Genomic DNA, 72,089 nt, shown 5'->3' on the forward strand with positions numbered 1-72,089 from the left:
TAGCCATTATTACCCGCATTTGCAGATGTGGAAACTGAGGCTTAGAGAGAAGAGGCGCTTGTCCAGGGCCTTTGTTCCTCCCTACGTGGAGTCATCTCCAGGAGGCAGAAATGGTTGCTCTCCCTTTTGCACCAGTAGGTGGGGCTGCCCTTCCCTGGGTCTTACCCTCCTATTCCTAGTGATCTGGTGCTCTGCAGAAATGGAACAGATGCCTTTGTTTGAATGCAAACTACTAGCTTTAGTGATCAGTGCTTTTCATGCATGAAATCATTGAGTTCTCCAACAATTCTATGGGTGTGAACTACTAGATTATCCCCATTTTACAGATGAGGACACCAACTTGTCAAAGATCACATGACTGGTAAGTGTGATAAACGGCAAAGCCAGGGCTCGGACCCCGGCAGGCTGTCTTCAGAGCCTATGCACTTAGCCTCTGCGAGGACTATTCAGCCCCACAACAGGCCTCACCAGTGGTGAAGGGGAAGGTTTGGGAGTAGCCTGGCAAGGGTGAGCTCCACCCCTTATCTGACCCTGCAGAAAAGCCCCTGAGAACAACTTCCCCATGGCCATGCTCCCAGCCATTCCTCAGGCACCTCCTGAGTGTCCACCAGAAGTAGAGCCCAGACCCACTTTGGAGTATTGAACAGAACAACCTCCCTTCCCAAAGATTCACCCTTCTCTTCCTCTTCATTGCTCACTGCTCCCACCTCACATCAACATGAGCACACCCTGATATGCTCCGTGAACCTTTGCACCTGCTGTTCCCTCTGCCTGGAGGGGCCTTCCCTTTGGGCCTGATGGGCAAATACTGCAACCCTAGCTTGATGGCCTCTCCCCGATTAAGCCTCCCAGTCTTCTCTCAGTGCAATCTCTGTGCTGCTGCCATTTATACCTTTGAATATCATCTTCATCATGGCACCCAGCTCCTGCAGAGCACTTCCCTGTAGCTAGCCAGCCTCTGAGTCTGACACTTTATCAGTCTAGAGAGACTTGCCCAAGGCCACACAGCAGGGTCAGGATTCATCATGGCACCCAACTCCTACAGAGCACTTCCCTGCAGCCAGCCAGCCCCTGAGTCTGGCACTTTATCAGTCTAGTTTCCACCATGTTCTCAGAGAGGTACTATTTTTATTCCCATTTCATTGAGGCTCAGAGTGATCATGAGACTTGCCCAAGACCATCCAGCAGGGTCAGGATTCAAAACCAAGCTGTCTCCAGAGCCCATGTGCTTACCTGCTGCTCCCCACCTCCTCCCAGTGAAGACTTGCATTGCTGCCTCCTCATGCTCACTTGCCTTGTTTAGCTCTTCTCTGAGCCTTGCTCCTACAGGCAGCACATATTCAGCCCTCTGTATCTGTGGTTCCCAATCTACAGATTCAAATCACCATGGGTAGAAAATATTAAAAAAAATAAAAAACAATACAATAATAGAAGTATAACAGTGCAGTATAACAACAATTTACATAGCATTTACAATACATTGTATTAGGTATTATAAGTAATCTAGGGATGATTTAAAGTATACAGGAGAATGTGAGTAGGTTATATACAAATACTACACCATTTTTTATCAGGGATAAAATAGTTATCTGATAGGGTCCTGAAACCAGTGGCCCATGGACACCGAGGGATGACTGTGTGCCTTTTTGTCACCTGGCTTGGCACACAGGAAGCCTCAAAAAATGCTTGTTGAATTAAAGCTTCCAACCAGCAGATTTCAAATCCTGTTCCATAAACCCTGACGTAGCTGATCATGTAACTGATCAGGCAATGTTAGCAGCATCAAATTCGAATCCTGTCTTTGCTCTTAATGCCTTTGGGTCACTGGATATCTCTTTCTGTCATCTTAACTATGAGACAAACCAGCAAGACACAGCCCTGTCCGAGGTGCTGAAGACACAGGAACAAATACAACCCCTCCATGAGAAAAAGGCTGGAAGCCCCAGACAGAACTGCGGTGGGATCTGGAGCAGAGGGTGGCATTGGACTGCCCTGAGAGCACTGAGTGAGAGCCCTGAATTCAGCCTGGGCAGTGGGGAAACCGTCTGAGACCGGTCTGCCTCTCTTGGGGTTCTGAGTGGGCTCAGATGAGCTAAGGCACAGGACGGAGATCATCTTCCTCCATGGCCATAGGGGCCAGTGGGTGGCTGCCTGCACACGGTCAAACCATTCAGAGGGTCATCATCTCCAAGATCCCTTTGCTTATTTGGATTAAGCATTGCCTCCCCTCTCCCCTGGTTCCCTTGAGAAACGCAAAGCCCATGTGAGGAGTACCCAGTGATGTTAGGCCCTTAACAACAAAAGTGAGTTTACCATAGAATTATAGATTCACAAATGCCTTCTATTTTAACAACAATTTTTTTTTTTTTGTGAGCGAATAAGTTGCACACGTATAGGGTGAAAAAAAATGTCAACAGTATAAAGGGTACTTTGTGAAAAGACTCCTCATCACTGTCCTGCTACTCTTCCTAGAGGCTGCCACTGAGTGTCCTTTAAGAGAGATTCCACATGTAACATATTCCCCTCCTCCATAAACAGTAGCACTTTTTCTTTTTCTTTAATAATATATCTTGGAGCTATACACAGAGAACTACCTCATTCTTTTGAAAGGCCACATAGTACACTACACGTGTTTGTGAGGTGAGGCACTTATGTAGCCAGTCCTCTCCAGATGGACTTTTAGGTTGTTTCCAATCTTTTATTAATGCAAACAATATGTCAACGAACACTTTATTCATCATCTTTGCACATGGGCAAGGAAACCTAAAAGCAAGATTGCTGAGTCAAAAGTATGTACATTTAAAATCCGGATAGCTATTGCTGTTTTATTCTTTTAAAATGCTGCATAGCGTTTTGTTATATGGATGTACCACAGTTCATTTAACTACTCCATCCCTTTCTCCCTCCCTCAGCCCCTTCTCTTGCTTTCTTTTTAATTTTATGTTACTTTTAGGAAATAGTTAATGGTAACACTGCATGACTTTTGATGTACTGCTCTTCAGTATAATTCAGTAGATCCCATGTTGTGAGGAGGATACAGCGTATTTCAGTCTCTTCTGGATGGACAGTTAAGCACCATGATTAAGCTATTTCCTGTCTTTTGTTTTCAGTCTTTGAGGTATTAATGTAATGCAAGATGCCTGGCACATACCGGACAGTCAATATTTGTGAGGTTTTGTAAATTAGGAACAACATTGTGGTGAATTGCCTATGTGTGTACATCTTTGTGCACATGTGTAAGTTTTAAACACTTAGAAACAGAATTGCTGGTCAAAAGGTGTGTGCATCTAAATATGGTAGCTACTGTCCAATTGACCTCCAAAGACCTTGTACCAATGTACACGCCCATCTCCCCATGTACTTGCCAACACTGTATTATCAAATCACAGATGTTTTAGGAGGTGAAAAGATGCTTGGAGACCTATTGGTTTAAACCTTTCACCTAGCAGACAGGGAAACTGGAGCCAGGAGAGGGGGAAAGAGTGCCCAAGGTCACCTGTGAACTGTGGCACAGTTTAATTTCCATTTCTAGCCTCTTTGACCTCTTTCAGGGAACTGGGGCAGTGTGCAGGACGGAATGTGTGAGAGCACCGGGTGGGGGACACCAGGTGGGACAGGACATGAAGATGGCGTCAATGGGGGTGGGGGGCGTGGAGGCCCGTCTACTCCATGCCTGCGCTGGGAGAATGCAACGTGTTTTATTTCATGAAGAAACTTCTGACTCTTCTCCAGTACTTCTTCTCCCCACCTTTCCCCCACACGCCTCCCCCCCCCCATCTTTTCCCTTGGAAACGGCCTCGGAGATTCTGAAAGGTGCTTTCCTTCCTTCTCAGCCCGCCTGTGTAGGAGGAAGCTGAGGACGTGAGGGTACTGATTGAAAGAGCAGGTTGAGACCCGGGAGCTGTTGCGCAAAAAGAATGGCAAATTATATAAGGAGGGAAAACGGAAGGGGGTGGTGGATGCAGCCATGCATCAATGCTTTTTAACCCTTTCCTGCTGCAAAAGCAGGCAGCCCCAGACGCTGGGATATGGCTGCAGTGAGAGACATTTTCATAAATAGTTGGTGCTGAATGCTTTGAAGCAAGGAGTGCACTGCTCCCTCCGTGTCCTTTGTAGACAGGCTTTGTACTCCAGGTAAAACTGTCAGAAAAGGTAGAGCAGCTCGTAATCTAGGAGATGATTCCTGTGGGAAATCAGGCTGCTTTTCAAGCGTAATTTGAAAAGCCACTGCCTCCAAACTTCAGCGATGGTGGGGTGCGGGTGGGGGTGTGGAAAGAAGAATGCCATTTATAAAGCAATCAACGCTTTGAGAGAGTCCACCATCACTCAGAATTATTTTCTGAAATTTGGCCTCTATTCCTTACTCTGGAGGAAAGGCAATACGGGCACTTGGCTTCCAATCAAGCCCGACACAGAGGACTGGGGTAAGCCACACAAAGGGAGAGGGACCCTGCATTGTTCATCACAGCTGGAGCTGTGGAAAATCATTTCTAGGCTCCTCAACTCTCCTGAACGAGCCGGAGGAAGCCTCATCAGAGGTTCCATTCATCTCACTTCTTAGTTTTAAACTTTAAAGCATATATTTATGTGCCTCAAGTTGCCCATGAACCACGGCATGTCAAACAGTTTGGGGTTGATGAAAGAGGTACATTTTCTCGTCCTGGGACTTTCAGAAACACAATTTCACTGCGAGTCTCTCTTCCAATATCTCCCATATGCTACCACAAGATGAATATTCCTAAAACGCCACTTTCAGTGCATTACTCACCTGTTTAAGAACCTTCCAAGGCCACTTTTTGATCCCTTAAGGCTGGGATCCCCAGATTAGCATCCAAGGCCCTCCATAAATGTGGCCTTAGCTCCCACAACCTCCTAACACACACCCTCCCAGATTGCCAGGCCACACTTTTTACAGGCCACAAATGTGGGGTGGCAAATCAGGCATTTTTGCCCTTCCCCACCCAGCATCTCTCTTCCTGGTAACCAAATACAGCACTTCCTTCTGGGGGAAACCACTCCATCAACTCTTTCTCCATGTGGTTTGGGTGTGCTGATCTGAACTCCTGCCTCCAGGTCTGCCCATGAGAATGCTGTAGATCAGAGGATGGCAAACCAAGGGGGGGGGGGGAAGCCCCTGGCCTATTTTTTTGAGGCCCTTGCACTAAGAATGATTTTTACATTTTTAAAATGTAAAAAAAAAAACAAAAACAAAAAACCCAACAAATCAAAGATGATACTGAGACCCTATGCCCTGCAAAGCCTAACACATTCGCTCTCAGGCCCTTGCCAGAGAAATCTGCCAGCGCCTGTCGTAGATGAACAATGTTTGGTTTGGGGCTGGACAGAGAACTGGCTGAGCTGACGAAAACAAATCCTAGGACTTTGCTGGAGCTGTCAGGAGGTGCACATTCTCCTGGGTTTGTTCAGTGGAAAGACTAGAAGCCTGAACTACTGATGGCCATCTTCAACACTTTATGGTGAGAGGCTGCTGGAGAATGAAGCCAACACTTGGGAAAGCAGAATCAAAGGACAGAGACAGGCTGAGGAATCTGGAGCCAGCTGGGCCTTATGGGTCTGTGTGCCAAGACGCTTCTTTTTGCTCAAGCCAGTTTGAGTTGGGGCTCCTGTCACTCCAGCTGAAGGACTAGTGATGAGCATGGATATTGGCAGGTATGCTTGGATGTCTTTGAGCATATCATTTTCCCTGTCTGGGTCATCCTTTATCCTGCTGCCTGCCAAAGTCTACTTGTCCTATAGGATCTCACCCCCTCCTGGAAGCCCTCTTTAGTTCTCCCTCACTACTGTGGTCTCCTTTACTTTGTGGGTGGTTCATGCTGAGGTCTAAACCATAAACTTCCTCAGCTAAAACTGTCTGGAGAAGCATGTATTGCATCCCTGACAAAGCCATGGGAAATGGGTCGAGAAGTGGGAGGGAAAGACACTGTTAGAGCCTCAGGCACAACCCTAGATGCTTTATAAAATCTACAGCATTTATTCTTCCTGATGCAGCTAACTGAAGAGGCAAAGGCAGCAACTCCATTTTAGAGATGGGAAAATGAAGCTCAGAGGCAAAATGACTTGACCAAGGTCACAGTTACTAAGAGGTAGAGTCAGAAATAACCCCAGCTCTGGCGACCTCCAAATCACCCATGTTCTTTCCACAATACGGTACCTCCTGGGGACCACAGCCAACCCTCCTCCAGCTACCTTCAGAGGATCCCCTGCACCCAGCTCTGCACTTTCCTGCTCCCTCCAGGACCTCCTACTGCCACAGATTACTGCTCAAACATTTCAGCCTGAAACTTGAGACTTTTCATCCTTTCCCAACCCCTAACTCCAAACCAATACTCCAAGTGCTGGTGTACCCTGAAAGGAAAGAGAAACGCTCATTAAACCAGCAAGTTTTTTTTCTTTTTAAAAGATGATCGGTAAGGGGATCTTAACCCTTGACTTGGTGTTGTCAGCACCACGCTCTCCCAAGTGAGCCATGGGCTGGCCCTCACCAGAAAGTTTTAACAGAGGGAAAGGATCACTTCGTGGAGCCTACATTAGCAAGGACTAGATTGAGTCAGCCGGACAGGTTCAAAATTAAATTTACTTGAATATAATAATAACTGGAAAGGTGCTCTAATTAGTGATTTTGTTTTGTTTTTTTAAATCAAGTGTAACACTCTGCCTGCAGGAATCCAAAAGCAACTCAGGGTAACTTAACTCTTTGAGGAAGAAGTGGGTTTTTGGAACACGGTGGCAAATCCTCCTTTGCAGGTTCTTTCCTGGAGAGCTTTCCCAGAGCCCAAGTTTTATAAGGATGTGTGTGTGCATCTGCCCCTGCCTCGGCCTACCCTCACGACCTGCCACACCCAGATGCTCTGGGAAGGCAGGCTACTTTAATCTCCTTGGCAGCAGCTATGTAATGCTCGACAAATCACGCCACCTCGCTGACCTGTTTTCTCATTTGTCAGGACCTAGAGATTGAATTAGCCTATCACTTTGTGTACCCAGTGGAATCAGGAACAATGCTGTGAATCCTTTTACATTTCCTCAATTAGAGGGCATTTTCCTCCTTTCCCCAAAGGAAATCATCCCAGAATTTTAAAAACAAAAGAGTTAAGTGATTATCTTATTCTTTCAGGGGTTCTTAACTTGGGGTCCCTGCGGGTCACTAGTGAAGTCTCTGGGATTGTACATAGAATTTGGTGAGGTCAGCTAAGCAAACCCAGCAGATGAGCACTCCTGAGGGTGACAATGGAGGAGCCAGAGCTTGTTTCTGAGGAGTCCAGTCCTCAATTTCATCAGATGCCTGGAGTGGCCCAGAATCCCAACAGATTGAGAGCTCATCCTTCTAGCCTAACCCCTCCATTTTATAGGCTGGAGAACTGAGGAACGAAGAGAAGGGCCTCCTGAAGACTCACTGGCAGAGCCAGACCCGAGCTGGACACCATACTGCCCTGGCAGGGCAGAGCTTAAAAGGAAATGAATGGTGCCCCTCCGGAAGTGGCTGGGGGCCTTACTCTCATAGGTCCCTATGCCAACCACCCTCTGGGTTTCTCAGAGCTTGGGATTATCTCTGTCACCGGAAGTTATCTAGACAGTGCCTCATCACGCATCTGGTGAGGTAGCATTCATCATTCCTGGGATCCTTCAGCACACGTATGTGTTGTGTATGATTTACATAATCTGTGTGTTTTAAGTTCCTCAGCTAGAATAAATCAAGTATTTATCTTACCTCTTCTGTAGAAACTGTACATCCAGGTTACCAAATGGTTGATGAAGGGAAGATTCCCTTACACAAGTACTCTGTCTAAAAGCAAGCTGGCAAGGTGGAATTAGAACAGCATTACTCCATAATCCCTAATGAATGAGTGAATCCAGGTGAGATCACCAATAGCTGCTAATATCACCAGAAGAGACTTGTTGTGATATACCTCCTGATGGAAGTAAATACCACCTATGAAAGGGAACTGCCAAAAAACAAAACCAAAAAAATCAAACCTGATCAAGACTCTTGCTCTGCCTCCCAATTTGCAGGAAACACAGGTGCCAGGAGGAGCCTGTGAAATGACCCCTACAGGGATGCAATCAGTAAATCCAGACTGTGGGAAATCCTGTAGAATGGCCTTGTTTCCTCATCAAAAAACACACAAGGAAGAGAAAAGGAAGGAGGAGGGGGAAATCTATAAATTAAAAAAGATTTATTAAAGGACATATCCATACCAGCAATGTACATAACTGATTTGGATCCTGAATCAAACACAATAGGGATATTTAGATACTATTTGACAATAATAAAGAATCATTGTTAACTTTTTTAGGTGTGATAATGGTATTGTGGTTGCACATTAAAAAAAATGTTGGGATGTGACATCTGGGATTTGCTTCAAAATAATCCGCGAGGTGGGTGGGAAACCAGATGGCTGGGAAATGAGGAGGGGAGATTTACTTTTCAATGTTTTCTGTTTTGTACTGCTTGGGTTTTATACCATGATTCTGTATTTCTCATTCAAGAACATAAACTCATTTTTTAAAAATCATCCAATTTAGGGCCGGCCCGGTGGCGCACTGCTACAGTGCGCCGCTTGGGAAGCGTGGTGGTGCTCCCGCCGAGGGTTTGGATCCCACGTGCAGACCGGCCGCTCACTGGCTGAGCGAGGTGCGGGGGCAACACCGAGGGTTGCGATCCCGTTGCCGGTCCCGGTCCGGTACGGGCATGACACTGAGGGTTGCGACCCGTTGCCGGTCACGAAAAAAGACAAAAAAGGAAAAAAAAAAAATCATCCAATTTAAATAACAAACTTCGAAGTGAGCTCTTGATCACACTTTTCATCCATGAAGTGACTTTATTTCATTTTCTTCTGAAAAACAGGTTAGGTGCAACAAATAGTACCATCCCATTATTTGAGAGGGGGTGTGTGTTTGTTCAGGAAGGGGACTGATCTGTATGAGGGTGTGTGATGGCAGGGTTGTATTCTGAAGATTCTTACATGTGAGATACTTAAACGTGGCCCTCAGGGTCTTGGAGGACACACGCCATGCGTAGTTCAGAACTCTGCCCCACGCATCTTTATGTGCTCAGGGAGCGTGTGCTGGGGTTTATGCCTGTGGCCAGTGAGATAGCTAGAGCCACCTGACAATGTCATCTGAAAACACAAGGAATGAAATATAAATAACAGTCAGCTACTTTCCTTCAATCCAATTTCTAAGCAGTTGTGTGATCGATCAATTTATAAATCGATTGACTGTCTAATCCACCTTCTCTGCTGGTGTTGCTATTGCCTTCGGCCAGGTTGGGGTCAGCCCAATTTCTGGCTGGGAGGGGAGGAGGAGCAGGTGACCTCTGCAGTCCCTGCCTGCCCGGTGGGGAGAGCGGGGTCACTGCAGCTCCCTAAGCAGGTGGAGCACGTTGGCCACGTAGGGGTTCTGCTGCCCAGTGGTCCCCTGCAGATGAACACGGTGGAGGCTGGGGTGGGGAGGTGTGAACTGCACAGGGCAGTAAAGTTCATTCAGGAGGAACCAGGTGGAGTCGGGGTCTACCTTCATCAAGTGGAGGAAGACGCTGTGGAGAGATGGAGAGGAGTGAGTGGAGGGTACAGGGAGGGGAGAGAAGGGAGGAGTGCTGCTGTTTCACCCAAGAGGCTGTTTACTGGGCTGAGAAGAAATTGATAATATCAAATCTCTTCAAGTAGCAGAACAAAGCCACTTTAGTTCATAAAACAGGGCCATTGGGATGGTCCCAAAACCTACCAGAAGTTAGAGGTAAACAGTTCCACATCCACTGACATGGAGAAACAGAGTAATTAGTTTGAACAGAACAATATTGACATCAAACAAGCTCTTGGTGAAGAAACAGGTTGAGTTCTTGGGTGCAAAGCAGGAATTTTCAAAAAGGATGACGACAGGGCCCACCCTTCACTATAGGCTCCATGTGGCTCACAGGCCCAGCCTGGGGTGGGGGAGGAAGGCCTGTGGGGCTGGACCAGGCCCAGGGTGGGGTCCCATCCTGCTGGGGACCCTGGGCAGGCCTCTCAGCTTGAGTCTCCAGGTCCTTGTTATGGGTCCTCTAGCTTGCTGCTTTGTCTATAGCTGGACCTTTCTGGCCTCTGAGAGCAAGGGATTTTTGGTGGTCTGGATACATGCTAATGACTCCCCTGTGAGGAGCCCATTTACCCAGTGATCGGATCCAACACAACATGCTGTCTGTTGTGGATTGATTGAATTGTGTCTCCAAAGTTCATATAGTAGAAGCTTAATTCCCACTGTAACTGTTGAGGGTGGGAAATCTTATTACAGTAATTGCGAAGTGGAGCCTTAAATAGGTTATTAGATTCTGAGGACCATGCCTAGTGAATGGACTAAAAGTGGTGATCATGGGCATGGTTCTGAGGGCTTTAAAAGGAGAGTGCATGAGGAGCTCTCTTACTCCTTCGGTTACGCCATTCTCTACCACCACCAAGACCCTCACCAGATGTGTTCCCTGGACTTCAGACTTCCTAGCCTCCAAAACTGTAAGCAATAAATTTTTCTTTATAAATCACCCAGTTTCAGGTATTTTGTTATAAGCAACAGAAACAGACTAAAATACCACTCTTCGCAGGCTGCCAAAGGGCTCCTTTATTCTCGGGGGGCATGACAAGCTGAGCTCTCCCTGCCCCATGACCTTTGGCAGAGACAGAACACTGATGTCCTATACACGACACAGACAGAACTCAAGGGCCTGGGCCACTGGCCACCAAACATCCACCAAGGGTGAGGCTATTTATCTTGGCCTGAACTTTGGGGTCACAACCCTTGCCTCTTATCTGCTCAAATCCTGTTTCTAAATGATCAGTCTCATGCCCAGGGCCACTGTAGGGGACAGTTCAAGTGTAAACGTCATATGTCTGGCTGACAGGCCTATGCAACAATTCAATCCCAGGCCAGATGAGGGTCCCTCCCTCCACACCCGGCCAGCCACCTCTGGCCAGCCTTCCCACCTCAGCCCATGTGTTGGCTGTTCAGAGAGGCTGGCTTTCCTGGACCATTTTGCCCGGGTGGGTTGCCCTATTCTTCTTCAGGACACCCTTCCCAGCACGTATCACCTACTTGTTTACTGGCTACCTCCCTTCCTCACAGTATAAGCTTCGTGAGGGCAGGGACCATGTCTGTTCTGGTCACTGCTGTATCCTGGGTACCTGGCATGGCACACAGTAAGCATCAGTAAGTATTTGTTGAGTGAACAGGTCCTTGTTTTAACGAAGACCTAGTGATTTATTAGCTGTTACAGTAATGACTTAAGATGACATCCCTCTCTGGATTATTTACATTCTATGAAAGGATCTGAAAGAGAGGTCAACTGGTCACCACCAAGGAAGGAATATTATTAACAGGATTCACAGCATCAGGCATCACTAGCTATGTGGCTGTGGGTAATTATTCAACTTGTTTCCGTCTCAAGTTTCCTCATTTCTAAAAATGGAGGATGTACTTCATCATTATTAACAGGATTCACAGCATCAGGCATCACTAGCTATGTGGCTGTGGGAAATTATTCAACTTGTTTCCGTCTCAAGTTTCCTCATTTCTAAAAATGGAGGATGTACTTCATCCAGGGTTTTGCTGAAGTTTAAAACACAGATCAAGCCCTATGCAGAGTCTAGCCCATGTGATCCCTATTTACCAACTAACTTAGTATCTATTTGCTGTATCATATTTTATTCTTGATAATTACTCCTAGAAACCTCTAACATACTTTTGAGCACCAAATAGGAAATTAAACGCTGGCTAAACAGAAATAAATACTGGATTTTAATTTTGTTAATTGAAAAACCTGTGCCCTGAAGGGATTTGGGTCTTACCTCAGTGAAGCGTTTTGCATTCTTCTTTGGGTTTAACAGACATATGCTGAGAGGGTAACGGGGCACTTTGAAAATTTTCCTGGACTGTTTTGTGCCTAAACAATTTAAGTTTTCTTTGCTCAGGATAGTCTTGTGTTTATAACCTCCACGGTGGTTGCTGGAGAAGTGATTAGAATATTCTGATTCACAGTTTCCACTTCACCACAGAAAGGAGATAGGGGCTGTGTGGGAGACAATTTTTGTTTAAAAACAAAAATATCTTTGATAATTAGAGTGGCAAGGGAAATTATGAAAAACGTATCAAAAATGGGAAGCAGATTTCTATTTACACGTGACAGACACAGTTGACAGTTTTCCCTGGTGCCAAAGACTGTTAGAATGCAAATGGTTTCATTTGATTTTTTTCCCCCCTTCAACCCTTCAAGAACTGGAACAATTTCTCAAGCTACAGCACAGCACTCTCCCAGCTTCAAGGAATATTTTTATCTGGCCATCACCCAGCAAAGTGGTGCCACGGCCCAGTTCAGTATAGCTTTGCTCTGACTTACAGGGCACAAAAATGTTGTAACGTTCCCTTTTGGAGTCCTTTTTAACATGATAAATGTGAGTATTATAGTCATTGGCAGGAAGCAAAAGGAAAGAAGCCACTCTCTGCTCTGTGAGATCTCCATGTAAAATGCTAACAGGGATGCACAGGAAAAATGTGTGCAAAGTTCACCTTCTTTTATTAAGAGCCAAACTCCTGGAAGAATTATTTTGGGTCTCATTTCTTCACTCTTAAAGAGGTAGAGGCCCCAGAATGGCAGGCATTTCCTGCCTCCGTGGCTTGGAGCAGATTCTTTTGCCTTATGAACCTGTTTCCTCTTTCTTCAAAGGAAGCTGATCACACCCAGCCCACCCTCCTCACAGGTTTTTTCTTAGGCTTCGAAGAGATGAGGTGCAGGAAAACACTTTGAAGTGTATAATGAAAACACTGTTCCTTCCAGAGAGAGAGAGGGAGGGGGAGAGAGGGAGGGTGGAGGGGGGAGAGAGAGGGAGAGAGAGAGAGAGAGAGACAGAGAGAGAGACAGAGAGAGAGAGAGACAGAGAGAGAGAGAGAGAGTCTAAGGAATAATTATCACTACTAACCCAAGCAGCACCACCATGCCACGGATAATTCTCAGACACTCTGAAAAGGGCAAAATGTTTGTCTTTTGTCTCCCTCATAATTTCCTCCGTACTGCCTTGGTGGGGGTCCCAGTTCTCAGCCAATGGCATTCTAATTTCACCCATTATTTTCAGAAAGAAAAGAATGCAATATACTTTGCCCTCAGCATGCCTGAGGTGGGAGCAAATACCGTGCCATGCAGCCAGATGGCTGGCAGGCGGAGCTGTGCTTTTGCTCAGCAAGCAGCATGCAGCCCACTGAACTCTAAACACGGACAAATTCTGAACCTGGACCCTCATTGGCTTTAAGCCCCTGGGAGCTGGGCCTGAGGCCCAGGAGGCCTGGTCTGAGTGCTCAGTAGTCAGGCTTTGTTCCAAACTCTGGTACCACTTCGTCCTGGGGTCAGTTCCTGTCTAGCCTGAGCCGGGAGGAGGGACCCCCAGAGGGTGAACACTGAAAGCTGAAAGCTGAAGTCTCAGAAAACCTTTTCTGCATAATCGAAAGCCAGAAGACAAAGACAGGACCTCTGCTTTAAAGTGATTGGGGTAACTGCCTGGAAAATGTTCCCAATACATCTTGAGACATGGCAAAGATGGCTGTTGAACATGCCAAATGGCCAGTTGCATCTTTTTTCAAACCCAAAGAGAAATACTCTTCAAGAAATATATGTACACCATTTAACTCCTGAACAAAAATTTCTTTCTCCTTCCCCCAGGCCCAAATCAGTGGCTCCAGGGAGCGTGGTTATCAAGAGATGATCTGGTCTCCAGAGTGTCGGGAGGCACTCAGCTGTGCCTTGTGCCTCTGAGTGTCCTGAGGCGAGTGATTATCTCTCAATAACCTATAGGGCCGTGTAGCTTAAATGATAACTTGACTTTAAAAAATTTAGAACTCGCTGTTAGGCAGTTTCTAAGCAACCTCTGTTTCCATGGCAAAGAAGCCTGGTGTTTATACTGATTTTTCACTTAAAATGCAGTTTTATTGAATTTCACTTCATGCAGGCAGCCATTTCCCCGTACTTCAGCCCTATCTACAATTGACGGGTATCAGTAAGTACCTAATAAACTCCAGATGCCAAGCCAACAGAAGTGGCTCATTCCTTTACGATCAATATTGGGGTGCTCTGAGTGAGCAAGCTGGGGGCAAGGTGGCCTGGGGAGGCAGGAAACATGTCACTGGAATCTGGCCAGCTGGGTTTGGGTCTTATCTCTTCGTGGTTCATCAAATATTTACTAGCACCTGGTCCAGCCCACTGTGCAAGGTGCTTGGTACACAAAGATGGAGGGACAAAGGCTCTGGCCTCAGGGCTCCCTGTGTGGTGGGGAAGACAGACGATCAGAGGCCCATGATGCAGTGTGGCGAGGGCCATCCTGGAAGTTGTGTGTGGGGTGGTGCTGGGGAAGGATTCCTGAGGAGGGAGGGGCATGGTGAGTTGCTTCTCTGTAAAGAAGGGGGTGGATTAGATCAGTTCTAAGGTCCCTTCCAGCTCTGACAGTCCACAGCAGTCCTCAGTCATGGGTGCTGGATCATAACCCCCTCCCCAAATATGGCAAAACCAAAAAGAAGCACCTCTGCTGTAAAGTATTAGAGTGTGTCCTCACCATCTCTGTCTAGACAACATCTGCTCAAAGGGAGCTCTAGAAAACCGCCAGCCAATCAAGGCCCAGTAAAGCTAAATAAACTGTAACTGAAATGCAAGGCTTCCAGCTCTCCTGGGTGACAGGCTATTCTTTCTCTGTCAATTACTTGCTTGAGGGATCTGCTGTTCCTTGTCTCTTTCTGGATTTATAAAATGCTCTCATGAGCTGTCAGGGTAAATGCCAGCAGTAAAGAACTTGTGCCTTTGTGATCTGTTTGTTTATTTATTTATTTGGAGCTTCTAAAGAAGTTATTCAGGGCTGTCTCCTTAGGAACATGATACAGGCTATCTCTACACAGGCATGACTAAATGCAATCAGAAAATAAACTCTCTTGTTGGAAAGCAGTTGTATCCACAATGTTATTTTAGCTTCCCTGTTGTTCTGTCTCCGGCAGAACAGCCTCCACACTCTTCTTTCCTTTAGCCATCTTTTCTCTCATTACTCCATACATGCTGATGCTGCAAATGAGGCTGTGTATTTCCTTTCAAACAAATGGATACTCAACGTGTCAATGTGTCCTAGCCAGCAAGCAGTGGGGCAATGTTTCTACACTCAGTAATTTACTCTAATGGGTCTCGGTTCATTGGTTAACCAGTATTTCAAGTTCGTCCTTTCTTGCTATTTAATTTAGCTATCTTTCTCTGCTCGGAGGTCATTTTTTGTTTCTAAATGTTGGAAATGGAGGATTATGATGATTCACTTGCTAAATAAATACGACTAATTACCTTTGCAGTTATACATACTCGTTAGACTTAACCATATTTATCTGTTCAAAACCATTCATTTATTGATCTAGCTCCAATGTGCATATTCACACAGAGACCCATGTTAAAAAAATCTAAATGAAACGAGGACAGGATTTAAAACCACAAACAGCAGTAGAAGCATACATTGCTAACTGTGCCCCTAAAGCACCACAAGACAAAGTATCATAAATGCAGTGGAATGACTCCATTGCTTTGTGCATATTTAAAAGGATATGACACTGAGAGGCCCAATCTGTTATAGACAATACAAAAATAAGCCAGAACCTAGAAGAGTTTAAATCCCACTGGGGCAGGATTTAAAAGCAGTCCCTTCCATCTGGCCTGTTTTCCTGCCTCCAGGCCCCCTGCAAGCCTAGATCCCATGACAGTGCTGGTAGGCACAGATTTCAAAGTGGCCTTCCGTGCTGAGCACCACGGTGGATGACACAGGTGTTGGTCCTGGCTGGCTGCACTCAGGCCACATTCAGTGTTTCCCGCCCCTCTCTGGACGTATGTACCCTTGAAGATAAAGACATCTTTGTAGCAGCCTACCTATTTCCCCTCCTTTTCCCTGATCTGTTCTCCTGTAACCTGTGCTTTGGCACTAAGCCAGCAGCCTCCACTTACAGATGGCTTAAGAAACAGCTCTAGAAAATGTACTTCTGTACGTGCTGCAAGGACGCTGAGGATATCAGTCACAACAGTACCCACTGTTCTTCTAAATGACCCATGGAGAGATTTTCTTAAGGTTCAGTATCAAGGAAAGCCGTGCTTCTTTCTGAAAAGCTTTCTTTTTTATTTTTTAAAACTTTTATTCCAGTATTCACGAGAAATTGCACAACAGATTACATTTCCCTCTTTGCTGTCTGTTAGGAAGCACACAGAAAGCTCATCTCTAGCAAGGGTGCACAGCTTTAACTCTGCATTTTATATATTAACCTCACCTCTAGCTTCATCTTGTTTTTGCTCTTATTATTTTTTCCTTTTATAAATTCTCTTCACTTAGTTCCTTTTTCCCTTGTTGCATGCACTTAGTTTATAAGATGACCCACGTTGTTTTTGGAATAAGGGGGAAGTTTAAATAATGATTAACGACTACTATTACTGACTTTATTTTTTTTTTTAAAAGATGGCCGGTAAGGGGATCTTAACCCTTGACTTGGTGTTGTCAGCACCAGGCCCTCCCAAGTGAGCTAACCGGCCATCCCTATACAGGGATCTGAACCCGTGGCCTTGGTGTTATCAGCAACACACTCTCCCAAGTTAGCCATGGGCTGGCCCTCTATTACTGACTTTTTTACTCTGTGGTGGTATATTGTGCTAAAAAATTAATATACATGACTTTACTTCATCCTTATAATAATTTTATTAGGTGGAAAATAATAGATATGCCTATCAGTCTTGCAGATGAGGAAACAAAGACTTTTAGAAGTAAATTAATTTGCCCAAGGTTACACTGCAATTGAACAGCAATGTGAGGCCAGCTCTAACTTGGTATTTATCTTTGAAATCTCCCACTTTCCACTCAGTGCTTGGTTAATAAGAGATCCAATAAAAATCTTTTAAATAAATACACATAAGACAATCATGACCATTTCCCTGGCTACTTTACTCGGTACTGAGACCATCACATTCACTCCAGCCTCTTAGGTGTTCAGAACAGACCACAGGCCCTGCAAAGTGCTGAAATGGCTACCCTGTGCTATGCCAAGGCTTTTGACAGCTGAAAGCCAGTTTGTGCAGTCAGTGAAGCTACCAGGCTCGATCTGCCATCAAGAGCATCCTGTTCCCAACTCAGCACTGTGTGTACCTGTGCATACATACCCCATGCTTGGCTTTCCCACTGGATGGTAAAACGGTTGACCCTGGCAGATTATCAGTCACATGACAACAACCAGGAAGGAGAGAGGACTGGTAGCATTTGATTTAAGTAGCACAAAGGTCCTTCAGATCTGAAACCCAGCAACCTACTTTGTTTGTAATCTGCATGGCAGATGTCTCTTATCTTTGATGCCATGAAATCATGCCTATATATGATTTCACAGTGAACAGTTTCAGATCTGAGTGTATTTTTAGAACAATGGGACTTGAAAAGAAAAGCAGCAATGCCTGTCAAAAGATGGATAATAGGAAAGCTAACTACTAGGTCTGGATTTGTCAACTATTAATCAAGTGTCAAAAGAAAAAATATTAGGAGCGCTCTCATTTCCATGACGGGTGCAATCCGAGGGGGAAACAGCTTTGCAGTTCAAGCTCAAATAAACTGCCCACACCATTTAAGGGGATGAGCTACTAATTTCAAGCTCAGGTGAACTAATGGATCACCCCTGTGGTTCCTGATCCATTCAAATAGAGTAGGCTCCTGTGTGGGTAAAGAGAGGCGCTAGGGCTCTGACGGGGATGAAATGAACGAGTCTGTGCCAGTCTGTGTTTGTCCAGGGTTTGAAGGCACTGGCTTGTTCTTTGATGGACTGGGATCCTACTGCTACAAAGAGAGCAGGGAAGTCAGTCTGTAAATGAACCTTCAAACCTAATCCTGACTTCTCCTGCAAACAGGGGTGGGGAAGGTGGCACAATTAACAGGAAAAAGATCTTTCTGAGGTGAAAATCGCTATTCAGATTTCAGTAAAGATGAAGCAGGCTTATAATAAAAAATACCCTGCTCAAGTTTATGTATATATTGGGAACACATACATAACACTTCATACATTCGGTAAATTTATATGTATTCCACATAGATGTGTATACATATACAGGTATGCCTTTGGAACGTAAGCACCATGAGGGCAGAGGCCTCCTCTGTCTTATCCCCTCTATTTTCAGTGTCTAGAACAATGATGCATGGCACAGGAGCTCCTCAACCGATCTGCAGAATGAATGAACACTGAGTGGACTCACTATTCATATTAAATGCAATTCATCGATAAGAAGACCCTCAGAGGAATGTGTTACCACCACCCCCAGTTTATAGAGGAAGGAAATGAAATGCAAGGAAACTAAGTCACTTGTTCAAGGTTTGAACCTAGGTCTGTCCAACTCGAAGACTGTTGCCTTTTGCCCTCTTATACAATGGCTAGGCAGAGGAAGCTGGAAGGGCAACCCCCCAACACACATAGCAAGGATCATGGCAATATGGCATACAGTACCTGCATGACCAGAAGATGTACCAGCTGGTCACACCTGCTGGCACCTTGCATCCTTACCTGGGCTCTGGGCTTGGCAGGTGGGAGTAGGACTGCAGGTGGAGACCAAGCAGCCTAAAGGCTTTGTTTCCCTATCATGAGAATTGTCAGGCATGGACTTCATCTTTTTAAAAATAGGTATTGCTTAGTTTTGCTTCCTTTTAGCCCAGGGTGAAAGTCTCACTGATTGATAAAATCTCACTGCAAAAGAGAGGGAGTCTCAGAGGCTGCTAAAAGATTGGCCCAGGGAGTGTAGTTTTAATCAGAGTTAAACCAGGCTGAGTGCATGTCCTGGCTTGAGGAAAAACAGAAATTTGGGGTATACGTTCTCATTTCAAATTCTTTTCATGTATGGAAAAGAATAGCTCCATGGCCAGAAAGGCACAGAACTATGGAGGCCTACTGCATGCTGGGAATTATCTTGGATTCCGGGCTACCTGAGAATTTAAACCAGTTAAGGTTGCCTCTGTAATTGCTGAGATGGAGGTGTGGTTGAGCTGACCTGTTATTCGTAATCCAGCGCTTACCCTCAGGGACTCTGCCTTATTTGCAGTTCCTGGTATGCTGACTTCTCCCACACCCCAAATATGATTTACTCATTTGTTATCCATTGATGTTATTTAACTTTGGGGGAGCTGGTGTTTTTTTTAGCATTGCCAGTTAACAGTGACACCTGGTGGTAGCGTATAGCAAGGTTATACCCTGCCCCCACCTTCACCCCTCCCCCAAGTTGCAAGATTTATACCCCCTCTTTACAAGGCACATTTGCTAGATAAAAGCATTAAACTGGAACGGCATGTCTGTCCTTAGCATTTACAGCCTTGGTTATATCAACCACCCCTTGATCAATTTCCATTTCCAAAGTTTACAGCCTAGATGTAAAAGCCTGCCACAAAGGCTATATTTAATATGACAAATTAAAAAAGCAAACACAGAGTTGGTCTTTCTTTGGAGTCAGGAGAAACAAACAGGAGGAAGGAAAAACCCATCCATAATGCACATAAAGCAGAATTTTCATGGTGCTGCCAAGCTGGCCTCTATCCCAACATGACAATGGCTGTCCTCTGAGGTCCTGACCCCCACCTGCCACTGGCCGCGGTGCTGCTCATCCATCTCTCTCCAGAAAATGGGGGGCCTCAGAGTAGCCCCTGCCCTCACAGATTCCCTAACCAGCCCTCTGGCAGATGGAGGAGCCACTTCCAAAGCAAGTTGTTCATCTGCCCACGGTTGGAAACTCTACCTCTGAAGGGAGCTGCATCATCTCTGGACAGCTCTGACATTCACTGGTTCTTATGAATACGAAGCTGAGGCTTGACTTTTGTAAACTCCTGGCTACAGGGCCCTCCCTTGGGCCCTTGCAGAGAACACAACCGCTTTGTCTTCTCCTGTGATAGTGAGTAAGTGTGTGTGTCACTCTGACTGCTGTGTGGAAAATACTTGGGAGGGGGAAGAAGTAGAAGGGAATGGTGAGGGGGCTTCTGTGGTTCAGGTAAGAGAGGATGGTGGCCTGGCATAGATTGGGGTGGCTTGGAGGTGAAGAGAAGCAGACAGTTTTGAGAGAGATTTTCTGAGTTAGGCTTTACTTTTGGTAATGGATATGGGGTGTGAAGGAAAGAGAAGAATGAAGGACAAACAACAGACCAATGGTGGGGCCATTTACCAAGATGGGGACTCAGTCTCCTTCAGGAGACCTGGAGCATCAGTACCGGTAGGCGTGACTTCAGTACTAATTGGGGCCCCCCCACCTCCCTCTCTTCACACGCTAACGAGGCTCACAAAGAGACCGGGTTTCCTATTGTCTCAGGATTCTTCTTCCATTTACAGAGCTTATTAATTTCTGAATCAAGATGCCAAATCGGCTCTTGATCAAGGACAACACTGATTTTTTTCCTGACTTCAAAATAAGTTTGCAGATGATGGGTGTGTGAAGCAATCAACCTTGCACTTCTCCACCTCCCATTCCTGCTAAGGGAGGTCACCTGACTCAGCTCCAAGAAGGGAGCTCAGTAGAACAAACGAGGGCGAGCTGCAGTCAGTGCCTGGCTGCCCTGTCCTCCTCCTGTGGCACCTGGAATACCAGCTCAAGATTCAGCAAGGCCCAAATCTGGGTTTAATTGCTTTCAGCAGCAAAAAAGAGAATTAGAAATGAAAAGATAATGAATTGCGAATATTAGCTTGTTTGATGGCTCTAAACTTGAAGGATGGGATGCGGAGTGTGTAGAAAATGTAAAATGAGACAGGGAATGCGAAAATGAGATCTTTGTAACTCTTGGTTGTAACAGGCACCTCAAAGAATTTACTTCAAGATAAATTCATTATGTTCTTGGTTTAAATCACAGCCCAATCAGCTTCAGGGGCACTGCCCAGGGAGGACTATTTTTACCCTATGTTGGTTCTTTAAGGAATAAGAATGCCTGGGGACAAGAAGCTCATTGGGATGCGCCCCTGTGCTCCAGAAACTATGACTGATTCTGGGCCTAAGCGATGTGATGAGAAAGGGAGAGAGAAAAAAGGGAACTGGGGAAATCAAGAGCCCAAAATTGCAAAGGACAATAAATCAATTCAAAAAGATATTCCCATCACTCTCAGGGAGTGCAAGGTTTATAAGGGAGTAAGTCAGCTCTCCCCATTTCACAGACAGAGCAGCCTCTTACTGCTCAGGGAATGAGTTGACACTAACTCCTACCCCAGCAAGGATGATCAGGGATGTGTCTCCAGAAGCCTAGGAAAGTGGAAGGATTCTATTCCAGGACATGGAGCTGAGGAACTGTGGAGCCCAGAGCAGCACACCTAGACAGCCCAGCTTTCACCCCTGTAGCAGTTATCCAGGAGATGGCAGGTCCAGGGTGCAGGCTGCTCCCAGCTGGAAGAAGGGCTGGGAAATGGGGGCCAGAGTGCATTTTTTGGGTCTCAAGTCTGGGGAATGCTGCTGTGTTCAGAGTTTCAGCTAAAGAGAAAAGTCCTTAGTACTCAAGGAACCATAAATAGCTTCTTCTCTTTGAGGTGGTATAGCTATTCTCTAATTGGCATGGTCAAAACTCTTGGAAATTAGAATCACATAATTTCAGAATCAGAAAAGGCCCTGTAAGCCATCAGTCCAGTGGTTCTTAATGGTGTTTGGGTCATAGACTCCTAATAAAATCGGATGAATGGTGTGGATTCTCTGTCTACAAAAATGTACATATGTGACTGCTTGCACACACACCCAATTTTGCTACAATTTGTGAAGGTTCATGGCACCAATGCCCATCTAGGACCCTCCGTTGTGCTGAGGTATGCCAAATCAGTAACTCAGTGCTTTCGCTTTGTCGTTGAGGGAGCTGAGGCATGGTGAGGTGCCAGGGTCACCCGGTTGCCAGAAATAGAGCATAGAAGTGAATCACCCTCTGACCAAGAGAATGCTTCCTGCCATTAGCAAATCATCTGTAATTTAGAACAAACATAAAGAGATGTGGGTGATCAAGCCGACGTACCTCCTGGCAGCCTCTTGTAATTTCATGGGCTGTTTGGCACTGAGGTAAATCACACAGGCATCAGCCACTTTATTCAGGTCACCCTCACCTGCAGAGAGGAAAAACAAAACAAACATCGGCCCTCAGACTTCATCTGGGACAAGCAGTAACCAACTGTTGTCTGGGAAACTGGAACAGCTAGGCAAGATGCCCTGGGCTCTTTACTCCATCCTCCAAGTCAAAGAACACATCAAGATAAATGGACAAATGAAGCCAAAGTAAGACTGAAGGAGGTACACATGAAGGGAGATGAAGGGGCAGGACTAAGTGCAATGGCAGGGGTGAGACAGAATGCAGAGTGTGTGTCCAGGTATCACTGGTCGATACCCACCTAGGTCTAGTCTCTCACAGAGGGGGCCCAGGCCCTGCAAGACAGCCAGCTGCAACTTGAAGGCCAGCGTGTGCGAGTAGACTGGTCCAGCTCTGGCACTGATGGGAGCTTGGGTGACTAAGGAGCCAGCCAGCTTTGGCAGGACATCTTTGCAGAAGCGGCTACGTAGAAAATCGCCACACTTGCCTCCTAGTGTACGTAAAACCTGTAGAAACAGCCCGACCTGGTGATTAAACAAGGCAAAGCAGCAAGAGAGCTAAAGAATGCTTGGTAATTCAATTTCATCTAGGTCTCTGCTTGGAAAAAAAAATAGAATTACTGCTGTTAATTCCTTGCCCATGGTTTGTGATTCTGACAGTTATGAATTCAGAGGTCTTTGCTCCCAAGGCATGTCTGCTTCTATCCATAAATACAGATTACACAGAGAATAATTCAAAGGAATCTTGGGTTGGATGAATAATATGATTAATATCTTGATTTTCCTCCCTTTTTTTTTGTTTAAAAAAAAGAGCTTAAAGCAATTCACATAGATCATCTCTTGAATCTTCCTAACATCCCTTGAGAAAAGGCTTGTGCTTTTAACTCTAGCTAGCTCAGCAAACACAAACACTAAGGCCCAGCTGCTGCCCTGTGCAGGCATCAGGAGGGCAGTGACTAGGCGAGATTCCTGGGCTGAGTCAGGGCAGGTCCCCATGGTTGGAGCCAACACGGTATTCCTTCTGTTCAATTGCACAATCTCTTATGTACATCACCCTCATTCTATGTTTCACAACAGGCAGTTTCTTTGCATGTTTCATTTTAAACTTTCTGTAGTAGAACATATTGAAACGTTTTGCCCCGCTGCACAAGACTGAGTACACAGGATAATAGGAATTTCTTTAAAAGTTGGTAAGCAAGGCATAACCAGCACATACAGTGTTTGCTGACTTTGCAAAGAATAAGGCACTCATTGCAGGTCCCTCAGATGGACTGCACAAGGTTTTACAGACCTCAGGTGTCATCAATGTGTCTGCATGTGAAAAAACCAAACTCAATTACAGCATACACATCTTTATATTTTTTCATTTTTCTATGCTGGCTGTCATTTCAGATAACCTATTAATTTTCATAAAGGAAAACTGCACATCTGAATAAGATTTAGCAATCCTGCTAAATCCTCTCCTCCTCCCCCAACCTCCCTCCTTCCCTCTCTTTTTACAAACGTATATACACATACAAAAATACACGTGTCATTTTGTGCATTTTGCTTTGGAAAAAATATTAACAATTTTATATGTTTTAAATCTAAGCTGGTATTTTTGGCCCAGTATATGCTGAAGAATCTTGAAGAAAACCAAACTACCTTTGCCAAGTATATCAGCTGTATTACTGGCTTTGTTTTACATCCCTGCATATCTCTTTCCACCGCTTCATCTTGCTTGTCTACTTCTAACTTATGTTAGCTTGCCATAGAAATGTATTTCTGCAGGCTGCCTTAAGTGCATTTTAGAACAGAAAAAGATATAAATAAATAAGCTATGTGTGCTAATATAAACCAAACCAAGTCATGGAGAATAATACCTTACATACATAAAGAGCTTTTAGCTTTTCAAAGTATTTCACCAAATAGTCCCATTTTATCCTTGACAACACCAAGAGAAAAGTGGGGCAGGTGTTCCTCAGGCCACCCTGAAGATAGGTGGTCGTGGGCTTTGCCCAAAGTCACTGGCTGGGCAGAGGATGCCCACTGCCAGAATTGAGGTCCCTTCACCCTGACTCTCAGTGCAAACAACAAGGGTGTGAACTTACAGACCTGGATTCTATAACTTACTAGCTGGGTGATCTTGAGAAAATTCCTTAACTTCTCTGAGCTTGTTTTCTCCTCTGCCAAAACTGGAAATAACATAGCTACCTTGCAAGGCTGTTGTGAGGTGCTGAGCTCACTCTCTGGCTCATGGAGGTACTCAATAAATACTGGTGGTCCTTTTCACCTACTAGTTTACTCTGTTTCAAATTCAAAAGGAAGCTGACTTTAATTTTCTCCTTGGTGCTTTCTTAGTTTTCTATACTTTCTTCAAGGTATGTGACATTGCAATCAGATAAAAAAAAAAGTTGATCCGAAAGGCCCTAGTGAGCTCAGAGCTTACTTACTACCTCCATCCTCATTACAGACATTGGAGGTGTCAGGGCAGTACCTTGAAGGCTCTGAGCACTGCCAGGGGGTCATCATTTGTGAGTCGGTGCACAAGCGAGGGCCAGGCCCGATGAGCCAAGGGAAGGAGCTGGTTCTTGTGGGACTGCAGAACAACCACACACAAATCTAGCACATCCAAGACCTGAAAGAAAAGATATGATTTCAGCAGATGGTAAAGGCTTGAAACCATGTATCTGGGATTGAGTCACCATTTTAAAAGAATAAAATTTAGAAACTCATTCATTGGATAGCTGTTTACTGAGTGCTGACTACATTCCAAGTCCTGGCTAGGTACTGGGGGAACAAACAGGGACAAAATACACTTTTCTTTTTTTTTTTCCCTTTTTTGTCTTTTTCCGTGTCCAGCAACGGATCGCAACCCTCAGTGTCGCCCCCGTACCGGACCAGGACCGGCAACGGGATCGCAACCCTCGGTGTTGCTCCCGCGCCTCGCTCAGCCAGTGAGCGGGAACCGGTCTGTATGTGGGATCCGAACCCTCGGCGGGAGCACCACCACGCTCCCAAGTGGCGCACTATAGCAGTGCGCCACCGGGCCGGCCCAAAATACACTTTTCCTTACCTTCATGTGGTTTACAGTCAACCAGGGAAAGACCTTAATTAGATAATCCCAAATAAAGGGATTATTATCAATTGTGACAAGAAGAAAAGTAAAAGGTGAAATGCAAAGAAATTAAGGAAGGATCTAAACCATATAGGCTGTTGGGAAGGCTTCTCTGAGGAAGTAGCTTCTAAAAGAAGACATAAAGGATGAGGAGGAGTTAAGTCCTGTGAAGAGTGAGTGAGTGTTTCTGTAACTGGAAGCTGTAACAAGTAACACCCAGAGGTGACAGGGTTCCCAGTGCTTAGGAAATGAAAACGAGGCAGTGTGGAATGCTAGAGAAGGGATAAGATGGGGCTGGAGCATGGAGGGGTCACATTAGGAATTTTTTATTTTGTACTAAGTACAGTGGGGAGACACTGAAGTGTTTTAAGCAGGAAGGTGACATGATATGATTCAAGTTTTTAAAAGGACATTCAAGCTGCTGAAGAAAGAAGGGATTTGAAGAGGGAGAGAGAAGTGAGAAGGCCCTTTAGGAGTCCACAGCACATGTCACATGAGAGGACCAAAGTGACGGCCAGGTGATGGCAGCAGAGGTGGAGAAGTGAAAGAATCTGTTTTGGAGATAAAATGGCTTAAATTTTTGAAGGACTGGATATTGGGGAGAGGAAAAGTATCAGAAAGAGCTGTGTGGGTGCAGGTGTAGCAAATGAAGAGATGCAGGTGCCACTGAATGAGAAGGAGTCATGTAGGAGGAGCAAGTTGAGAGGCTGGGTGAAGTCAAGTTCTGTCACTGCTACCTGACAGGCTAAGGAGACAGCTGAGGTACCGGCCAATTGCATAAGGTAGGTTTAGGCTAGCTGAGATATAAATTGGTTTTTTACCTTCCACATCCCAAAGCTCACTGTAAACAGATGGCCTGCATCAGTGTTTTAAGGCGGTGGTCAGTATGATAACCAATGAGGGCTTCCCTCCCACACAGATGGGCAGTCTTCACAGCTGCATGTTTGCATCAGAAAGACAGAGCGGAGTCTGCCACATGAAGCAGTAAACCCTTATTGGGTACCTACTACACACTGGTCCTCACTGAGACTGGAACCAAAACAAAAGAACAGAAGAGGCCCTGCCCTTGAGTGGTGAATAGTTATGCAGGGGAATAAGAGAAAGTTCAGTGGTACACAGGAGAGCAGAGTACTAAAGTGGAAATGCCTTTGGTATCACTGACTGGCTTTGAATTTCAGTTCTGTCATTAACTGGACAAGTTACATCATATTTTACTGACTCAATGGTGTATATTCCCCCATCCCCTTCCACCCCAACTGGAATGGTCTTCTCCTGCCTTTGCACCTTTGCATGGCTGGCTCCTTCTCAATCTTTAGAAATGTTACCACTACCTATGCTATCCACCCTAAGGGAATCATTGTGCAGCATATGCATATATTAAAACAACACACTGTACGCCACAAATATGTACAAGTAAATACTTTTTTCTTTTTTCTTCCTTTTTGTCTTTTTTACTGACCGGTAACGGGATTGCAACCCTTGGTGTCGCACCCGTACTGGGGACCGGCAATGGGATCGCAACCCTCGGTGTTGTGCCCGCACCGCGCTCAGCCAGTGAGCGGGAACCGGTCTCCACATGGGATCCGAACCCTCGGTGGGAGCGCCGCCGCGCTCCCAAGCAGCACACTCTCCAGTGCGCCACCGGGCCGGCCCAAGTAAATACTTTTTAAAAAAAGAAATGTTATCACTTCAGAGAAGCCTTCCTAGACAACCTAGTCTAAATCAGTATGTAAACTCTGTCTTATTCAACAGGGTTTGGTACAGAGTAGATTCCCAATACATATCTGCTACATGGGTGAATTACTGAATTACTATTTTCCATCACAGAACCTGCTTATTACCTTTATAGCATTTCCTCGACTTGTATATGTGAGTCTGTGTGTTGCCTCTCTCCCCCCACACAGACAGGAAGTTCCAGGAAGACAGAGATTATATATGCATCACTCCCTTTCAGACACCTTTTGCCAGACCTATAGTAGTCCTCAATAAGCATTCAGTGAATGAATGAATGAGTATATATGCCATACCTCATGCTAATCGTTTTATATTTATTATCAACAACCCTGAGAGGTTCACCTCCATTTAACAGATGAAGACACTGAGGCTCAAAAAGGTGAAATTAACTTTCTCAGGGTCACATGGCTAATAAGAGGCAGAGCCAGGATTTGAACTTAGGTATGTAGGTCTGACTCCAACACTAATGCTCTTAGTCACTATGGTGTGTATACAGCTGCTACAAAGCCTCCATTAAAAGGAAGGTCTTGAAGGGTATGCAGGAGTTTGCTGAATGGATCAACAATGCACCTACATTAAAGCCTTGCATGTAACAGGCACTTGAAAAGTGCTTGCTGAGTGAAACAACAGATGAATGCTAAGAGGTATCTTGGGAAGACTAAACAAATTCCACAAAGCACAGATCCTGAGATTTGGGATATTCTGTGGATCAGAGTTTCTTAGCTCACCATCCCTGGGCAAGACAATGCTTTCTCATCACTAACAATGAGTCACTAAGGCAGTTGAGTTTCTCACTCCTGCTGGGGGTGGGGAGGAGTGTTGTTTTCCTTTGGGTATAAGATCTTCTTCTGGGTAATTCTGAAAGCCCTGCGCCCCACTACCACCTCACTCTACTGTCCTATTATTGGAGTCACTACTGTATATTTTAAGCCCTTGCTGATGGGGGTACTGCTTGGGAAACTCCCAGCAAATGAGGATGTAATATTATGAAAAGTGTTGGAATTTTTCCTAGGATGAAAATGGAAACAGAAAAATATAAGGGCTAGTGTCAGGCTTAGAAGAATGGCACTTTAAAGTATTAAAGTCTGCATTCCACATTAAGTCAGCTCAGAAAATAGTATCTTTTCCAAAGCACCTGACTTTCTTTCCCTTGGTTATTCAATGAATTCCCAAAACTTTGTGGTTTTGGATGCAGGGAACTCAGGTCCCTTTTAGCATATAAGCTGATACAGAAAGATGTAAAACTGGCATCCCACAGATAACCTCCTCTTGATGCCTTCTCTTGGCCACTACACATAAACCAGGAGATAAGGGAAGCTACTTGCTCATCTGGGTAGCCACCGCCAAACAGACCACACCTCAGTCCTGCTGCTCTGTGAATGAAGAGAAGGGGCCACACACTGACCTTCAAGCGGATTTTCAGATTTTTATCTGACAACAAGTGGATGCAGCGCTCCATCACGTCCATGGCTATTTGGATCTGCACTGGTAGTGCTGGCTCCACATCTGGATGGGTGTCATTCTCGTCCACTTTTGGAGGGACTGACTGCTCCTCTGGAAAGAGAATAACTGGGGTTAGTGCCTTATAGAACATGCCCCAATCCAGCTTGATCCCCAGCTTCAGACTCAGAAACAGGACTTATAGGAAGAATATGTCTAGGAATGCATCTTAAGAAAACAATCTGAAATTTGGGTCAAGCTGTACAAATTAAGACATTCACAAGCTGTAACAGCTAAAAACTAGGAAAAACCCTTTGCTATGGTTTGAATGTGTCTCCTCCAAAATGATGATTTTAAGAGGTGGAGCCTTTAAGAAGTTATTAGGTCACGAGGGCTCCTCCCCTCATGAATGGGATTAACACCCTTATAAAAAAGGCCTCATGCAGTGTTCGGCTTGCTTGCTCTTCTGCCTTCTGTCAAGCGAGGACACAGTGTTCCTACCCTCTGGAGGATACAGCAACACAGTGCCATTTTGGAAGCAGAGCATACCTCACCAGATAATCGAACCTGCTAGTACCTTCATCTTGGACTTCCCAACCTCCAGAACTGTGAGAAAATAAATTTCTGTCCTTTATAAATAACTCAGTCTTAGGTATTTTTTAATAGCATCATGGATAGACTAAGGTATTTTCCATGTCCACTCAAGGGGGTATGATTATATAAACCATGGTACATCCACACAGTAGTATGTTATGAGGTCCCTAAAATTTGTGTTTAGCAAGAGTTTTAATGACAACCAAATATGATTATGAAATGTAATACTGTTAAAAAGAGAAAAAGTATGATACAAAATTACATATGCAGCATGAGCACTATTATATAAATTTTTGCACAGGAGGAAGTATAACAAAATATTAAGTGACAGAAAAAAACCCAAAACAAAACAGTGACAGGGTCCTGAGATAAGACCATTTTAATTTTTTCCCTATACCTTTGGTCTTTTCTAAATTTCCATGAATAAATATTTAAAATAAAAACATAAGACGGCAGTGTTCTAATTTGGAGCCCTGAGGCTGGGTAGTTCCCTGGCTGGCTTTTGTGCTGCCCTTCGCTCTTTCCTTTCCTTTTGGTTCATCTTTGACTAAAGTGGGTACATGTCTGTCTTGTCCACCAGCCTGTATGATCTTTTGATGGCCAGGATCAAGCCTTACTTATCCTTGTAAGAGAGAGAATACTGGGGAAGGTTGGTACAATACATAGGGCATGGGGTTTGGTCAGAGGAGGATGGTTCCAGTCTCACCTCCACAACTTATTAGAAACTTCTCTCATCTGACATTACCTCATCTGGAAAAAAGGGATAAAGCATATATACCTCATCTGCTGTAGAGAGGGTTAAATGAGATGAATGTCACCAGCTATTACCATTCTTTCATTGCCTAGAGTGCTGCATTGCATAAGATAGGAATAAGTTTGTAAATTAAAACAACACGTAAAAGACTTGAGAATTGCATGAAACCCAGACCAAAACATCCTGAAAAATTTTCCTCTATTTAAGCCCCCACCCCCAAACCCCAATTACCAGCTGTGTTCATTTCCATTGAGCTGAACGTTGCTCCCTTAACTTTTTCCCATTCATTTCCTCGGCTGAAAAAACAGAATCTTACAGTAGAGGATGCCCCTGTCTCTAATAGATGCTGAAAAGATAAATGAAAATGGATTTGCAGAATGCTTGGACTTCTTGGAGAAAGGGACCTCGGATATACAAGGTGCTTTTACATGGTTTAAAAAAAAAACTCATGTCAAACCAACATCAAGCCATACATTCTTTATAATGCCAAGTATGTGGTGTGTACTTAATAAATGATAATTATAAGAATGATAGAGCTGTGTTTTTCTTCCCAGAGGAGGATTTGTTGTTTGAAATTCACCTACTGCAGAATGTTATTTGAGGGATGTGGATTTTCCTGTTATTGGAAGAAGGGTTTATTCATTCATTCTGTTTCTAGTGAACATCAACTAGAACCAGAAGATCCTAATCGTTAAGGAATAGATTCATTGACAGTGCTCAGATTTTAAACAAGAATAGCAAATCTGGATTATGGGGGATCAGGATGTCTCCCCTTCTTCAGGGTTTCCACGTTCAAGTTAAGGGTGTAGTTCACAAGGAGTGGATTGGCTTAAGAAACAAACCTGAGAAGTAAAAGCCTGATAGATTTCTGATCAGAAAACTGTCCTTGAGGAGAGCAACAACTCAACCCTGCATAAATCATTATTTGGGCCTTGTGATGCTTCCCTGCAATTTAGAAGGAATTTGTTGTAGTTAGTTGCATTGAGCTACTATTTTCTGTTATCTTTGACATACTGGCTTCAGTTCAACCGAGTCTCAAAATAGAGACCACCAAGAAAAAAACAAAAAGAAAAGAGAGAAAAGAAAAGAAACCTGCTTGATTCCAACCTAACAAACTAATTTGGGACTCAGTTCGATTTAGGATAGTTCTGAGACCACCAAGCTCATTATGACTTGGCATTTTATATTTGCAGAGGAGATTCTAATAATTTATTAATCCTTCTGTGACCTGAAGCTCCAGATTGAGCTTGTGAATAAAACAACAGGCCAGAGCTTCAACTAGCCTGAAATCCCTTCTTTATCATATAAATTGGTAAGAAAAACATTGAAATATCCTCCCACCAATAAATAAATAGACAAAGCATATGAAGAGACAATGGGCATAAGAAAAAGAACTGTTAGGAAAGAAGCATATAGAAAGATGTTCAACCTTGCTAGTAATCAAAGAAATGCAAGGTGAAATAACAAGAACCATTTTGTACTTATTAATTTAGGAAGAAGTAAAATCGGTAACAGCCAACATTGGCAAGGTTGTGGTGAAATCAGTATTAATCCTGCACTGCTGAAGAGAAGGTATAAATTGATACTACCTTTTTGGAAGGCAATTTGGCAAACATTAAATAATGTTCATATCCTGACCCAGAAATCCCACTTCTGGGAATTTATAAAGAAATATGTAAGAAAAGGAAAGGTCACATGCACAGAATCATCCACTGCAATACTGCTTATTAGAGTGAAAGCTAGAAGCAACCTAAACATCCCACAGGGGAATGGATACTCAGTAGCAGCTATTCAAACATTAATTATGAAAACTCTATAGCAATATGGAGAGTTGCTTATAACTAAACACAAAAAGGATAACCATTTAAAAATAGGTTTGTAATAAAAAAAGAATATACAAAAAATGAGAATGGCTATGTTAGAATGGTAAGGTTATGAGTGATTTTTCTTATTTCCAAACTTTCTGAGATATTTCATTGTTTTTACAATAATCTGTTTCGAAAAGAAAAAAAAAAAAGTTAGGCCAAAATAAACAATAGTTACCATCTCCATTATCAAAATCCGAGATATTTCCATCTGCCACATCCTTTTCTTTGAGGTAGTTCAGCAAAAACTGTTCAATGTCTTCAGCTGTGGTGCTATTCTCAAGAGTTGCTGGTCCTCGGCTCAAATGACTTCCCTCCTCCCTTAGACTTTGCTCTTGGAGTTGCCCGAGATGACCTGTGTCTGGGAACCATTGGGCTGTAAATAAAGTTTTATAACGATCACGTTGGTCATTAACTACAGGCATTAATACTTCATAAGTAGGATAATTTCTTTGCCATGGCCTGCATAGCCCCAGCATGATCTAGTCTCAACCTGCCCCCCCAACCTCATCTTCTACCACTCCTAGTTGCCCGTTAACTACCCTCTAGTTCCTCCAATGTGCCAAGTATTTCCCTGCCTCAGAGCTCTCACATATGCTGTTCTCACTATCTGGAATACTTTCCTCCCTACTTTACATCTGGCTAATTCCAAGTCATTTTTCACATCTCAGCACAAGTAGAACTTGCCCAGTAAAAGACATCCCTTGATCTAACTTAGGTCCCTCATATAGCACCATGTTCTTTCCCTTCATATAGACTCATCACAATTTGTAATTATATATTTATTTTTGCGTATTTTTTAGTGTTTGAATTCTCCCATTAGACACTGTTCTCCATTGTTTATGGGAAATCCCATATACCCGGTATAGAGTAGGTGCTCAAAATACATAAATGCTGAATGAAAAAATACATGATTGGAGAGCACGTACAGGTGACAAAATCCTGAGTACAGTATATACTACTCAGCAGAAGACAGGCTCTACAAGGCCTTAAGAATGAACAGCCCTCTCATGTTAAATATCTGACATAAAATACTTCAGAAAGCTGGCCATTTTCTCTCCAAAGCTTTCCCTTCTTTGGTGATGCTCTGATACCTCTAATGTCACCACAGAATAGACCTTAAACATCACTCAGTCCAGTGATTTTCAAATCGTGCTTTGAGGAGCCTTAAGGCTCTGTGGAAATGTGTCAGGGGTCTCAACAGGGAGGACACCAATAGACGGCAGGCCAACGGGGTGGGTTCCAGGTCTCTATCCTTTCTTCAACTACAGCAGCTCTAATTTCAACCATGTTTGTATACTGGGGTCCTCCTCAAAGGCTTCATTTCAAAAAATGCTCTTAATACTTAAAGAATGAAGCAATAACAACAAAATCCCACAGCCTGAAAATTGCTGCTTGAGTCCAGTGCCTTCCTTTTGCAGACAGCAGGGAAAAAGACTCTGATAACCTTTAGCACCTACTAATCTCCTTTTCATCAAAGAGCATCTGCACAGATCCAGAGCAACAGCAGATGGGAGATGAATGAAAATTGCTGCTTGAGTCCAGTGCCTTCCTTTTGCAGACAGCAGGGAAAAAGACTCTGATAACCTTTAGCACCTGCTAATCTCCTTTTCATCAAAGAGCATCTGCACAGATCCAGAGCAACAGCAGATGGGAGATGACAGGGCCAGGTAACTGGGAGCAGCGGAGAGCAAATGCTTGCGAAGAGACCTTCTAATCAGGTATCTGGAAGTTCTCATACATAGTGATCAATTATGACATTTCTTCAATGTCCCACCCCCAGATGTAAATCAGGTACTTAGTGTACTGTAAGGGATTGGCTCCCAAATAGTTAAAGCACGGATCCCGGACTTACTCTGCTGAGACAAGAGCTGCAAAGATTATTTCTAGATTCAAGGCTAGATTCTATTCCAGACATTCAAATGTCTTTGCTCACAAATGCCTTTTAAACATAGGAAAAGAAACTCAACCCATACCAGACATTCAAATGTCTTTGCTCACAAATGCCTTTTAAACATAGGAAAAGAAACTCAACCCCACTCTTAATGCATATTAAAACTATAATAAAGTGCTATATTTCTCCTATTGGATTAGCAAAGATCAAAAGCTGTGTGGGTGAGGGCATGGCAAAATTGGCACTCTTACATTGCTGATGGAGTTTAAATTGGTACAAGCTCTTAGGAGAGCAATTTGATACTCTTTATCAAAAATTTAAATATAATATCCTTTAAACTGGCATTTTTTCAGGAATTTATCCTATTGATATACTGAGGCATGTTCAAAATGACCTACAAAGATACTCGTTGAAGCATTTTTTTGTGGTGGCAAAAGACTGGAAACAACCAAAATGTCTACAAAGAAAGGAGTGGTAAATAACCTTGGTGCAGCCATAGGATGGAATACTATGCAGCCATAAAAAAATGCAGCAGCCCTATATGTATGGATACAGCACAATTCCCAAGTTCTGAAGTATGTGACATGAAAGCTATCCTATCTTTTTCTTGTTAAGAATAATCAGTCAATTGCTAGTTGGTGCTAAGCAGTAATTTAACAGATGGGTCTTGCCCTCACTGTGGCACCTGCTGGTTTTTAGTCAATGCATGTGAAGCACTGTATTTATGGTAACTCAATTTCCTAAAACATGTACTGGGTTCATTAAGACTCTTCAGAAGTTCTCTGAGACCACACTTCTGCTCCCATCTGAGAAGAGTGGCCATCAGTTAGATAGTTCAATGACAAGCAGAAATGCCAGCATAAAGTGCTACTTTGATTTGTGACTATACCCATTCCATCTGAGTACTACTAACAATTCAAAAAGCAAGTGTATTCTGGGTTATTTTAAACCTTTCAGAAAAGCTATCTCCAATTTTGCTTCTGTTCCTAGGATGCTCCAAAGTCAATGTTAACCATCCTCATTTTCCTTTTTGCAATGGAGACTCCCCCAACACCCCAATTTTTTAAAAAAAGTGCTACATAGGATTTCTTGACTTTCCTGCTTTAGAGATGACCAGACATCAGCAATCTAAGGCAATTCAACTTTCAAGGCCCAAATTGAGGTATCTCCTGAGAGGATACATTTCATAGAACTTTTCTTAACATTTTTTAAAATTTCAAATAGAAATGCAGCATATTTCCCCAAAGCAGTAAAGGTGGGATGTTTTTGGCCCATGGAAGCCAAACATTGTCTGCAATGTATAAGCAGCTAGTCAGTTTTAGAAGGGGCTCCATGGGACAGGCCCATGTGGGTCTTGTTCACAGATGACTCTCCCGTGACTAGCCCACTGCACGGGCTTCCGAGTGGCTGGCTGCAAAATAAAATCCCAACTCCTTCCCTCGTTCTATAAGACCTTACAGGATTTGTCCTTGCTCTCCTTTCCAATTTCATCTTGCACCACTCTCTCCACAATAAACTCTTTTCCATTCTCCAGACACCCCAAGACCCTTCTTCCCTTTGGGCCTCTGCACCTGCTCTTCCCATTGCCTGTTTTTAAAAATCATAAAAACAATGTGACAGCCTCGTACGTACGGATGGGCCTTTATCAACCTTCAGGCCTCAGTTTTAGTGGCACTTCTTCAAAGAGGCCCTCCCTGACCACTCAACTTAAAGTATCCTGTCCCTGTCACTGCCTTACATCAAAGTATTTATTTCCTTCATAGTGCATATCAGAATCTGCAACGAGCTTGTTTAATGATTTGCTTATTTATCATCTCTCTTGCCGAAGCAGGAAAGCTCCATGAATACATTTGTCTTGTTCTTTGCTGTACCCTCATTACTTAGTACAGTGTCTGACACATGGCAGGCACTCTTTATTGAATAAATTAATGAAATAACATTTATGCTGCATGTGAATACTCATGAATAAATGAAAGAACACTGGAAATGGCATCAGCGACAGGGCAGAGGACTGTCCCTGCCCCAGTCACCTTCTGTAAGAAAGTTTCTTACATGGTCTTGGCTTTTTCAACTGACAAAATGAGGTCAGCAACCTTTCCACCTGCCTCAGAGGCTATCAGCAGTATTGAAATAAACACTGGAGATATACTCTTTGGGTAAAAAGAGCCCAGGTATATAGCTCATTATTTTTCATTCAAAGATTGTCCAGTTGATGAACTTTTCTTATAGTCTGAAATTTTGCCATTCTAATGGTAGCTAACATCTCCCAGCAGGCACCCAATAGGATCGAAGGGAAGAAGAGAAACTTAAACCAACTTATACAATTAAAAATTTAAAAGAAAGTTCCTAGACCTGCTCTGTCCAATATGGTAGTCACTAGCTACATAATTAAATAAAATTAGTGGCTACAAAAATTAAATAAAATGAAAAATTCAGTTCCCCAGTGGTACTAGCCACATGGGGCTGGGGGCTATTGTATAGGACAGAATGTAGAACATTTCTATCATCACAGAAAGTTCTACTAGACAATACTATTCTAGACTATCTGTGGGCTGAATAATTCATGTTATTCCCATTCTCCATTAGCATAGATATTGCTAACTGAGTATCATCAGAAGCAGTTTGGGGCCAGCCCGGTGGCGCACTTGGTAGAGTGCGGTGCTTGGGAGCGCGGCGGTGCTCCTGCCAAGGGTTCTGATCCCATATAGAGACCGGTCCGCTCACTGGTTGAGCACGGTGCGGGCGCGACACCGAGGGTTGCGGCGGTGCTCCTGCCAAGGGTTCTGATCCCATATAGAGACCGGTCCGCTCACTGGTTGAGCACAGTGCAGGCGCGACACCGAGGGTTGCGATCCCGTTGCCGGTTGCGGTACGGGCGCGACACTGAGGGTTGCGATCCCGTTACCGGTCACAAAAAAAGACAAAAAGGAAAAAAAAAAAAAAAGAAGCAGTTTGGTATGCTGGAATGAACAAAATTGTCATAAATCCTGACTTTACCCTTTATTAATTGTATGACCCTGGCTAATAGGATCTCACTGAACCTTAGTTTTTACTTGTAAAAGAAGAATAATGTTTACATTTAGTCTGCAGGATTTATATCCCTGGCACAGAGCAAGAGCTTAACTAATAGGAGAGATTACTAAAAGTATAAAAAATAAACAATGGAACCCTACCATAACATGTGGGACTGGAGAGACAACTATTCAAATGTCCTCCACAGCATAACCACAAAAAATGCAAAAAGTAGGTTTACACAAACTAGGATATTGAGTCCTATCCCCCAAATCAGCATTAAAAAGGGCTCTCAGTGTACCTAATGCTGCCAGCAGGGCATGCAAAACACTGACAAAGGAAGCAGCTCTCTTATCGTAAAATTGGTCCAGGGTGGCCAAGACATCTTGAACCACATCTGCCACCAAAGGAAGCAGGCTAGCGTCTGAGTTCTGCAGCATAACTTCTAAGACCTTTGGGGTATGAGGGTGCAGAGCCAGATGACGCAGATTTAAAGAAATCCCATTCACCAAATAGTCTGAATTTTGATTGATCAGGTGTCGTGGAGAGTCGTAGCCACAAGCGTGACAAATGTCCATCATGGTGCTGGTAGCCACCTGACTAATGAGCAGAGTTTGGTCTCCAGCCTTTTCCAGTACTGGATAGAGGGCTGACATTAAGAGTAAATTAAAGTCTTTTCCTAGTGCAAATGCAAATTGGCCAATACCTTCCAACTGGATGCATATTTGCCAGATGTTGCTGTTCATGGAGCAAATAGTGGGACTTGGTTTTGAGAAGGCTGGAAAAGATGTAATTTGACTGGTGTGTGCACCAGATGTGATGGCCTGGAGTCCTGACTGCTTCATCATTAGTTCCTCTCCCATTTCCTCAGCTTCAATACAGGTAACCAGATACCAGTTTTCTTGGCTTATGTATTCTTCAAGTATAGATGTCACGATCTCTCTCAGTTCCTCTGGGCTTGTTTTAATATGTTTTTCGTGAAGATCCTCCACCTCCAGCCCAGCAGCCCCTGTAACCAATTCATTAAAGATCATGGCAGCTTGCTTCCGGTAAACCACAGATTCACGGTACAGTTCCATAAAGTGATCCACAAGCAAATAAAGGTTCCCATAATAACCAAGAAGCTGACAAACCTGCCGCAAGAGTAGGAAAATCCTCTCATCAGTGAAGAAGCGGAAATATCTCCTCTGAATTTGGTTCCATGGCTGAGCAGCTGAGGTCTTTGGAGAAGCACTCAGATCATCAGAGTTCCAATGCCGCTCTTCAACAATTTTGATGTCAGCCACATCTAGTTCTAGAACTTGGATGAGTGCTTTGGAAAGGCGCTGGAGGTGGGCCACAGAGTTGAGGACAAAGTTTACTTTTGGGCCCAAGAGTTTCAGATAACCAAGTAACAAGGAGAGAGTACAGAATTTACCCTGATCATCTTGGTAGTTAACTAGGCGGGGAAGAGACGTGGCAAGCGAATGCAGGCTTTCTGACAAGATATCAGCAAAGGCCCTGTTGCCTACCACGACTTTCTGATCTGCAAAATATTTCAGAACTTTATTGCATTGGGCTTGGACTTCAGGACTCTCATCATTTACTAGGCCCACTAAAGCCTTCAGAAGGGGACCAGCAGATTCGACCAGCGACTGACTGCACTTCAAAAGAAGGGCCTCCACAAGTTCTACCAGTTCCAGCCTCACCTTCCAGTGTGGGTGAACCGAAACACTCTCAATGATCTTTTTAATAAGGATAGTCAACTTGTCACCAGTATTTTTTACCCAATCTGCTTCCCTGTGAACCATCAGCTCTGCTACTTTGTGCTCAACTGCAGGCTTTGCTTGGACCTTTGAGATTCTTCTGAGCTGTTCATCAGCCATAATGAAGCCCACTGTCTTGTAAAAGATCTTTAGGGAAGATATGACAATGCTGTGACCTTGTTTAAAGTCTCCTGTGATAACCCTTGTCAGTGCAGTTGAGATTCCAGGTAAAAAAGAAGCAAACAAATCCCCCAGCTGCTTTTGCTCAAGCTCATCCAAAGGCCTCGGATGGTCCTGACAATCACATTGAAAGAGTAGAACCTGTAAACATTTTAAGGCAGCAATTTTAATTTGCCTTGATTTCTCCTGTTCTGCCAGCCCTAACAATAAAGATACAGCAAATCCTAAACGAGGCAGAATGGAGGGCTCATAAAAAGTCAGAAGGATGTCCCCATAAGCTGAGTGCATTAATGTGCTGAGTCCCTGGATCACGGCCAATTTCAACTCCTCTGACACAGCTGCGGGTTTTGGGGAGTTGGGTGAATACAGACAAGCAGAGAGTTCCGAAAAGAGTTCCTGGAGAAGCTCTTGCTCTTTCACACATGTTGAAGAGAGGACAAATGTGAGGCATTCCACCACGCTCTGGATCAAGCGCTCTCTTTTGGGACCGGGGGTCTTCAGGGTAAATCGCAAAGGGAAGAGGATATACTGCTGAAGTTCCTGAAGGGCAGTGTCACTAACGGCCCGTAATTGTGTCTGTAGATGTTCCACATTCTCCACCGTCTGGGTCTTTGTGAGCTGAACACAGACTGGACGTAAGACGCCAAAGGCCTCCTCAGGAGTATCAAAAACTGCCATTGTGCAATAGCCTTCTTCTCACTGAGGACACATCCTGCAGGCTGAAGGAAGGAAACTTTTTTGTAAAGGTCAAGTTAAAGCAAATACAAAGTGAGCTTGCATTCATTCATTTAACAGACATTTATTGGGGGCCTATTTGCTAGACACTGCACAAGCCACTAGCGGAGCAATGAAACTGAAGAGAGATGGCTCCTATTCTTAGGGAGCCTCCAGTCTAGAAGCAAATATACAGTTATAATACAGCCTCTTATGGATTAGGCTAGATCTATGGTCCTTAGTGAGTGTGGAAAAGTCATATGCCTAGGAAAGCAAAATGGGTTTTACAAGAAGATGTTTGAGCCAAGACTTGAGGGAGGAATAAACAGGATTCTGCAGGGTATTCTAAGAAGTTTGGCTTTTCACCTGTGGTGGTGATAGCCACTGAAGGTTTTGTCTATCCTAAATTAAGGCATACATAGAGTAAAATGCACTATCTTAACGTATAGTTCAGTGAATTTTTATCTGTGTATAGACCCATGTAACCACTACCCAAAGCAAGATAAAGAATATTTCTAGCACCCCAGAAGGCTCCCGCATGCCCTTTTGCAATCAATTCCTATTCCCTCTCCCCAGAGGTAACCACTATTCTGACTTGTATTACTACAGATTAGCATGGGAGAAGAGCGATTCTGGCAGGATGGAAGATGGACAGCATGCAGGCGGGCAGTTACGTAGGCAAAGGAGACAGGCTTATAGGTAAGTGAAGAAGCTGACCAACTTAATGCCTGAAAGTCTTTTCTCTGTGAAGAGAAATTCAAAGTCATGGGCTGACAGTGAAAAAGAAGGGGGATAAACAGAGGACTTGAGGAGGGAAATAAAAGTCTCAAATATTCCCCTTGGGGAAGCAGAGCATGCTGAGAAGACATAAAGGGGTGGCCCAAGGCTACTGAGCATTGAGCTGAAGCTGGAGACCATAAACGTATAAAAATGTAAAATGTTGGCACTGGGCAAAGGCTCAGAGATCATGTAGTCTGGTGGTCTCTCTTTTTTTCCCTCTACTTCCTGGTAGCCTCTGAAAAGATAATGACAAGAAAGTGTCTCTGCTGCCTCTCTTCTACCCCTAATTCAATAAACGCTCCTGAATGCAGTGGCTTTAGGACTGGCAGGCAAGTGGTGCCTGGTGGGTGTGCGCAAGACATGCTCAGTCCAGAGAGAGAGGGCTGGTGCCAGATTTTCCCCATGGGTCAAGAGAGGGCTCCAGGGCACAATCGAGATCCTGATACCTTAGAGAAAACCTGGTCCACTGAGCTCCATGGACCCCTGTGAGGAAGGGTACTGCTGGTCTCTGTAAGGCTTCTTGGGAGAGGGGGAGGTATCTCCTGGTCTCTGTTGCTCCAAGAAGCCAGGGAAGAAAAGAAGCTCAAATCTTCCCAATCCCAGGCTTGGAAAATGCCAGGTGTGTATGCTACTAAGCTTGGCCAGGGACTAATGACACCCCACTGGTGCTGGCTCACACACTGATGATCTAGAGGCTGCTGCACCATCCCCTGCCTTAGGTACCAGCAGTTGGACTAATAAGTAGGAAAGAGCGATAACTGCTTAATGGGATCCAGCAGTGAAAGGTAGGAAAAGTATTTCAGCACTCTTGGGATTGTGAATCTAATATTAAGAGAACCACTAAAAGAGGCAGACAAAAATGTGAATAATAATAATAATAATAATAATAATAATAACAATAATAATAATACCAATTAAGGAAGTTCAATTATAAGACAAAAGATATTTCTTAGAATTAAAAACATTATTTCCCACACTAAAAAAGCTCAATCAATGATATAAAAAAAAAGATAGTTAATTACTGAGTCCCAATTAGTGGTCTGGAAGATCAAGTAGAGCTATCTTAAAACTCAGCAGAAATACAAAGAGGTAAAAATTGTGAATCTCTGAGAACAGATCTGGAGGAACTAACATGTAAATAGCTGGGAATTTGGAAGGTGAAAAAGGAGCAGATGGAGGATCTAAAGCAAACAAATAACTGAAACATTTCCCTTAGCTACAAAAAGATTTATATGGAGATTGAAAATCCTGATGGATATACACCTTGTCACATGCTGGTAAAATTCTTGAACCTTAAAATGAAGAGAAAAATCATACATGTTTTCAGGAAGAAACAATAAATAACTCAGAAAAGAAAGACTAGCTTTGAACTTCTCATTTGCAACAATGGATGCTAGAAGACAGTGAACAGCATCTACTGACTGCAAATAAAGAACTGTGGCCCCCAAACCCTATATACAGCTAGATAGTCACCTGTCAAGGTGGAAGAACAATATGCAAGGATTCAGAAAAGGTATCATCCATATATCCTACCAGAGTAAGATAAATAAGGACTCTGTTCAAACAACTCAAAACGGAGGCTAAAGATGGGACGCTGAATGAAAATATAAACACTGGTGAGTAATTTTTTAAATTTTAGCATGGAAAACTTTCTTCAAATAAAATGTTTAAGTGGAAGTCCAGTATGTTAAACAGACAAAATCAGAGGGTCTCTTGTTAAAGCTGGGGTGAGGGCAATGGCCCAGGGGGCTGCATCTCGCTTCTTCACCTTAGGAGTTTCAAGAAGATAATTTGGGGTTCTCTAGGGTGGTGGCTCCTAAACAGTGTTCTGAAACTTCGTATAATGTATGCTATACGAAGTTATTACGTTATATGACAAAAACTGTAACAGAGCTAATAAAATGAGAACATGTGGTAAGTTCAAAACCGAACTTATCTGCTTTCTACTGCATTCCCTTTTTGATATATGGTCCTCACCCAAGCTGGAAACCTTGAAATCTCTGCTTTCTTTCACCTCCCTCTTAATCCCACTATTCCCTACATTTCAAGGGTTCTATCCCTTTGACATCTTTCAAATCTGTTGATAATGATAATTATGTATTTAACACTGGGCTGACTACCAACACTATATGACAAAAACTGTGACAGAGCTAATAAAATGAGAACATGTGGTAAGTTCAAAACTGAACTTATCTGCTTTCTACTGCATTCCCTTTTTGATATATGGTCCTCACCCAAGCTGGAAACCTTGAAATCTCTGCTTTCTTTCACCTCCCTCTTAATCCCACTATTCCCTACATTTCAAGGGTTCTATCCCTTTGACATCTTTCAAATCTGTTGATAATGATAATTATGTATTTAACAGTGGGCTGACTACCAACAGTTTCCTCTCTGGCCCCTTGGCGTGTATGTCTGCCTTCCTGAATCAAATTTCACACTGGACACTTAAGTAATTTTTCTTTTTTTGTGACCGGTAAGGGGATCGTAACCCTTGGCTTGGTGTCGCCCGCACCACGCTCAGCCAGTGAGCGCACCGGCCATCCCTATATTGGATCCGAACCCACAGCCTCGGCGCTCCCAGTGCTGCGCTCTCCCGAGTGAGCCACGGGGTCGGCCCCTTAAGTAATTTTTCTAAAACAAACCCTGATCACTCTTCTCCATGCCTAAAATTCTTCAACTGCTCTCCAGAGCCTGCCTAAAGTATGAACACCTTTTTACCATGGCCTAAAGGGTCCTTCACCATCAGGCTTCTGCCTATTTCACCAACCTCATCTCTCACTGCTTCACCCTTTTCACTCTAAACTGCGATCATATAAAATTATAAGACTTGCAATTTCATAAACAGGTGGTGCTATTTCACATTGTCTCCTTTTTCCTACCACTGTACACACCTCTATTATGGTATTTAGCATGTTGTACTGTTTGTATATACATCTGTCTTACCTAGTTTAGAGTGGGGGCTCTTTGAGGGCAGGGGCAATCCTATACCTAGAAGCTAGAAGGGCAGCTGGCATGCACTCAAAAATATTTGTACAGATTCTGCTTTCAAGTAGAATACAGTAGGGTGTGGCAGGCCCATAGTCCTGTTGATGACTAGAAAAAGCCAAATAAATTACAAAAAACATTTCTTAAAGCACCTAATACTTGCTGTTGGAAGCAACAATCATTAGCTTTTTTTGGTATATATATTTTTTTCCCTGAGTGCATTTGCTTATACTGGATATTGGCTCAGGATTAGAGTGTGGCTGTCATTGGGGAAAGATCAACCACAATGGTCAGGTGGAGCTGGCGAGACATAATTGGAGTTTTGAGGGACCTCAAACACATGACTTCTGGAAGACGGCTGCTGCTGGGAACAAAGAAAACAGTAGAAATTTTGGTGTTTTTCAAAGCTAGAGTAACAAAGCTGGAGATTTGAGGGCTCTTAAACACGTGGATGGTGTCTTTCTCAACACATTTGACAAATTTTGAAGCTATGTAAAGTGGTAGTCTAAAGAACTAAGATGAAAACCTTTGAAGGGCAGAACTGCATCTCCCACAGTCTTTCAAGTGTGAGAAGACAAACAGCCGGTTAGGTTTTCAACTGAAAGCCCTGGAGAACCACACTCTAACAACTAGGATGAACCAGTGTTAAGTTTGAGCCTTACAAGGATTGCAACTATGCCACTATGATTTTTTCATACAATATCTGGCATACCATAATAAGTTATTTTAAGCTTGTGAAGAGGCAAAACCACATAATTGATAATCAAGAGAAAAAACAAACAGAAGCAGACCCACAGATGATCTGAACATTGGAGTTAGCAATTGAGGCCTTTGAAATAACCACAATATAGTCAAGAAACAGAGGAAAAGATGGACAAAGTAAATGAAAGGATAAAGAATTTTACAAAATTGAACTGGCAAGCTAGCTCAATTAGTTGGAGCACAACCTTGTAACACTAAGGTCAGAGGTTTGGAACCCTGTTCTGGTCAGCTGCCAAAAAAAAAAAAAAGACTTTTACAAAACTGGTTGTACTCTATTATAAAAAAAGTAAAATGGACACTCTAGAACTGAGAAATACAGTATAATTAAGAATGAAATGTAAGGTTTTAACAACAAATTGAACAGAAGACAAGATTAATGAGTGGAAGCCAGGTTAATAAAAAATACCTAAACTCAAGCAAACAAATAAAAAAAGTGGTAAACACAGATAAGAACATAAAAGACATGTGGAATATACTGAAAGATTTCATATGTAAATAAATGAGGCTCAGAGGATAAGACAGCCTAGAGCAGAAGCAAGATTAAAATGTCCAACCCACAGATTCAAGAAACTCAGCAAGCCCTAAGTTGACCAATACAAAGAAAGGCACACAGAGACACATCACAGTCAAACTGAAAAACCAAAGACAAAGAGAAAAGTTTTAAAAACAGTGGAGCAAAAAGACAGAAAGCTGACTTCTCAACAGAAATGATAAAATCCAGAAGTCAAAAGAATGGTATCTTTAAAGTGCTGAAAGAAAATAACTACCAACCTTGAATTTTATATCTTGATTCCATCTCATACCAGATTTAATGTAAAATGTAAAACAATAAAACTTGCTAAAGAAAACACAGAACATCTTTGAAATAGGCAAATATTTCTTAAACAGGATATAAAAACAGGATACATAAAAACTGATAGGTTGGACTACATTAAAATTAAGAACTTCTGTTCATCAAAAGATACTGTTAAGAGAGTGAAAAGGTAACCCATAAAGTGAAGAAAGATATTTGCTATATTTCTGACAAAACACTCATATCTGGAATATACAAAAGATTTTTTCTATAAGTCATTAAGAAAAAGACAGACAACCCAACAGAAACATGGAAAAGGACTTCAATAGACATATCTCAACAAAGGATATACAAATGGTCAATAAACATATGAAAGGACATTCAGCATCATTAGTCAGGAAAATGCAATTTAAAACTGCAATGAATTATCATCGCACACTCACCACAACAGCCAAAAAAGAAGAAAAAGAAAAGAAAAAAATAAAAGAAAACTAAAATACTAGGTGTTGGCAAGGATATGAAGCAATACGAACTCTATTCAGGGCTGGTGGGAGTGCAATTGGTACAACTACTTTGGAAAATTCTACGGCACTATTATTCTAAAGTTGAATATATATATGCTGTATGATCCATCAATTCCACTCTTTGATATATTCCCAACAGAAATGCATATTTAAGTTTACCAAAAGATGTGTTCCAGAATACACTACTCACAATCACCCTAAAATGAAAACTACTCAAATGTCCATCTACAGTAAAATGAATAAATAAAATTGTGGTATATTCTCTCAATGCAATACTATGTAAACAAAGATTTACCACAGTCAGAGATCTGAAGAATGGGTTATAGGCTCAGAAATATATAAACTCACTTTCTGTAAAGACAGTATAACACATTGCTACTCTGACATACTATAAAAGGCAATCATATAGCTTTATGGGATGGGCATGAAATCTCACTTGTGTAACAATATGTCAATTACAGAAGAAATTGTTTAGACATTTAGAGACTTAGGAGGCCTAGGCTCTTAAGAGTCCTATTCCAGTAAGATGCAAATCTGATTATTTAAAGAGGCGCTGCCGCAAAGTTTGGTGTTTATGTAATTAACAGCAACAGGAGCATTCTGGCCCAGAAAGTGAAACTGGGATGAGGCATTTAGAACAAGTTCACTCTCTAAGTAGAGAAAACAACCCAGGGTTCAGATAGTGACAGAATAAACATGAATAAACATAAGCATGAATAAACAGTTCTTGACTATTAACGGCCATCTAAACCCTTCCCAGTTTAGTGTACCCTGTCTGTGGTCCTGGAAAGTAGCCACTGGAGATGTGGGAGAAAAGATCTGCAACTGGACAGTGTGAATGAACTCATCCCTCCTCACCCCCCCCACAAACCTCTTCCCTTCCTCCCCACCTCTGCTGCCTTGCTACAGGCTATATAAGATCCCTTGGCTATGGTGTACAGGTGGTGAGGACAAATGGCACAATCTGTACAGGATAAGGTGTTATAGACACTTAAAGGATAAGATGGTAGATCTCAAGGTACTTACTGTATCACACAATCGAGAAGTAAAAAAGGAACAACAAAAAAAGGAAGTGCAAAAGGAATGTGAAAAGAGAATGAATACCATCAGGGACATGGAGGGAGGATATATGTTGGGGTGGGGGGACTATATGTTTGGGGCTGTGTGGGAAGGCTGTTCAAGGTAAAAGTCCTGTCACAACAAAGGCTAAAAGGCAGAGAAGTTTTAGCACCTTATAAAGGCAGAGACAAGACAGAGATGTCATCGTGGCAAGTGAGCCAGGCCTCACACATGATGATACTCTGATGAGATCACTGGCTTGGGGCCTTTGCACTTGCTGTTCCCCCACATCTCCTCATGGCTCACTCCCTTGCCTCTTTTAGGGCTTGCTCAAATGTAACTTCTGAGAGATGCCTTCTCTGATCATCCCTATTTAAAACTGCAATCCATCCTCTCTACTCCCCATGCTGGTGCTTCCTATCTCCTTTCCCTGCCTTTTAAATTTTCCTCCATAGCACTGAGAACCATCCGTCAAACGAGATTATCTGTTTGTTTGTTATATCTCCCCTCTCACTAGAATATAGGCTCTATGAAGAAGTGATTTTTGATTAGTTTATTTATTGCTGGCACAGAACAGGTATTCAATAAATGCTTGTTGAATAAGTGGCTGTAATCCAAGATCTGGCTCTCTCATTGGCTGAGCTTTGATATCAACTAGATTCTGCGCAAAAACTGCCATACTCCTTTTCTCTGTGGGAAACTATATGTAGTTGATCTCATCCATTACAGTAGGATCTTGCTAGATTCATTCTTAGGGGGCAATCATAGTTCTAGATTCTGGCTTTACTCTAGTCCAGTTTTAGATCATTTCTAGGACAGGGACAGAGTGAGCATGACAACAAAAATCTGATGATCTGGGTTCTTGTCCTGGCTCTTGCAGTACCTGCCTGTGTGATTTCCATGAATTTTAGCTTTTTCAACATAAAATAAACTTGATGGATAAGATGATCTCCAAAACTTCCAACTCTGAATAACTAGCCTATGGAAAGAAAGACTGGGTTTAGATCTCAGAGACAGAAGTTCTAACACAAGTTCTTGAATAGGAGGAAGAAAATTACTATATATTTTTTTAGTCAAAAAAACCTATCATATGCCAGACAATATGTTAGGTATTTTATGTATATAAATTCCTCATCCATAAGCTGAGTAGCCCAAGGCTCAGAGAGGTTAAGTGACACCCATATAGCACGCAGGTGTCAGACACAGTATTTCATCTCAAGCCTATCTGATTCCAAAGGTTTTATGTACTCTTTTCCTACAGAGGTTCTCGACCCGGCTGTTTATCAGAATCAAGGGGGAACAATTTAAGTACAGATTCTTGGACTCCACACCAGATCTACTGAATCAGAATCCATATGGGGGCTGGGGTGGGCAGCTATGCGTGGGAATCTGTCAGCCTGATGACCAGCCAGGTGTGGGAATCCTGTACTATCAACACTTTAAATTTGCTCTCCCTTCTGAAGAAAAGTCACATGATGAAAGATAATCCACCTGGCAGTTGTGTTCAGAGTACACTGGAGGACTGCTGTCTTGGGTTAAAAAGACGGTTTATTTGTCTGTCTCCCTAATGGGAGTGTGTACTCTTCTAGTGTTGCAGCTTTACTTGAAGTTTCTCCAGTATCTGGTACAGTATCTGGCAGGCAGTACCTACGCACTGTATGTTTAATAAATAAGTAAAAGAAGGTGAATAAACATGAAACCTTTAGCATATTCTGAAGTTTTGCTGCTTCCTACTCATCCCTCCTTCTACCTAGAAATGTTTCCTTGCCATATACTATGTGCCATACACTGTACTAAGCTCTTGAAGAGGGAAGGAAGATAAAAGTTAACCAGAGGGGCTAGCCTTGCAAAGGAAGTACTGCAGAACTGTACTGCAGAACACTAAGCACACACGATAGAATATAGAAGAGGGGAATCAGGGAGACTTCCCATACATCCTTCCAGAAATTACTCTAGGCTCACTTAGTACTTCATTTACAACTGTCCTCTATAGAATACTTGTGAAACTGTGCCTTGTATTACACTAATACTATGTGCCTGTCTTCTCTACTAGACAAGAAGTTCTTTGGTAGGCTTAAGTGGTTCTTAACTTAGGAAAGGGTGTACATCAGAATATATATACTAAGCAGCTTCCCCCACACCATTTATGACCTGGTATTGAAAATTAGGATAAGCTCCCCAGGTGATTGATATGCGTATGCATACATTCCATTCATTTATAAATAAATATTTATATAAATAAAAATTCTGTTTATTTATATACATACACACACACACTCACATAAATTAAAAAAAAGGGCTTCTGCTTCTGGGGAGATGGAGTAGACATGCATTTCCCTATTCTTTCCATTAAGTGTAACTAAAAACCCTGGAAATTATATATAAAACAAACATAAGAAGACTCTGAAAGGCAGAGGGAAGAAAGCAGGCTGGTTAGAGACCTCAGGACTTGAGGAACAACCCAGTGCTGAGTTCCCTGTGTTTTCTTTCTGCCTCACAGATCCCAGTCTTGGAGATGAAGAAGCTGGCAACCCAGCAGCACCAACAGGTAGAGACACAAAAAGCCTCAACAAAAACCTGCTCTCTCTAGCCAAAGGACCAGGAAAGGGCAGCCTGGCAAGACAAAAACTTTTTAGATAATAACTGTTCTATTCTAGCCAAACACTACAGAAAATGCTGTGGCTCCACCAGCAAAGGCTGATTGGGTAGCCTAGACTTCCACTCTCATGAGTCTGTAATGAGGTGCTCCCAATACTCCTGCAGGGACGGTGTCAGAGAAGGCCAAGTAGGAGCAGGGAATTCCATCTCCATCAGCCCTGGTAAAGAGCCTCCTCCCCACCTGCCCACCACAATGTAGTATCAGTGGACATCAAATGGGCAGCCTAAACTTCCACTCCCACTTGGCAGTAGGTACTCCTCTCTCTCCCCACTGGGGTGACGTCAGAGGTGGCATAGTGAAGAGTTAGGGCTTTCACCATTGCCCAGTGGTAATGAGGCCACTGGCACTGCAGTGTCAGTGGAGATCAAGTGAGGAGCCGGAACTGCCACCTCCACCCAGCAGTAATGGGGAACCCTCCTTCTTGGGTCCCAGTGGGGGCTGAGTGAGGAACCTGGCAGGTCCCCCCTTCTACCAGGGTAGGAGTGGTGTCAGAGAAAGCCAGCCAAACCAGAAGACTTAAATATGATCTGGGATCTCAGAACGTAATAGAAAAATGTCCAGATTTCAATAAAAAAAAAAAAAAAAAAACTCATCACATTAAGAACCAGGAAGAACTCAGACTGAATGAAAAAAGACAATCAATCAACACATTAAAACCTAGATGACAAAGATGTTAGAATTATCTGGTAAAGATATTAAAGCAGCCATGATTTAAATTTTTCAACAAGCAATTATGAATGTGCTTCAAACCAATGAAAGAATAAAGGCCTCAGCAAAGAAATAAAGAAGAAACAAAAGAAAAAAATCTAATAACAGAGAAAAAGCTCAGCAGATGGACTCAACACAGAATGGAGGGGACAAAGGAAAAAAATCTTTGAGCTGAAAGACAGCACAATAGATATTATCCAATCTGAACAACAGAGAGAAAACAGACTGAAAAAAAAAATGAACACAGCTTCAGGGACCTGTAGGACCATAACAAAAGATCAAAGAGTCCCAGAATGAGAAGAGAAAGAGAGCAGGGCTAAAAAAGTACTCAAGGAAATAATGGCTAAAAACTCACTTAACTTGGCAAGAGACATAAATCTGTATATTCAAGAAGGTGAAGCTGAGTGAATCTCAAATAATAAAAACCCAAAGAAATTTATATCAAGACACATCATAATTAAATTTCTGAAAACGAATGACAAAGAATCTTGAAAGCAGCCAGAGAAAAAGGATACCTTGCCTACAAGGGAAAAACAATTTGAATGACAGTAGATTTCTCATCAGAAACCACGTAGGCCAGAAGGAAGTTGCACAATAATTTTCAGGTGCTGGAAATAAAAAAAGAACTGTCAATGCAGAATCCTATATTCAGAAAAAATGTTCATCAGGAATGAAATGGAAATCAGGACATTTTCAGGTAAAGGAAAACTAAGAGAATTTGTCACCAGCAGACTTATTGTAAAAGAATGACAAAAAAGTTATCTAAAAAGAAAGCAAATGATTAAAAAAAGGAATCTTAGAATATCAGGGAGGAAGAAAGGATATGGTAAGCAAAAATATGTATAAATATAACAGGCTCTCCTTTCCTCTTGAGTTTTCTAAATTGTGTTTGACAATTGAAGCAAATATTTTTTTTTTTTTTTTTTTTTTTAAAAAGATGACCGGTAAGGGGATCTTAACCCTTGACTTGGTGTTGTCAGCACCACGCTCACCCAGTGAGCAAACCGGCCATCCCTATATGGGATCCGAACCCGTGGCCTTGGTGTTGTCAGCACCGCACTCTCCCGAGTGAGCCACGGGGCCGGCCCTGAAGCAAATATTATAACACTGTCTGATGTGGTTCTAAATGTATGTAGAGGAAATTTTAAAGACAATTATAAATGAAAGGGTAAGGAGACATAAAGGGAAGTAAAGTTTCTATACTCCACTAGAACTGGTAAAGATAAATTATGTACACATAGTGTAATACCTAAAGGAACCACTAAAAAGGTTACAAAGAGATACAGTCAAAAACATTATAGAGGGCTGGCCTGTTAGCTCAGTTGGTTGTGGCACAGCCTTATAACACCAAGGTCATGGGTTCAGATCCCCGTACCAGCCAGCCACTGGAAAAAAAAAAAGTAACCCATAGGAAGTCTGGAAAAAGAAAACAGAAATAAGAACAGAATAAACAGAAAATAAAAAAAAAAAGGAAGACTTAAGCTCTAACATATCAATAATTATTAAATATAAAAGGTCTAAACACACCAATTAAATGAAAGATTGTCAGAGTAGATTTAAAAACATGATCTAGGGCCGGCCCGGTGGCGCACTGGATAGTGCGCCGCTTGGGAAGCGCAGCGGCGCTCTCGTCCGAGGGTTCGGATCCCATATACAGACCGGTTCCCGCTCACTGGCTGAGCGAGGCGCGGGAGCAACACCGAGGCTTGCGATCCCGTTGCCGGTCCCCGGTCCGGTACGGGGGCAACACTGAGGGTTGCGATCCGTTGCCGGACACGGAAAAAAGACAAAAAGACAAAAAAAATAAATAAATAAAAAATAAATAAATAAAATAAAAACATGATCTAACTATACACTGTTTACAAGAAACTCACTTCACGTAACGATACAGGTAGGTTGAAAGTAAAAAAATAGAGAAAGATATTACCATGCAAATATTAATCAAAGGAAAATATTAATATCAGATATAGTAGACTTCAGAGCAAAGAAAATTTACCAGAGACAGAGAGAGACATTATATAATGATTAATGGGTAAATCTAAGAAAACAGCAATTCTAAATGTATACGTAAAACAACAGCCACAAAATATGTAAAACAAAAGTGTATAAAACTGAAAGGAGAAGTAGACAAATCCACAAGTACAGGAGGTAACTTTAACATTCTTCTCAACAACTGATAGAATAACTACACAGAAAATCAGCAAGGATATAGGAAAACTCAACACCACTATCAGCCAACAGGATCTACGACATTTATAGAACACTCCACCCCACAATGACAAAATACACATTCTTTTCAAGTATCTATAGAACATATACAAAGACAGACCATATCTTGAGCCATAAAACAAACCTCAACAAATTTTTAAAAATTGAAATCATACAATTTCTGAGCATGTTCCCCAATCTCAATGGAATCCAGCTTGAAATCACTAACAGAGATAATAGGAAAATCACCAAACACCTAGAAACTAAACACATTTCTAAGTCATCCATGAAATGAAGAAACCTTAAGGGAAATATAAAAACTACACATGGAAATGAATGAAAATGAAAATATTAAAACTTATCAAAATCTGTGGATACAGCTACAGCCATTCTAAGAAGAGGTAAACTTATAGTACTAAATCATATATTAGAAAAGGGAATGGTCTCAGATCAAAAATCTAAACTCCTACTTCAAGAACCTAGAAAAAGAAAAGCAAAATAAACCCAAAGCAAGCAGAAGGAATGAAATAAAGATCAGAGTAGAAATTAATAAAATTGAAAACAGAAAATAGAGAAAATCAATGAAACAAAAAACTGGTTCTTTGAAAAGATCAATAGTTTGAAAAGACAAAATTCTAGCAAGACTGAGAGAGAGAGAGAGAGACAGCAAATGAGAGCAGACACAAATGACCACTATCAGTAATGAAATGGGATAGAACTACAGAACCTGTTGCATTAAAAGGATTATATATACGGAAATATAAATAAATAGTCCTCGGTTTATGATGGTTTGATTTGTGATTTTTTGACTTTAGGATGGTTTTATTGGGGCACTAAATGCATTTTCAACTTACGATGTTTTCAACTTTGACAATAGGTTTATCAGGACGTACCCCATTGAAAGTTGAGGACTATCTATACCACAAATAACTTTATATATATGAGTACAAATTTGACAATTTAGATGATATGGTTAATTGCTCCAAAAACACAAACTACAACTCACACAATATGAAAGAGATGATTTGAATAACCCTACAATTCTTAAGGAAATTGAATTTGTCATTTAAAAACTCCACACAAAAAAACAAAGGAAAGACAGAAAGAAAGAATGAAAAAGAAAAGAAATCTCCAGGCCCAGATGGTTTCATTGGTGAATTATACCAAACATTTAAATAATTAACACCAGTTCTGCACAATCTCAACACTTTCCAAGCTAGTACTACCTTGATACCAAAACCAAAGACAATATAAAAATTAAAAAAAACTATAGGCCAATTTCCTTCATCAATATAGATGCAAAAATTCTTTAAAAAAACTAGGAAATATAACTCAGCACTATGTTAAAAGAATTATACACTATGACAAAGTGGGGTTTATTCCAAGGATGCAAGGCTGGCTCAATATTTGAAACTCAACCAATGTAATTAATATGAACAGGCTTTAAGAAGAAAAAAGACGATAACATACCATCCTCATCTTTCAGATGTCTATATGTTGAAATGTTCTAGAACTCAGTCTCTTTCTACACCCATTCCTTATGACTCCCACATTGTATCTCTAAGCCCAGATCTCTCCCTTGAACTCCAGACCTATAAGGCCAACTGCCTATTGACATCTATAGTTGTCATTTCCAACTGGACAAATCCAATTGCAGAAAGAACAGGTTTGAGGACTAAGAGCGGGAGTTTGGAGTCCAAACTTTTTGAAAGTCAGTAAATGGACACTCCATTCTCATAGTTGCTTAGGCTAAAACCCTTGAGGCCATCCAAACTCTTTTCTTTCACACCCCATACCTAAACTATCAGCAAATCCTGTTACCTCTTCCTCTAAAATATCCCCAGAATCTGTTCTCTTCTCATAACCTCCACTGATACAACCCTGGCCTGAGTCATCCTTTTGCCTGGGTTATTACAACCACCAAACTAGTCTTCTTGATTCTATCCTTGCACACTGTTTTCTACCTAACAGCCACAACGCTTCTCCTTTATTCAAAACTGTCCAATGGCCTCTCATTTCATTCAGACTAACATCCAAAGTCTTTACTATTGCCTATAAGTCCACAGATAATGTGGTCCCTTGATACATTTTTGAGCTCATTTCCAGCCACACTCTGGTTCATGTCACTCCAGCTTTTCTGTTCTCCTTGCTGTTCCTCAAAAATGCCAACAGTGATCTAAACCTGCCTGGAATGATTGCATAAGGCTTGTTCTCTCATTTCTTCAGGCTCCGATCAAATGTCACCTTATCAGTGAGGCCTTCTCTGACCAGCATATATAAGACTCCTATCTGCCCCCACACATACATTCCTCATCTCCCTTACTCTCCTTGATTTGTATTCAAAGTAGTTATCACTTTCTGACTTATAGTAAGACTTGCATGTTTGTTTTTCTATCTTCCCCAGTAGAAGGTAAGCTTCTGAGGACATGGATTTTGTCTGTTTGCCTAGAATAGTGCTTCAGACATAGGTGCTCAAAAATTGTTTGCTGAATGAATTAATGAACCACTCTCTGAAGACTGAAGAATCTGGGATCAGACATCAGATAACCTTTGACTGCTGGCTCTGCCATTTCCTAGCTATGTCTAAGTAACCTTGGATAGGTTACTTACCCATGTTTCCTGTTTTCTCATCTATCAAATAATAATAATCCTCATTTCATAAAATTGATGTAAGGATTAAATAAAAGAATGTATGTAATGTGCTAAATACATAGTAACTTGGTAGAAAAGTGCTCGGTATATGATAGTGTTACATCACACAGAAAAATGGTCTAGATTTGGACTCAAAACCCCTCAGTTATTATTATGACTAGATACTGACTTTGTGATTTTAGGCTATTTACCTACTTTATATTAATTTACTTAATCAGCTATGAATCAGTGGCTAGGTCAAAAAGATGGCTAAGATGCAGTCCCTTCCCTTGAATCTTAGTTATGTGATCTTGGGTCGGTCACTTAACCTCTCTGAGCCTCAGTCTCCTCATTTGTCCAATGATAATATAATACCTACCTCATAGCTTTGTTGTGAGAATTAAGTTAGTTACTATGTAAAAACGCTATCTAGCCCATAGCAATCATTCACTATGTTAGCAAAGATTATGATGATTCTAGTATGGAGGGGTAAAAACATCTAAGCACAAAGAACTACAATACAGCACAGTAAGAACAAAAACAGGCATCAGCTGGAAGAATGTCTCCTAAACTGGATCTGCCCACAACTAGGAAGTTCTATGATGATCAGGAAAATGTTAAATTCCTTTACATCTATAATAACCTAACTTCCTGTCTCCATCCCTGTAGCAGATAGACAAATTTTTTCTGCTGATTTGATAACTGGGATGTAAAACTTAAAAAAGAATTGGGTCAGTGTTTACAGTCCCAAAGAGTGTTTCTCAAAAGAAGTCAACGGACTTGGTAAGGTAAGATAGTTTCTTTCTCCCTGCCCCTTCCCCCAAAGTTAACACATCCCTTAAATTTGAGAAACAGTCAACTGGACCCTCAGACGGCAAGGGCAGCATGTAATGCCCTGAAGGAAGCAACCAATTAAGAGCCGAGAACACAAATGTGTTTCATGGAAGCACTGTCAAAGACTAAAAGTCGGAAATGGACATTAAAGTGTGAGCCTGGAGGCTGAGTAAGAGCTCACTAGGTAAGAAAGAGGGCGTCACCTTCGGTGGAAGAACAAGAGCCAAGGCGTGGAGGTGTGAAAATGACACGTGGGTGGGTTGGAAGAACCAAAAAGCTTTTTTTTGTTGGGGGGGGGGGCAGTCAAGCGGTAGGACATGTAAGAAGAAAAAGTGCGGCCTGGGTCCTGCTACATGAGGGAAGAAGCCCCCTTCCTATACGCAGGTCATGATCTCTTAGCCTCAGTGTCCCCTCAGGATCCCCTTCTAAGGGCTCCTAGCTGCTGGGCTCCCTCTTGTTCCCGCCACTCTACTCTTACCTCGTCTTCCAGCCTTTCCCTCACTCTCCCGCCTCATCCGCTCCGTCGGAAGTGACGCACTAACTAGCGCGCCGTACCGCGCCAGAAAGGTTCTGCGGGAGCGGGAGAAAGGGTTCCGCTAAGACTCACTGCGCCGGCGTGCGGGCACGAGCGGTCAAAGCGCCTTCTGGGGGCCGAGGAGCTGGGCTCCTTCCCTCGTTCTACCTCCTTCAAAGTTCTGTGGACAAGGTTCAGAGAGGCTGCCGCCTCCAAAGGGACTTTTTTCTGCCGCTCCGACGCCTCTCGGTACCCAGCTAGTCCGGCCCTTGCCCTTTGACCCCACTCTCGCGGCGGGTGAGAGGTCAGGTGGCCATCTTGTGGCGGCGGCGCGGGCTGTTGTTACTGCGGAGACCCATCCCCTCCCCCTCCTTGCACCTCTGACTACCTGTCAGTCGGTAAAGAGTCCCACACTCTGTCAGGTGAGGCCCCGGCCTCGTGCCGTCACTCTTCCCGCCGCAGTGGGCGGCCCAGGCCGCTCCCTGCTGGGCTTCACTGCCACCATGTCCTCCTTCTCCGAGTCGGCGCTGGAAAAGAAGCTCTCGGAGCTGAGCAACTCTCAGCAAAGCGTGCAGACACTGTCCCTGTGGCTTATCCATCACCGCAAGCATGCGGGACCCATTGTCTCCGTGTGGCACCGCGAGCTCCGCAAAGGTAAACACTCTCTTCTCACCCCCTGGACCCTCCCCCGGGCTGTCCTCTCTCCCACTCACTCCCCAGACCGCTCTAGCTTCTTAGTTGAGCTTTGCTTTCCAGGCCCGGGCCCCTGATCACGCATCTGAGGTTGGAGACAATGTCATCCCATTTCTCAGATGGAGACTGAGGCCCCGGAGGGTTTAAGGCACTTGTCAGAGGTTCCACGGACCAGGGCTCAAGTGTCCAGGCTTCCAGTTCATCAAGCCGTTTTCCCCCTCAGGTTCATCCTGACACTTGTGACTCATATTCTTTTGGCTGCATTCAGTGCCGGGTGGAGGATACTGGCCCTAGTTTGTTACATGCCAGGCCCTTTGCTGAGCATTTGGAGTAAGAGCCAGTGGGCTCTGGAGTCAGACTGCCTGGATCGAGTCATACCTAGCTCAGCCACTTACTAGCTAAATGATACTGGACGAGTTCCTTCATCTCCTTATGCCTCTGTTTTCTCATCTATAAGATGGAGACAAGGATAATTGCCCCTTACAAAGCCTTTACTTCATACCGGTCACTATAGTAAGGTCTTTGTATATATCCTCGCCCTCACTTCTCAGAACAGCCCTGTGAAGTGGGTAGTCTCTCCCATTTTAGAGATGTTAAAGAACCACACCATCTAGACCTTCCCTTTCAGGCTCCTCAAGCAACTGCCATTGATTTCAGGCCCTGCTAAGGGTCTGACAGGCATTCATTGAGCTTAGCCCGATATTTGGCAGACACTGGGTTGGACACTTAGTAGCATTTTGTCTCTGTCACCTGCCTGGAATTTAAGCCTTACTTTGCCACCTACTCTCCCTGGCAACTTAACATGACTTCCTCTTGCTTTCCTTATCTATAAAATGGAGATGATGGTAACTGATATTTACTGTGCCTTTTATTATGTGCTAGGTGCAGTGCTGGTATCTTCGTATACATTGTTATTTTTAAAATTCTCGTATGAAGTGGGAACTTTGCAGATGAAAAACTGAGGCTTAGTAACTCATGGTGAGGAGTAAACAGGCTAATGCAAGTGAACATTGAACATGATGTTGGGCACAGCGTAGGCATTCAGTAAGACATTAATCATGGTGAGATGAGACTCTTGGTTACTCAATGTGATGCATGGTTTTTGCTTTCAAGTTGCTTATAGTCTGGTGGGGAAAGATGGGCACCTACATTGCTGTTTGATACTTTGATGAGTTCCATAACTGAAGGCTGAAGAAATGAAGCTCAGAGCTGTTCTGGACACCCTCTGTGCAGTCGGCCCGTTATACCATAGGAAATGACTTTATGTGTGTTCTTTACTATCTATGAGTTGGGGGATGTCACCCTGTTTTACAGATGTGGAAACTGAAGTGGCTAAGTGGTACTTTCAAGGCGTTTGAACTGGTGAGGCTTAGTCAACATTAGGCTGGCATATATACCAAACTCCAGGAGACTTCCAGGAGTACTGAGATAGTGATCCCCTTATCCCCGTGGGCAGTTGGAGGGTAGAGCCTGGGACTCCCAGAGCCTCCTTCATGTGCCCCACTATGTCATTCAAATATTGTAAAATCTGCTGAGTTGAGGAAAAAATGGGAATCGCTTCTCTGAAGAATCCTATTGGGTAGGATCTCAGAGATGGTCAGAGTCCATCTCAAATGTTACTTTTGTGAAGCCTTCTTGATTCCTCACCTCACCCTATTTGAGTTATTGTAAAATATTTTAGAGAGTGCATTCTTTCATGAAGCTCCTTTATCTCTAATCTCATATGACAGAGCCTTATGTTTAAGTAGTCCGGCATTATCTCCGTTTTATAGGTGAGAAGGTAAAGATATAGATTAAGTGCTTTGTTTGGGGGCGCACAGCTAGGACATGAGCCTAGGGCTGTCTGATGCCCAAACTTGTGCTTTTTAAAGTACCATTGCCTCAATGTACTTAATAGAAGGTGGTCATCTGACTCCAACCAAACCTGAGTGCTTTCATTTATTGGCATTAATCACTCCCTCCCACCCCATCACACCAATTTAGCATTTACTTCATTCTTACTGTTATGCCTTTTTCACTGAATTGTATTTTGAGGGAGAAACTGGACGTTCTTGTTTCTGTGTAACAAACACCATGTTATTTAGCATGGTGCCTGCTACACAGTTAAAAATAGCTTGGGAGTTAAGTTGTGGTCTCTGGTACCATTTTCGTGGTTGAGTAAAGAATCTGAACAGCAATGTCCAATACAACTTTCTGTGATAATAGCAATGTTTTATATCTGTGCTGTCCGATAGAGTAGCCACTTGCCACATGTGGCTATTGAGCACTTAAAATGTGTGATTAAGGAACTAACTTTTAAATAAATACAATTGAAAATTCAGCCCTGAAGTTTTATTAGGCACAGTTCAAATGTTCAATAGCCACAAGTGGCTAGTAGCTACCATAATGGACAGTGCAGAGCTAGAGGATTCTCTTCCAAGCATCAAGATGCAGCTTCCTATGATGGATTAAAATGCCCCCACACTAAAGTGGAAAAGGATTTTGTGCTCTAATGTTCAGATTGATTAGGCCTCTATGTTCTAGCCTACCCTGAGTCTTTAAAAGTGGACATTTCTGGCCGGCCCGGTGGCGCACTGCGCTAGTGCGCCACTTGGGAAGCGCGGCGGCGCTCCCGTCTAGGGTTCGGATCCCACATACAGACCGGTTCCCGCTCACTGGCTGAGCGAGGCGCGGGGGCAACACCGAGGGTTGCAATCCCGTTGCCGGTCCTCGGTCCGGTACGGGGGCAACACTGAGGGTTGCGATCCGTTGCCGGACACGGAAAAAGACAAAAGAAAAAAAAAAAAAAAAAAGTGGACATTTCTATCTATGGTCCAGTCATTTTCCATATCTAAGATGTAAGACTGTCTCTGAGTTGCCTTCAAAATATGACGTTTACAAAAATTACTTTTTCTCTCTTAAATACTTCTTTCTTTTATTCCTGGTTTGTCATTTTCATTTCCTAGGAATAATTCTTAATTTATCCCTTTCGTCTCTGTTTTAAATAGAACTTCTCCCATGTTTATGGAATAGTTTGGTGTAAAATGCTCTTAGATGAGTATTTTTTTAATGGTGTTTTGTATCTTTGCCTGAATGTAGGTAAATAGGCCTTTTTTCCCAAAATTATTTTGAGATTTTCTCTAAATCTTAAAACCAAGCAAACAAGTGAAAATTTTTGATTAGCCAGTTATTTAAATTTTGCTCAGCAACTAGTCTGACCAGTTTGGAATAGGTATAGGTAGAGGGTGAAAGGATCTATTTTGTCATATTGGAAAGACATCTGAACAAGTGACTTGTCATCCAGAGTTGGAATGGAGGGGTGTGTGTTTTATAAGTATGTGTGTTCAAGTGCTCTTTATTGAAGATCTGTTTTACTTTTGAATCTGCTAACTTTCATGGCATTATAGGCCTGGTAGTTTTTACTTAATGCAGCTTCCCAGAAGTTTGCTTGGAAAAAAGACTTTTGCCATAATCACACCTTGGTAGCAAAGTAGGATATTGTAACTATTGACACTTTTGTTCTGCTTTTGAATAATAATTTGAACGATTAAAGACAGCTCCAGGTTTTCAATGTTCTTATCAGTTGGCCATCTAAACTAGGTTATTACCAGGAGGTTAATACAATTCAAGATATCCATATTTAATTTTATGAGCATTTTAAGAGCAGTTTAAACTATAATGTGCTCTAAAAATCTTGTTTTTAACTTGGGTTATTCTCCTGTAGCTACATTTTAAAATGTCATATCTTATGCCTGCTGTGTCAGAACTTACACGTGCTGTGTGCATTTCAAAAGAAACAGAAGTGGTTTCTGAGAGAAACGGAGCAAGGACTAGTTATTTGGGTGTATAAAGGTTGACACAGAGCTTGCTTGAGTTTTTCAGGTACTTTAGCATTAGAAAAAGAAAACTGGGACCAACAATGGTAGTGATGTAACTTTACGGTTGAGAAGTTATGTGCATAGAAGCCAGGACATTCAGTAATGTTCCCCCAAACAACTGTAACTCAGACATATTGCACGAGGTTTTTATGATTTAATATATAGTACCATATTGAGTAATAGAAAATACTACATTTCATATGTATAAGAGAAAAGAATTATGGGTTTTGTGGGAGTCATAATTTTGCATATCCAGATTTCAGATGTGTAAATTTTCAATAATAATGTAGTGTTAATATATATTTGTATTTGAGGTACATATCCATTGGTTTATCTAGAAATTCCTCTGGATTGTAGAGTAGATATCACTGACCAATTATGGTTACTGAGTATCAGAGAGAAATTCTCAGTTTAGGAGCATAAATTACAAGAATGTACTTTAAAATTGAAAGTTAACTCAGTCTTTCCTTATGGAATATTTTATAATTAAGAGTGAGTTAGAAATGTTCATCTTTGCAAGAGAATAAATGAAAGCCTTGGTTTTAATATTAATGTTGATTGCTTATTCTTTAGGAATTTTCTTTGGATTATCTTCATTTTTGCTGTTGATTAATTTCCTTGTTAAAATAACACAGAAATGAAGATGGCCATTTTTTGTTCTTTTTCAAAATTGTATTCCCAAACCTGTTGTGTTAGAGACCTTCAGGAGTTCCTTGAGTTGTTTTTTAAACATATCTGCTTGACTTCAAGTTGATAAAGCTTGTCTTAATGTTATTTAGGAGTAGCTTAGGACCAAAAAATTGTGAAATGAGAATTTCTTTGGTGTAAGTGAAATTTCTGTCTTTTCTTTTTTTCAGCCAAGTCAAATAGAAAGCTTACTTTTCTGTACCTAGCAAATGATGTCATCCAAAACAGTAAAAGAAAAGGACCTGAATTCACTAGAGAATTTGAATCTGTCCTTGTGGATGCTTTTTCTCACGTTGCCAGGTATGTTGTCTGTTTTTTTGTTTTGTTTTGTTTTTAAGTGCATTACCTTTTCCACCTTTTTGTTCTTTCCTTTTCTTTAATAGCTTTTGTAAACGTAGGCCAAATTGTGGTTTTATGCTTTGCTGGGCCCTATCTCAAACATGTAAACATTTTGATGCATTAAAGAGATTCAGTCTAGCACTTGAAACACATCTTTTTCCCCAGATTTATTCACTTATTGAATTTATTTCTTGAGTATGGCATTTTCCTTGGTTTGGCTGAGTTGTCTCAATAGTTTATGGTGAAGAAACAAAGGTAAATAGTATAAGGGAACCTTTTAGTAACATAACCTTAGTAGCAAGAAATTAATTGCTTATGCCTTCTTTTTTACTTTCTTCCTTCTGGATTTCTAGATGTCTAGTTTGCTACACATAGTAGTCATTACTGTAACTGCAAAAATAATTATTATTAGTGTGGAAAGTAGGTGTTTGCTCTGGTTGTGTTGTCTGCTACTATTGTGTTTTATGGTAGAGAGGACTGGAACACAGAACACACAGCTAATTTAATAGAAAGCAGACTTTCGATTAAAAGTTTATGAATCATTATTCTTCATTTTAAAGCAAAAGCTTTCTATAGGAACAAGTTAGGTGCCCAGGAGGAGCTGTTTTCAGTAGGATATTATGTTTATAAGTAAACATAAAAATAAACAGATCTTTGCGGGAGGAAATTGGGAAGGGCGAAAAGGAGACTAGTGGATTGAATAAAAATTGTTCTAGGGCCTAAAGTGTAAGTGAAAGACTTTAAATGTGAAATTAAATTTAACATTCCTAGAAGGATTTGAAAAGTTTGAAGGAATAAAACTAGAAATCCAAAAGAAAGAAATGACATCTAGCTTTATAGAGATGGAAAAAGGTTTTTGTTTGGCAACTATGTAGCTGGCTCTTCTTTTGATGAATATGGACACTGAAGTAGCTGAATATGTGAACTTGAAAAAACTACTGAATCCACATAACAGAAAGTAAGCTTAGAACAGACTACTAGAGTAGGTATCTGAAGTTAGAGACAGGGATTTTCTTGTTTTGGTGAAATTTAGTTCACTTTCTTAGATGTTGGGTGTGGCTATGCCCATCACTGTCTGAGTGACCTTGGATGTGTTACTTAATTTTTTGAGCCCAAGATTCCTATTGGTTAAAGGGAATGACATCACCTATCTCACTAGCGTTGTTACGAAGCTGAAGTAAGACAGTATGTTGAAAAGTACATAGTATAATGCCTGACCCACATTCTTTGCTCATTAATTGGACTATACAGTTGTCCCTCAGTAAGGGATTGTTTCCAGGATGCTCATGTTCTTTTTATAAAATGGTGTAGTATTTGCATATAACCTACACATCTTCCTGTATACTTTGAATTATCTCTAGATTATTTATAATACCTAATACAATGCAAATTTTGTATAAATAGTTGTTATACTGTATTGTTTAGGGAATAATGGCAAGGAAAAAATTCTGTACATGTTCAGTACAAGCACTTTTTTTTCCTAAATAGTTTTGATCCTTGGTTGGTCGAATCCACTCATACAAAACCCATGGATACAGAGGGCTGGCTGTATTAGATTATAAGCTCCATGAAGGAGAAGACCATTTTTTTTGTTCTTTGCTGATTTCCAAGCACCTAGTTAAGTGTCTGGCACAGAGGTGCTGGGTTACATAGCTTTAGGGAATGCCATTTATGAGGGTATATCAGAAAGTTCATGGAAAGGGCTGGCCCCGTGGCTCATTCAGGCGAGTGCGGTGCTGGGAGTGCCAAGGCTGCGGGTTCAGATCCTATATAGGGATGGCCAATGTGCTCACTGGCTGAGCGTGGTACAGACAACACCGAGCGAGGGGTTACGATCCCCTTACCAGCCACAAAAAAAAAAAAAAAAAAAAAGTTCATGGAAAAATTGAATTAAAACAATACAAATCTTTCCATGAACTTTGTGAAGTATCCTCAAATATAGTCTTGATCTAAATGGTGTCCCGAGAGCTGGGCAACTTCATGGTCTGTTCTGGCACAGAGTAGGGATTCAGTAAATATTTGTTGAATGAGTTAATTAACATTAACTCATTGGGGAAAAGTTTGGTCTCGGGAATTGGCTGAAATAATTTCCTGTAGAGATAATACATACACTTTTATTTAAAAATTGATCAATAATCTTTAGCTGCCCCCAAACCAGAAAAGGTTAAGTAGAAAGGATTGGAAGAAGGGGGTTGGGTAACACCAGTATTAAAAATTCCTTTTCTACTTGGGAACATCTTAAAACCTATCCAGGAGACACTATGAAAATGGCTTGGTGCATTCCCTGGTAGTATGGGGAAAATAAACCTGGTCTTTTTCAATATAAAAAAGCTCTAATTATTTTCTGTTTGCATTCTTCTAGTTCTCTTGAGGTCTTGTTTGGGTACTATATTCAAGATACCCATGTTTCTAAGCTCCTGTCCCCCCACCCCTTTCATTGTTGAACAGAAAGTCCACCAACTCTACTTCAATCTTGATGCACCTTATCAACAGTAAGAGTAGCCTGATATGTGCTCTGTGTGTGCTTTTTTCCATGGCCAGATAGTTTCCAGATAGTTGATCCATTAATATTGATCAAATTGATTAAGAATATCTTTATGATAATCCCCTATCCCTAAGACAAACAAAAAAAAAAAACCTGTCAAATCAGAGAAAGCTGCCAAGTTCTTAGGGTAAATTTGATTTGAATAGCAATTTAATTAACCAGACTGCAAACTTGTTTTCCACGCAAGTGCCTTTTTGTTTTCTTCTCAGTTTGGAGATAGTGTGTATGTCATTTTCCATTCAACATCTGTTTGAGTGTCTTCTATGTGCCAATTACTAAGGGAGCAGCAGTGAACAAGGCAGGCAAGGACAATTAAATGAACAAGATACTTTCAGAGAGTAATAATATGGACATAATAAGACAGAATGATGTTCTAAAGTGGGATCTCTTCTAGGCAGTATGGTTAAGGAAGGTCTGAGAAAATGGTATTTGAGGTAATCATGCGAAGTAGGAACAGCTAGTAAGAAGAACTCAAGGTAGAAATAATGTTGGCAGGTTAAGAAAAACAGAATGAAGGCCAGTGTGGTTAGAACGTAGTGAACAGAGAGAAAAGTGGTATCCAGATAAGATTAGAGAGATAGACTGGTAGCAGTCACATATGCCCTGTGAGTCTTGGGAGAGAGTTAGGATTTTATTCTGATCAGATGTTAATGAGGAGTTTTAAGCAGGGGAATAATATATTTTAACATACATTTTTAAAACATCCCTCTTTAAAAATGGCTTGGTGTGAAGAATGGATTATAAAGGCCAAGGTAGGGGCAGGACACGAATTTGGAGGATATTGCTGTAGTAAAGAAATGGTAGAGGTGACATTGGCTAGGACTCAGAAGCAGTGAAAAGGTAATAATGACTTCCACTTACTTTGTGTATGGATCTTCCCCCCCTCCCCATGTAAAACTGATAGGATTTATAGGAATTGAGCAGGAGCTGGTAGTGAGGGAAAAGAGAAATCAAAGATGATTTCTATGTTTTTTACCTAAGTGGGTGGCTGATGATGTTGTTTACTGAACTGAAGATTGGGGAAAAGGTTTGGTGGAGGAAATCAAGAGTTTTGTTTTAGCCATGTTAAGTTTGAAATGGCTTATAGATATTCCATGGTGTGATACCAGATAGGCAGATGGATAAAATAGTCTTTAGCTCAGTAAAGAATTAATTTCTATAGAAGTAAATTTGGGAGTTACCATCATACACATGATATTAGTTTATTGTTATGTTATGGGTCCCCAAGACCAATCTCAGGTTTGGTGACCCCTAGGAGGTCTCACAGGCCTTTTCATATAGTCATACTTGCAGTTGTGATTTATTATAGCCAAGGAATACAAAGAAAAATCAGCAAAGGGAAAAGGTGTATGGAATCCTGGAGGATTCCAGGTGTAAGCTTCTATCTCAGGTTTGGTGACCCCTAGGAGGTCTCACAGGCCTTTTCATATAGTCATACTTGCAGTTGTGATTTATTACAGCCAAGGAATACGAAGAAAAATCAGCAAAGGGAAAAGGTGTATGGAATCCTGGAGGATTCCAGGTGTAAGCTTCTAAGAGTCCTCTCCCCGGTGGAGTCACACACAGACATACTTAATTCCTCCAGCATTGAATTGTGACAACAGTGTGAAGTGTAATCTACCAGGGAAGCTTGTTAGAGACAGTGCCCTGAGTTTTTATTGGGATTGGTCACGTAGGTACCCTCTGCCAAAATTCCAGGTTCCCAGAAAGAAAGCAGGTGCTCATTATGAACCATATTTACACAAACAGTTTAGGCACAGTAAACCACCCTTATGAGTTGGAAAATGGTGTGAACACTTCTGAAATCCCAAATTTTCAGATGCCAGCCAAGGGCCAGCCTTGTCAGCAGGACTTTGTAAAGGTAGCAGCTGCTGGCTTTCTATGTTAATTCTTACCTGAACAGTTGCAAAGGAACATTTCTGTTTGAGCTTTATGTGAGGTGCTATTGGAAGTGCTGGGACTACCTGGAAAGAATTCCTGCTCTTAGTAGGCTTACCATAGGCCTGCTGTGCATGGAATACGATGAGAAATGCACAAATTACAGCAATTGTAGCAGGGAAGCGCCATAGAACTTCAGAGGAAGAAAGGCCCCCAAGGCTGGTGTGGCAAGGCCTCAGGTATAGAGCTGACACTTCAAGCAGCAGCCATCTGTATTAGAAAAGTGAGCAGTGATTGAATTTATAATTAGAATTAAAATACCCAGTGTATTCAACATAATATTAAGTTGTGCAGGTATTATTTATCATCTTTCAGTTTATTCATAAATTGGTGGCAAAGATTTTTTTAGTCTTTTTTCTCTTAAAGATTTCTCAATTTATCAGCACCACACTCTCCCAAGTGAGCCACGGGCCGGCCCAAGATTTCTCAATTTAGAACGGAGTTAGAGCATCCTGAAAAGATAGCTCCTTCTCTTATGGAACTGCTTGGTGCTTTAGTTGTATCTGATTCCAGGTGCTAAAGTGACTTCCAGCTTATTGGAGCTACTTACTTCAAAGCCTCATCAGTAAAAACATCTCTTGAATATTTTATCTGTAACTTTGAAACTTATCTAGCAAAACCTTGATTTATTATAATGCTCAAGGAAATAACCTATCCTGGTTAATTACATTCACTAATTAAACTAGAGCCCCTTTTTTGGCTCTAGCCTTTAGTAGTGAATGCCTTTTGAAATGTTTTGTGGTTATAATAGGTTTGAGAATCAGATTCTGCTGTATAGTGATATGGCTGAAAATATACTCAAAATCTGTCTTAGTCTTAATTAAGTTCCACATATCCCCAGGAATGGAGGGTGGTGGGTGGGTGTTTTCCCTTCCCACCCTCACCCTTTTATATAGATCCTTGATAAGAATTTGTTCTCATGATTGATTTCTCTTCCTTCTAAGTGAACAGAGACTCTGTAGAGAACAGATTTCATGTTAAAAGTACCAGCCCATTAATTAGTTAAGTAGATTAATTGCAGTTTGGTTGTATTAGTTATAATGACTTTATTTTTCTAAACCATACATTTGATCACCTCAGAAACTTCTTGTTGCCTGCAGGCCCCATGTCTAATGTGGCATTCAGGACCCTCTGTAATCTAATTCCACTCTATCTTTCCAGATTCTTCTGCTGTTTCCACACACACCCTGTATACTTCAGCTACCTGAATTACTCACAACTTTTGCTTTCTCTTCGCCTTGTTCCATTTTGAGGGATCTATTCAAATGAGAGAAGGTAGCATGAACAAAGGCACAGCCACAAGAGGGAACAAGTTCTGAGTAGGAATACACATGGTTGAGTGTTGCCGGAATGCCGAGCCCCAGGTAGGGTATCACAAGAACATGAGGCTAAGGAGGACTGAGGGGCTATTGGGTCAAGCCCTAGAGCTTAGCACCTAGGCTTTAGGCCTTATTCTTTGTATTCCAAGCACATTGTTTCATACACTTTCATTGATTGAGTGGATGAGTGCTTGGTTGATTTCTGATACGAATGACCTTGATGCAGTAAGATGACTGTGGAAAGTTAAGTATCTGTACGGCCTACTGAAACCTATGTAAATTTTTTCAAAAAAAGATTACAGTTAGACAAATATTTATTGAGCTTTTTCTAGGGTATATAGCAGTGTGGGGGGAAAGACAAATTCCTGTCCTGTGGAAATTACATTCAAATAGAAAGAGTGTAAACAACAAGTAAACTATGTAGTGCATCAGGAGATAAATTGTACAGAGAAAAATTGAGGAGGAGCAGGTGTTGTAGTTTTTATCATGGAGATTAGGGAAGGACTAACTGAAAAGGGAATGTGTTACTAAACATACACCTGAAGGAGGAGAGGGAATGAGCCTTATGGCTCATCTGGGGAAATGTGGTTCTGGGCAAAACAAACTTTAAGTGCTAAGGCCCTGAGTCTGTGCCAGGGTAGCTGTTGTGGCAGGAGGGAGGGATGGGAAGAGTGGATTGGGCAGGAGATGAGGCCAGAGAAATAATGGGCTGGGTTAAGAAAGCCTTGAAGGCTTTATAAGGACTTGCACTTGTATTCTGAGGGAGAATGGGAAGAAACACTGGAAGTTTCGAACAAAGGAATGACATGATCTGCCTTAACACAACAGCTAGAATTACATTTTTAAAACTCGAATAGATTGTAGGAGGACAAGGGTAGAAGTGGGGAGACCTGTAATGAGGCTGTTGTAGTAATCCAGGTAAGAGATGACAGTGGCTCGTATCAGGTTGATAGTGGCAAAAGAGGTGTGAAGTAACTCATTTCTGCATATATTTTGAAAGTAGAATAAGTTTTATCACAAATATCAAATAATTAGGTCATATTTTTAAGCTTTACATGATAAACTTAGTTGTAGAAATGTTTCCCTTTTTTCCAAACTCTCACCTCTGACTTGAAAAATAAAAAAGTTTAACAAAAAAAAAAGAATTAATTTGTGTGTACCCTGATTTAGTCCTTTGACCCCAATTCAGTGAAATTTGCCACTATTAATTCATAAGTAATACAATTTGACTGGGCTAGACTGAAACCACCTCAGCTTGAGTGTTAACATATGCTTTAGAAAAGTGCTGTCAGGGTTGGGGATGGATAGAATTCCCATCTCAGTTGAATTTGGTATGGTTTCTTCTTAAAGTTCCTATTAAAGATATTTGACTTAGATGCTAAGAAGTCAAGGTATCCCTTCTTGTTTAAAGTTTCTCAGTGTAAGATTATTGACATCTAGGGCCGGCCCGGTGGCGCACTGCTACAGTGCGCCGCTTGGGGGCGCGGTGGCACTCCTGCTGAGGGTTCGGATCCCACATACAGACTGGCTGCTCACTGGCTGAGCGAGGTGTGGGCGCAACACCGAGGGTTGCGATCCCGTTGCCGGTCCCGGTCCGGTACGGGCGCGACACTGAGGGTTGCAATCTCACAAACAGAACAGTTTGCAGTAACACGTGGGTGGTGAGTGAATTAGTTTTTCTTTCATAAAATCTTACCTCACTCTTGTACTTGTTGTCTGACATTTTTTGGTAGGCAGCTCATTCACCCTGGGTGCTAGTTATAGTCATCTCATTGAAAAATATTCTTTTCCAAGAATGTAATTGTAATATGTCAGGAAAAAAATTATCTAACTTCTTTTAGATATAAATGATAAACAACTACATTATTTTCAGTGTGTTCTAATATTGTTGATTACATCACTTGTGTGAACATAGAATACATACTTCATCCAGAATTGAAATAATTATGAGGTAGTTAAAGTTGAGATCAGTCTTGGCATATATGTGTGTATGATTCTTTTTATACATGTAGAGGTGTTGGTGTATTAGCATTGGTGAGTTATAGTGAATTGTTTTCCCATTTTAAACACTTGTGCTTTTTAAATCATTTTTTCTGTCCTAAAAATTTTGGCCCACTATAATTTCCAGCAGAATGTTTGGCACTGCATTTCTGTTAATGTCTTTCAAAAAGCAAGCTATCATGATTGATATGATCAATTTTTGGTAATTCTCCGTCTGTAAAAATCAGCCATTGGCTTTTTTGCCCTATTGCCCCTTCTTTCAAAGGGGAAAAAAGATACAGATTACTTCTATGACATGATCCCTCTCTCTTCCCCATTCACCACAGAAAGAATATAGTTTTGGGTCAAATTTTGGTCAAACTATCACAATATGTACCTTATTCTTCCTTCTGTTTTTAAATATGTAAATCATTTAGTGAGGTTTTTGTTGTTGTTGTTGCTGTTTTATTGGATCTGTCCTAATTAAAAATAAAAAATCCTAAGCTTATATATATCTTTTCATCTTTTCTGGGCAGAGAGGCAGATGAAGGATGTAAAAAACCTTTAGAAAGATTGCTGAACATCTGGCAAGAAAGAAGTGTGTATGGCGGCGAGTTCATACAGCAGCTGAAGCTGTCTATGGAGGACTCCAAGAGCCCTCCTCCCAAAGGTAGAAACATCACCACATGTTTACAGCTCTTGGTCTTTGCCTGCTTTCGAATCACATATGAAAAGCTGCAGTGGGGGTTGCTGTGAACCACCAGCGATTTTATGATTCTTCAGAGAGAGATGATCATGAATGATGGTGAGAATTTATGTAGTGCTTGCAGCGTGTAAGCTCAGTTCTAGTGTTCATGATGTTCATCCTCTCACACCCTAACTTTTGCTCTTTATTCATTCTCCTTGACTCTCTTCTGACTTTCAGAGACTTTCCTTGCACAAGGGAAAGGATCGACAAAGTTGTTTAGAGTTGTGATGAAACTAGGAAATACCCTGGATTAAGATTTTGTCCTAACCCTGTCATTAACTACCATAGGATCTTAAATAAGTCCCTTACCATTTTTAGAACTTGGTTCATGTGGTTTTGGAACATACTCTTGTGGTTTTCAGTTTGCTGTCTAAAATTGATTTTGGTCTTTGCTGAACATAGGACAGGTAGTCTTCAGAAAGTATTTATGTGCTTGTGTGAATTTTACCAAGTCCTTCGTAAGAGTTTGTGTTATTTTTTTCTTTAAAGAGTAAGATCAAATGTTATTTGGTTATTTGGCTTCTGGTTGCAGTTTTATTCTAGTTGGCATGACATGTTTCTAAGCTACAGACCTGATCTAACTGCATACATACATACTCATTGCCTGGAGGATCAAGTCCAAGTACTAATAGTATTAAAGAGCCTTTCTAATCTGAACTAGCCTCCTTTTCCAGAATCTTCTCCTGCCATTCCCTCACATACACCATCTTCTTTAGCCATGCAGAATTACCCAGTTTTCCCTCTGGGTGCTCTGTTGGCACCCCTTCCTTTGCATGTGCTGTTACCTCTGCTTGGGATGTCATTCTGCCCCTTTCACTGTGTGGTGAACTCATTCTCCAAGAATGCTGCCCTCATTCTGACATCTTCCCTTGCTTTTCTGGGCACATGTAGCCATTCCCTCCTTGTTCTCTGGTACTTCGTACATGACTCTGCTATAGAACCTAACTGTGAGTAGCATACATGGTGATATCATCCATTCAGCAACCTTTATTGTGTACCCTTCATGATCTCTTCCAGGTTTAAAGTTATATACATTTTACAATGCATAAAACTGTAACTTTCTAAAGGTTAGAGATTTCTAAGAATGACATAAGTGCCTTCAGACTGCAGGTTATTGTTTTATTTAAAGTTGATAGAAAATAATTTTATGGTCACTCTTGTGATAGCTTCTGAAAAGCAAAATATTTCCTACTTTGGATTCCAGTAGTGTTTGTATTGTATCCTTTGGAAGTATTCTATACAGCTTTGGAGAATTATCAGTATTCTTTTCCCTATTCTGCCTTAGAGTTCGTTGGTAAACTGTGGATTTTTAAAACACCTTTGGGCAAGTAGAGCTCTGAAAGATGTTTGAAGCTAATGTTGAATTTCAATTCAACAAGCATTTGCTAGACATGTGCTTTGAGTAAAAAGCTATGCTAGATGCCATTGGAAAGAGCAAGAGAGCTGTAAGACGGTTCTGCATTTAGGGAGCAGGCAGACAAATTGGGGAATTTGTGGCAATGGTAGTATTGGAAATAGCTCTCTTGGGTTTCTGATTTTCTTGAGAGTCTAGACAGACATTAACAGTAACAGAGGCAGTATTCCGCTATGTGTAGGATAATGCTGATTTAAAGTTAATTTTTCTTTCTCTATTCTGTAAAGATGAAAACATGTATCAGAAGGTTCCAATACGTTTATTAGTCCTTACTAACTCACTCTGTCTTCTCACTGAATTCTCTGGACCTGAGTTATCAGGATATTTTACCACAATCCTTTCAAAATATTGAAGGGTTCTCCAGAAGTTTATTTCCAAATTTGAATAGTCCTTTTATATTTCAGCTCTGATTCATGGGTAATTCTTTGTCCTCAGGCAACTTCATAGAGTTTACCTTTGAAATAAAGATTTTCCTGTGGAACTTTGACAGTTCTTATAACATTGGAAAACACATGAGCTTAGGAATTCTGTTAGAACTGGAGATTTCTTGAGTTTATATACCTTTCTCCCCAGGTGTAAGACTCAGGTGTTCTAAACTTGTCTCTCTGTTCTTGGAAATACTCAAGCTGTTGCTTGACTGAGTAGAACTTTATTATTTACTTGTCACACATGAATCATGTAGTATCATTCAGTTGTACAAGAATTTAGAAAGGAAAAGAAGATACAAAGGAGCTAGTATTTATTGAGCGCCTGTTATGTGCTGGCCTCTCCGCTATTTGCTTATCATGTTAATTTATTGTAGATCCTTACACTGCTCTGTGGATTTGGTATTATTTTCATAATTCAGATGAGGATATTAAGGCTCAGAAAGGTATAGTAATTTTGCCTGAGATATAATTGATAAGTGGAGAATTATAACCCAGGTCTGTATGACTTTAAAGCTGATGTTCTTCACACCGTACTTTTTCCTGAAAGTACGTGGATTCAGTAGAATTG

The 72,089-nt window shown here is 41.9% G+C and overlaps 2 protein-coding genes across 2 annotated transcripts in view; one reads left to right on the forward strand and one right to left on the reverse strand.

The window, feature by feature from the left end:
- Positions 1-8,811: 8,811 nt before the first annotated feature.
- Positions 8,812-39,128, reverse strand: TTI1 (TELO2 interacting protein 1). Its single transcript, XM_008575547.1, has 7 exons — positions 36,779-39,128; positions 31,750-31,947; positions 28,324-28,472; positions 24,564-24,704; positions 22,390-22,594; positions 22,020-22,107; positions 8,812-9,553 (listed from the first exon to the last, which is right to left on the reverse strand). Exons 1-7 carry the CDS (start codon positions 39,078-39,080, stop codon positions 9,370-9,372), a joined length of 3,267 nt encoding a protein of 1,088 aa, XP_008573769.1. The 5' UTR covers positions 39,081-39,128; the 3' UTR covers positions 8,812-9,369.
- Positions 39,129-55,695: 16,567 nt separating this feature from the next.
- The window catches only part of RPRD1B (regulation of nuclear pre-mRNA domain containing 1B), a 31,594-nt gene continuing 15,200 nt past the window's right edge, over positions 55,696-72,089 (forward strand). Inside the window, exons 1-3 of the mRNA XM_008575560.1 lie at positions 55,696-56,227; positions 60,981-61,110; positions 69,468-69,601. Of these exons, the coding sequence (XP_008573782.1) occupies positions 56,077-56,227; positions 60,981-61,110; positions 69,468-69,601 (415 nt within the window). The 5' untranslated portion in view covers positions 55,696-56,076. The remainder of the gene's footprint in view (positions 56,228-60,980; positions 61,111-69,467; positions 69,602-72,089) is intronic.

This window comes from Galeopterus variegatus, unplaced genomic scaffold, assembly GCF_000696425.1.
Source record: "Galeopterus variegatus unplaced genomic scaffold, G_variegatus-3.0.2 Scaffold59, whole genome shotgun sequence".
In the NCBI taxonomy this organism is placed as follows: domain Eukaryota; kingdom Metazoa; phylum Chordata; class Mammalia; order Dermoptera; family Cynocephalidae; genus Galeopterus; species Galeopterus variegatus.

What these genes read in the sequence shown, in the direction of transcription:
- TTI1 (XM_008575547.1), bottom strand. Translation starts at nt 39,080, where the DNA reads ATGGCAGTTTTTGATACTCCTGAGGAGGCCTTTGGCGTCTTACGTCCA. An exon ending in ATCTGAAAATCCGCTTGAAG is followed by an intron (nt 24,705 to 28,323) that starts GTCAGTGTGTGG and finishes CTTTTCTTTCAG; the next exon opens with GTCTTGGATGTGCTAGATTT. An exon ending in CAGTGCTCAGAGCCTTCAAG is followed by an intron (nt 22,595 to 24,563) that starts GTACTGCCCTGA and finishes CTGTTTCTACAG; the next exon opens with GTTTTACGTACACTAGGAGG.